A 72,089-nucleotide genomic window follows, 5' to 3' on the forward strand; every position below is an offset into this window, starting at 1 on the left:
AGATTTCCCTTGCAGTCTGGCTGGGCTCTATATGTAGAATGGAGAGAGCGAGAGTGAGAGAAGCATCTTTTCCTTTGTCTCAGGCAGCAAAATATATTGGTCTGACTCTGATAGACAACTCTACCAACTGCACAATAACCCCCCTTCCAAAGCAAATACAGGGCCAAAGTCCCCCCAAAACAGATACTCTCCTTAGTAACTCTAGGGACAATTGGAACACGTTTGATCTTGGCTGTGACTTGAGAAACTAACACCTTATTAACTATCATATCTTGATGGCTCTTAAATGGCATGCACAATTTTCACTTTGCACTGCTGGGATTTGTACAGTGCTAGAAATTCATTAAAGCTAAATGGCAGCAAGAGAGAGTGCCGTCCCAGACGGCGCCTTAAATACAGCAGGAAGGCCAGCCTTGCCAGTGGGATGTCACTGCCTTATATGATGCTACAGGAGAAGGATAGGGAAGGTTGTCTGACAATGGCTTCCTATCTTACAGAGTGTGACAAACCCACCTTAGGCCTTAGGCAGGGTAGAGACCCTGTCATCAGAGTTGTGCAGTTAATAGCAGTGGAGGCTGCTGTGTTAGGTAGAATGGGACATCTGTCTCTCCAGTTTCAATCTGCCCCCACCTATCTGCCTTCTTACTTACAACCAGTCCAATAGCAATACCTGTAGCTTCCTCTTCCTTAGTCTCAGAGTTGTCCTTGCAGAAGTCAGAAGGGAGGAGGAGGAGGATCAAACTAGAATTAGTTGTCTCGGCCTGCCATTGGCTCAGGCTCCACTTACTGTTTGGGCTCCCTGAATTCCACCCCACAAAACAATATGTGAACTGAAACATAGCCACCTTTCAGTAGCAGAAGAGTACTACCTCCTTCTCAGAAGCTTAAGCCCTGCCCTCTTATACGCCCTTTCCCTGATAGTTACCCATACTCACTTCATTTATTGGGAGCACACACAGCAAGATCTTCAAAGAGGGAGCTAAGGTTTTAGTTAGATACATATCGGAGAAGACAAGCTTTCAGACAGATTAACATGGGTAACATGGGTAACAGACTAGGGTAAGCATGAAGGCTTCATAGGAGTTGCTTTCGAAAGGTTGCTTATCATATAAAAGGGGGTTGTAATCTAGGTACAACAACAGCGTGTGTGTTATACAGGTGTGCACATTATTTTATTGTGATTTGTATCCTGCCTTTCTGGAAAATTAAGCCTCCTGAGAAATACAGTATTATGAAAATAACTGAAACCTAAGTCATTAGGATTCTTCGTACAAGGTAGCAGGTAGTGGATGACCTTGGTCCACATAGTTAGGGGCTTCAAAACCTCATCCTATTGATCCATGATGGTCTAATGTCACCATAGAGGGGCCCATGACCCCATAAGGTCAATCAGGTACTCTGTTTTGACTGATGCCCAGTTTCCCCCTTCCCTGGTTGGCTGGGGGGGTTCAAAACCACATCTTATTGGTCCATGAGGGCTTGCTGTCATCATACAGGGCCCCATAAAGCAAAATACCCTGCTTGGCAGTTCAAAACATTGCCCTATATGTCCACATGGCTAGGGGTTTCAAAACTTCATCCTATTGATCCACAATGGTCTACTTGTCAGTGTAGAAGAGTCCCGTGCCTCTTATCCTTTTTTTGACTCATGCCCAGATTCTCCTTTTCCAGATTGGTTGGTTGATGAATTTTCATGAGAATTTTTTTTAAAAAAAATGCAAACTGATGTGGAAATATGGAGAACTGAACTTAAGACTGCAAAAATGAGAAACTGAGAGGAACTGAGATTGACAGATATGCTCACCCCAAAGGGCACTGCTGGGTTTTATATTGTCTCCCAGGCATTTTAACAAGTACATGAGCCTGCAGGAGCAAGTCACCCAGAGGGGTTTCTTGACCCTCTCCAAGCTCATGTGCACCAAATGAATTTTAAATCAATCAACCCATGACAAAAGATGCCTCCACAACGTGTGACAGCAATAGATCCCTCTCCCCCAATCATAGCCATTCCTGTTCATAAGCCATTCCTATTTGTGTGATAACTTGGTACATTCTGGTTATCTATAAAGCAAGATTTAGAAATCGCATTTCTCTCCCTGCTCCAATCCTCTTGACTATTCTGCCATGTATCCCACATTGCTTCTCGGTTCTCCTCCAATGTGGCAGGAGTCAAAGCCTGCTTGCTGCAACACACAGGCCTTCTACTCCCAGCAGCCCAGCCGGTGAAGAGGTCAGGCATGAGAACCCAAAACAATAAGCAAAGGAATTGTGAGTCTCAGAGGTATTTGGTTGACTTAGTGTGACGAGCTGCAAATCCCAGGGAAAGGCCCAGGCAGAGAGCTATGATTGCATATAATCTGATTTACAGCCCCAATGGTTCACATGAAAGGGGGGGGGGGAGCGAGGGAGAGAAGTGTGATTTTGCTTTGGGGGAAAGCCAGTGGGAGATTTATGCCGAATCTTCAGGTCTTCAGCTCAACCTTTTGTGATGAAGAGCTGTAAGAGAGCAGGGAACCACTGACAAACAGCTACAACAGGCACACAGATAATAATAATGTTTAATGTTGCTTAATTTGATTAAATATCAATATTTCATTTAATCAGATTTTAAAAGAAGGAACTATTTTCTGTCAATGGCACCCTGTAGCTTCGTACTCATTGGCCAGAGCACTGGTTGGTGGGAGCAAGTTTACATCTCAGTGAATAATTGGCTGAAATACGCTCTTTATTACATATCCAGAAGTAGAAAAGAAAAGAAGAGGCTAAGGACTTAAGATTCTAGCTATCAAAATTCTACTCAAAGCAGACCCATAGAAGTAAATGGACATAAGTTAGACATGCTTATTAAGTTCAGTGGGTTCATACAACCCTTAATTATTATAATGAAAATTCAGGGATAGGACCTAAAATATCCCCAAGGATATTCATGAGATATCACAATGAATTCAGGTGACAAGCCTCTTTGAAGGACCACTCCCATGTGCCTGCAAAGAGGCTCGCTCAATAATTAAGAGGGGATTTGCAATGAAACCCCTGCTAAAATAGTCCCCCCTCTTCATTTTACAAGGGTTTCAATGCAAATTCCTTCATGATCCTAGACCAATCAATGTATGCTGCTGGGTGCTGTGAGCACACATTACTCCAGAAGAGGAACAAGTGGGAACTTACTTTAAGCTCCCAATTGTTCCTTTGAAACCATATTGGTGCCTGCCCCACACCTGATGTTCCAGAGGATATCAGGCGTAGGGAGGATGGGCATGATTTTCCAGGAATGTCCTGCTGGGCCAAACTGAGACCCCTGGTGGACCAAAGTTGGCCCACAACTTGCCTTAGACTGATTCCACCCGTCCATGATGTCCAGGGGATCGTGGACATGAAGAAGTCTAAGTGCAGTTGAGACTTGCTTGAGCAACAAGATTGTCATGAGCTATGGTTGTTATTGTCAAATACAGTGGTACCCCGCAAGACGAATGCCTCGCAAGACGGAAAACCCGCAAGACGAAAGGGTTTTCTGTTTTGGAGGCGCTTCGCAAGACGAATTTCCCTATGGGCTTGCATCGCAAGACGAAAGCCCATAGGGAAATGCTGGCGGTCGGGAGCAAAGACTTTCGCCCACAGCCGGCCTTCAGAAGAGGACCTCTTCTGAAGGACGGCGGGGGGCAAAAGTCTTTGCTCCCCCCCCCGCCTGCCTCCCCCCGCCTGCCCCGGGTGATCTTAAAATGCTGGCGGGCGGGAGCGAAGCGTTCGCTGCCGACCCCCAGCATTTTAAAATCTCCAAGGGACAGCAGAGAAGTCTCTGTCCCGGGGAGATTTTAAAATGCTGGGGGTCGGGAGCGAAGCGCTGCCGACCCACAGCATTTTAAAACGCTGTTCCGAAGCGGGGGGCGGGAACAGCTGCCCCAGCCGCCCCGCTTCGGAACGATGTTCCGAAGGGGGGAGGTGGGGCGGGAACAGCTGCCCCAGCCGCCCCACTTCGGAACGATGTTCCGAAGGGGGGAGGTGGGGCGGGAACAGCTGCCCCAGCCGCCCCACTTCGGAACGATGTTCCGAAGGGGGGAGGTGGGGCGGGAACAGCTGCCCCATCCGCCCCACTTCGGAACGATGTTCCGAAGGGGGGAGGTGGGGCGGGAACAGCTGCCCCAGCCGCCCCACTTCGGAACGATGTTCCGAAGGGGGGAGGTGGGGCGGGAACAGCTGCCCCATCCGCCCCACTTCGGAACGATGTTCCGAAGGGGGGAGGTGGGGCGGGAACAGCTGCCCCATCCGCCCCACTTCGGAACGATGTTCCGAAGTGGGGAGGTGGGGCGGGAACAGCTGCCCCATCCGCCCCACTTCGGAACGATGTTCCGAAGGGGGGAGGGGGGCGGGGACACCTGCCCCATCCGCCCCACTTCGGAACGATGTTCCGAAGTGGGGAGGTGGGGCGGGAACAGCTGCCCCATCCGCCCCACTTCGGAACGATGTTCCGAAGGGGGGAGGGGGGCGGGGACACCTGCCCCAGCTGCCCCACTTCGGAACGATGTTCCGAAGGGGGGAGGTGGGGCGGGAACAGCTGCCCCATCCGCCCCACTTCGGAACGATGTTCCGAAGGGGGGAGGTGGGGCGGGAACAGCTGCCCCAGCCGTCCCACTTCGGAACGATGTTCCGAAGGGGGGAGGGGGGGCGGGAACAGCTGCCCCATCCGCCCCACTTCGGAACGATGTTCCGAAGGGGGGAGGTGGGGCGGGAACAGCTGCCCCAGCCGCCCCACTTCGGAACGATGTTCCGAAGGGGGGAGGTGGGGCGGGAACAGCTGCCCCAGCCGCCCCACTTCAGAACGATGTTCCGAAGGGGGGAGGTGGGGCGGGAACAGCTGCCCCATCCGCCCCACTTCGGAACGATGTTCCGAAGGGGGGAGGTGGGGCGGGAACAGCTGCCCCATCCGCCCCACTTCGGAACGATGTTCCGAAGGGGGGAGGTGGGGCGGGAACAGCTGCCCCAGCCGCCCCACTTCGGAACGATGTTCCGAAGGGGGGTGGTGGGGCGGGAACAGCTGCCGCCGCCGCCCCACTTCGGAAAGCTGTTCCGAAGTGGGGCGGGGGGGCGGGGACACCTGCCGCCGCCGCCCCACTTCGGAACAGCTTTCCGAAGTGGGGCGGGGGGGGCGGGGACACCTGCCGCCGCCGCCCCACTTCGGAACAGCTTTCCGAAGTGGGGCGGGGGGGGCGGGGACACCTGTCCCATCCGCCCCACTTCGGAAAGCTGTTCCGAAGTGGGGCGGGGGGGCGGGGACACCTGCCGCCGCCGCCCCACTTCGGAACAGCTTTCCGAAGTGGGGCGGGGGGGCGGGGACACCTGCCGCCGCCGCCCCACTTCGGAACAGCTTTCCGAAGTGGGGCGGGGGGGGGGCGGGGACACCTGCCGCCGCCGCCCCACTTCGGAACAGCTTTCCGAAGTGGGGCGGGGGGGGCGGGGACCCCTGTCCCATCCGCCCCACTTCGGAAAGCTGTTCCGAAGTGGGGCGGGGGGCGGGAACACCTCCTGAAGGCGGGCAGGGGGCGAAAGTCTTTGTCCCCCCTGCCTGCCTTCCCAGGGGCTTTTAAATCGCCCCGACAGCGGAGAAGTCCTCCGCTGTCCGGGGCGATTTAAAATGCCGCCCGCCAGCATTTTAAGATAGCCCCGCACAGCGGAGAAGTCCTCCGCTGTCCCAGGGTTTTTTAAAATGCTGGGGGTGGGAAGAAAAGCCCTTGTCCCCCCCCCCAGCCTTCAGAAGAGGTCCGGGGACAGACTGTCCCCGGACCTGGCCTGAAGGTGGTTTCCCTAGGAACGCATTAATTGATTTCCAATGCATTCCTATGGGAAACCGTGCATCGCAAGACGAAAAACCCGCAAGACGAAGAGAATTGCGGAACGAATTAATTTCGTCTTGCGAGGCACCACTGTATATTTTGGCAAAACGGTTTAACAAAACCAGATCTGCACTCCACATATTCTTCATTCTGTTCTCTTTCATGCAATATTACTGGAATAAAGAAGTTCAGTGCTGCCCCCTTATTGCCTGATACTCACATCAAACCAGTAGTAACAAAAGGGAAGGAAAGAAAAAGAGGGAGGGAGGCAGGAAGGGAGGGAGGGGATAGTATTTTTATTGGACCAATGTCAGTGTTCATATTAGAGAAATATTTGTGAAAAGGAACATGGATTCAGCAATAAGTTCTCCTTTTGGTCATCAATACATCCTATCAAATATGACAATATCTGTCCATGGAAACAATAATGAGGATAGAAATTGCAGTGGACCTATCAGGAATGCATTCCAGAGACCAACAAAATACTATTAAGTATGGAACGCTTCACGAATTTGCGTGTCATCCTTGCGCAGGGGCCATGCTAATCCATTGCTGTATATTGTTTTAAATGTTTGTTTTGCTACTGGGATTGTAGTTCCATTTGTGTTTCTCAAGCTGGTCTGTGACCGTAATAAATTTCATGTACTATTAAGTATGAAACTCAGCAACTCTCAGAAAAGCACACTTTCATGGGAGCCAATGACTGCATTTGGATGTCATGTTAACCCATGGTTTATCATGACAGGAACAAGCCAGCTCCTGACTGGGCTTACATAGTTGCCCCCAGCCCTCCAATCCTTCACTTCTGTTTTTGATTAAACAGCTTGTTGTGTTATCTGAATATGACAAACTGTTAAATCTTAACCATCTTCAGCATGATTAACCATGGAACTATGTTTTATGAAGCTGGCTTGTTTCAAAAAGCTGTGATTCAGCATTTAGAGTTCAGAATACATTGTGGTTAATCAAAACAAGGACAAAATCTTCAGATCTCCTGCTCACAGCCATGCCAGAGGAGTTTATCATGACTGTAGCTCGCAAAGGCAGCCAGAGTTTATTATGCATCCTACAGTGCAACTGTGACAAAAATGCACAGAAACATCTGGAGCCTTCACCAAAAGTGAGCAGTTTTTCAAGAAATGACAGTGTAGATGGAACCAGAGAGAATTCTAACAGGAAGATGGATTTTCCATGCAAATAGCCTACTTGGAACCTGAGAAATGTATTTGCAAGTGGAATTTCTTCTTTGCATGCCAAAGTACCGTTAAAGTCACAAAGACCTTTGAGGTTCCACCCAGACTCCAAATTCTTTACTGCTTTTAATCAGGAGAGGCAAAGTGGGGCATAACCCTGCCAAGATTCTGAATTTCCCCAAATTTCCAAAGCCATATTCCCGCCTTACTCCTGTCCCTCACAATTATATCAATACATTTCCAATCACTAGGAGGCTTCTGTCCACCTTCTCTGCCTAGCCAGTCATAAAAACCACTGGCAGTAAATTCCCACTCCTGTTTCCAAGGGGAAGAAAAAAACAAACAAAGCAACTATCTCATATACGAAGGGCTACCGAGGGTGGATGGGAAGATTCTTCTCCTTTTCTCCCACTGTGTTCTCTCTCACTGTGTTCACGCTTCACCGTGAACATAAGCTGGGAGAGAAGCAGCCAGGGAGAGCAGAATTCTGTTGGCCCATCACAGGTCACCATAGGGCTGTTTGCTCTTAGCATTTTCACACATCATTTGCACAACAGCTTGCGTGTATTCATGTGTCAGGGGGACAGCCCACCCATGTGGCAAGATGAGCCCCCCCCTGAGTGTTGGAAGCTCACAGGTGGTACCCACACAGGCCTTCCACCTGTCCTGCTGCCTCCAGAGAAGTGGAGCTGGCAGCAGCACTGGTTTCTGGCAAGATCTCATAAGATCTCACCAAAAGCTGGTGCCACTGGTATTTCACAGGTCCCACCCACAATGCAGATAAGGAGGGGGCGGGACAGGGCAGTGCCAGTGCAGCATGTTCCACTTTTGCCTCAAGTGGCAAAATGGGACACATCACCTCAGTGTGTGTGGAGGCTTTTGCTTGTGTTTTCTATCCGGGAGAAGACCTGTGTCCCCCTGTGGGAGCGTTAGGTTCTTCCCTTACCTTTTAAAAATCCTTTTTTAAAAAAACCAACACATTTATTTTGTGAGAAACTGTCAGGGAACTGGAGATAGAGAGGGAGGAGGGAAGGAGAAGTTACCGGGAGATAGCCCCTGTAATTAGCAGCCTCTCGTCTTCAGAGGAAGGAGAAGACGAGGGGGGGGTCAGAGGGGAGTGAATCTGAGAGGGAGGAAGTACTTCCGAGGGCAAGGACCTCTCGTCACAGAGGCAGGAGGGGGGTCAGGCTTCGGAAGTGGCTATGCTGGCCCCGAAAGTGGAAGGAATCTAGTCGGGACAACTCCCCACCATGATCGGATCGTTATTTTTGGACTGTTTGTAAATACTGCCAAGAAGCAATAAATAGCTGTAAATATGGCTGGTTTTCCGGACTTTTATCTCCACTGAGCGCTCACAACTCACAGCAGCTGATAGTGCTGACAGAAACCAAGGTGTCAACTCCACAGTCATCCCCACCAAGCTTACTCAGCCAAGGTCAGGAGGAAAAAATCCCTTCTTGGTCCTTGAAGGCCTTTGTTTTGTTTTAAAAAGTGGGGGCCCCTCACGCAGCAAAGGTTGCAATCTTGATCTCAATGGAACTTACTTCCAGGTAGCTATGTATAGAATGGCATTGTACAGTGGTACCTCAGGTTAAGTACTTAATTCGTTCCGGAGGTCCGTTCTTAACCTGAAATTGTTCTTAACCTGGAGCACCACTTTAGCTAATGGGGCCTCCTGCTGCCACTGCGCCGCCAGAGCACGATTTCTGTTCTCATCCTGAAGCAAAGTTCTTAACCTGAAGCACTATTTCTGGGTTAGCGGAGTCTGTAATCTGAAGAATATGTAACCTGAAGCATATGTAACCCAAGGTACCACTGTAAAGGAGATCATTAAAAAAAATAAAAAATCCCACATGTTTTAACCCAATTTGCTAAATGCTTTCTGGCCAAATCAGTATTTTCTTTCTTTCTTTCTTTCTTTCTTTCTTTCTTTCTTTCTTTCTTTCTGAATTCCACTTTCTTTGATTTTTATATAACTGGAATACTCAAATGCTGTGTTGTTTTTAATTTTATTTTCCAGAAAACCCCCGCTTTTTAGTTGTTGTTTATCTGATAACTGCAATTATGTCCTTTTGCAGAAAAACAACCTGGAACCATGCTGGGGGACAGGGCAGTGTGAGCATGGGGCTTGACTGCTACCTACACTTTTGTTTAAAGCCACCAAATTATTTGCTTCATTTTAACTACAGAGCCCTTAGAGTTGTTAGATTAAAAGCTGAATAAAACGGTGTTATATCCAACTCAAAGTCTGTTTTTCATTTTTCAGATGGCAACAACAATAACAACTGAACAGATTTTTTTTACAACTTTAAAACAACAAAAAGTGTCCTGGCAAATGTACAGACAACTCAAAGTCTGCTGAATGCCAAATAACCTTTTCTCTTTTTCCTGGAAGTCCTAACCTACTGGGGGCTGGCAGATATAATGGCGAGCCTGGTAAACTGGAGCTACAAAATGCCATGAAATAGTGGTTCCACACAGAGTGGTTGCATCTCTCTGTCCCTCTGTCACCACACAAACCTTTGTTAGTGATCAGAACAACAGTAGGAGTTCTCAAGTGCAACTAGCTACAATTTCCTTCTCAGCATACTGCTGCTTTTTGCAGAACTATGGCCAGTAGTGTTTGCTTCAGCCTTGTTCTCTGTATATAAAATATGTAGACTCTGTAGCAGGTTTTGCTTGCAAAGTGGTGTAAGACTGAAGACTTGAGGCTAGAACTGCATGTTTGGCAGAATCACGGGTCTTTGACATACAGCGGCAAAAGTTTTGAAAGGAGGGAGTGATTTTCAAAGGGAAACCAGTGAGAAGAGAGGTGGTGCTAAGGTTTCCTCAAATGCTTTCACTCTAACTGGGGTTCCAGAAATGGGACTGCAGGTGTGACAGAAGGGGGCCCTTCTGAACCAACGTAAGAAACTTTTAAGTGCTAAGCATTTGTACAACTGTACTGTTTAAGTTTAAGAAATTAAAAGACGCCTACTTCTTGGGAGAAAAGCGATGGCAAACCTAGACAGCATCTTAAAAAGCAGAGCCATCAGCTTGCCAGCAAAGGTCCATATAGTTAAAGCTATGGTTTTCCCAGTAGTGATGTATGGAAGTGATAGCTGGACCATAAAGAAGGCTGATCGCTGAAGAATTGATGCTTTTGAATTCTGGTGCTGGAGGAGACTTGAGAGCCCCATGGACTGCAAGACCATCAAACATATCCATTCTGAAGGAAATCAGCCCTGAGTGTTGACTGGAAGGACAGATTCTGAAGCTGAGGCGCCAATACTTTGGCCACCTCATGAGAAGAGAAGACTCCTTGGAAAAGACCCTGTTGTTGGGAAAGATTGAGGGCACAAGGAGAAGGGGGCGACAGAGGATGAGATGGTTGGACAGTGTTCTCGAAGTCACGAACATGAGTTTGACCAAACTGTGGGAGGCAGTGGAAGACAGGAGTGCCTGGCGTGCTCTGGTCCATGGGGTCACGAAGAGTCGGACACGACTAAATGACTAAACAACAACAACTGTTTAAGTGCCCACTATTTATTTGCAAGCGAAGAGGATGGGAACCTCACATGAAGTCATCTCCTAGTTTTCACTCAAGTGACTCTGCCCAGGCACCCTACTAGGTATAGGTGCTATCAGCCTCAACAGCTTTTAATACTGATGTTCCAATGTACCCCCAAACACACAAATTACATCTAAAAACTTTTCTACTATTTGGAACTAAATTCTTCCGCAGGAGTACAAGCCACAGACACTTCAAGGTCAATCTGTCCCTCATCAGCCGCTATTTACTGACCCATAATGGGCACGTGTTCACACATCTGGCTTAGCTAATTCACACTTTTAATACCGTGAAACTAATGCCTTAATCTCATTAGCAAAGCTTGACCATTTCATTTCAGTCCTAGCACTGGCCGAGAAACTGATAAGCAAGACCTTGCTCATCTCGGATACAAAGTCTGACTTTCCAGCCCACTTGTGACTGCCCATTAATCACATTATTGTTATTGTTATTATTATTATTGTTGTTGTTGTTGTTGTTATTACTATTATTATTTTAATGCCTAATCCATAATTGCTCATTAAGTGTTTCTGAATCAGTGGTGAGCTGCCATTTGTGCTCGCAGACAAAAAAAACCACAGTAAGGAATAGTTTGCAACACCTGTACGACTGCAATGTTTATAATTCTTACTCTGTATTCTACGACTATTTAATGTTTATGCAATGCCAATGATTTAGCAGGCAAGTACACAACCTGAAGTGACCACCATCCTTTCTTTCTATAGGGAATACAGCCAAGTCACCTGATTCTCTGAGCTGCTCACACTGAGTCGTCGTCATCATCATCATCATCATCATTTATTATTTATTATTTATTATTTATACCCCACCCATCTGGCTGGGTTTCCCCAGCCATTCTGGGCAGCTTCCAACAAAATATTAAAATACAATAATTAATCAAATATTAAAAGCTTCCCTAAACAGGGCTGCCTTCAGATGTCTTCTAAAAGTCTGATAGATCAAAGAGAATTAATAGGATCACACTCTTGCATCCAGAGGTGCCAGCTTACAAGGGCAATTAGGGGGACAGGGACGACAACATCATGCGCATGACGTGACATCGTGAATGTGATGTCCCCACGTCGCACACCTGAAGCCAGACTGAAAGGGAGAGATAATGAGTAACCTTGAGGAGAGGAGAAAAATGCAAAGATGAAATGAAGCGGTGACTTTGTTGGAATTCCTGCTCTATGATTGCAGTCATGGGATTGTTGTTTTTCACATGACGGTATATGTTTTGACTCCACAGAGTGGGAAGTGACAGAGACAGAATGTTTGTGTTACTGTGTTCCGTGAAGTGGGACTCTTGTCCTTTGTTCTTTTTCTCTTTGTTGTCTGATGCTAGAGAGAGAGGGAGCCATGTTGCAGCGCTCCGTGTGTGTTTGTATGTAAATAAAGTAGATTAGCCAAAATGCTGAGTTGCTGAGGTCTGTCACGAAAAGCTGTGAAGACTCTGCAGATCCGTAAGTGTGCCGGTGTCTGTTGGCATCGGTTGCTGTGATGTTCTGGCTGAAGAAAGTGTATGAAGCTCCCGAACGATCGACCAGGGGGAAGAGAACATGCCAGTCAGGCATGTGTCTCAGCCAGGGTCCTACTCGAGTGTAGGCTGAACTCCTGACAGACTTCAGCTTCTTCGTGTGAGCACAGGACCCAGAAATAAAACTGGCCCGAGAGAGACTTTCTAACACATTGGTTCTTCTTTGTAAACAAGACCATTTAATTTGGGACTCTAAAAGCCAGGAAGAAATCTGGATACAAATCTTGCAAGCCTGTCTATGGTAGAATGGTTCAGTTGGACTATGTCATCCCACCACAAATCAGAGATGAACATGGGTGGCAAGACATGCAGGGCAATCCCTATCCACATTTACTTGCCAGTAAATCCCATTGAGTTCAATGGAGCCTATACCCATTAAGCTTACATATGACTGCAGCTTCAGTTACCGTGACACATTCAAAATCCTGTGTCTGAAAATGCTTAATTAATCATGCCAAACTGAGCAAACATGCAGCAAGTCCTACAAGGCAGCATTCACCACCTTCATTCTTGCCAACCACTCTGGAATCTTGTATGTCACAACTCCTAATAGATGTGCATCACATTTTTTTTAAAGGTGATTTATTACCTGAAGCAGCCGGCAGGGTTAAGACAAAATAAATTGCACCCTTCATAGCCGTTTGAGCCACCAACCACTTGAACAAGATTCCACTGGGAACGTATTGGATACAATATTAATAGCATCTTTCACTGCCCTGCAATTACTGCCTGATTGAACAGAAGAGTGTCCTTAGGAAGCATTGGACCCCTACTGTTCATTAAGACAGGCTTAAAAGAGGATGATAAATGTTGGTGCTTTTCTTGGTGTATACATTTTTCCTGAGACTCTCCTACTGAAAGGGCTTTACATAGATCAGAGGTGGCCAACCATTGCCCCATGGCTAATTCAGGGTCCAGGAAGCAATTTTATCCAGCCCCCTGCAGCTCAGCCAATTATAAATCATGGCGCCGTAAAACATTTTGTGCCAAAGGAAGAGAAACAACGACTTCACATTCAGAGCTTTCGATTCAGTTTTATACAATGGTGCGGATTAATGATTTGTGGGAGGCAGAGGAAGACAGGAGTGACTGGCGTGCTCTGGTCCATGGGGTCACGAAGAGTCAGACACGATTAAACAACTAAACAACAACAACAATGATTTGAAGACTAGAGCCAAAATGAGGTACCAAAATGAGCCAAAATGAGGACTAGAGCCAAAATGAGGTCTGTTTCAAATATTTCTCTAAGTTTGCCAATGATACTTGTGATGAATTGTCAAAAATTTGTAAAATAAGAAACCCACAAAACACACACACGAGAGGATGGATACCTGCAGAAAGAGAATGCTTGTTTACACTTTCAAATTGAAATTTCCCCAGCTCTAGTCCTGATCTCCCTGGGTGTGAGCTCATATGGGAATATATAATGTGTGTACTGGCAGACAGAGTCATTGGTACAGAGGTAAGAAGGCATCATTTTCCATTAATTGTGTGCAATACTGCTTCCATTCTGCTGCAATTTGCCTTCAGCCCCAAACTCTGCCACTCACCTTGCTGTCCACCGTAATGAAATCATGACAGTAGTGGGAGGAATTTAATGTACCACTATGGCAATCATTCCATTAGTGTGAGCTTTTCAGTTTGCCGGATGGAACAACAACCCTTCCTTGTTCTGTTCTGGGGGTTCCTGGACCCTCCCTGAGCCAATTTCAGTGGGCACAGGAGATGCACGCAAGGAGATGGTAGGGGAAGCCCCATTGTGCTAGCATACAACCTTATCTGGACTAATGCTAGTGGGAGTAGATGAATCTGGCCCTACATTAATTAATTGTGTAAATTAACTAAGCAAATTAACCAAGTTCAAGTGCCAGTATGCATACCACCCTGTTCATTTCAATGCAAAGGAAATGCAATGCAAATGGTGGGTGAAAATTCTAATCAATTACATATTGTTATTATTATTTGCAAACTGAATACAAATCATATTCCCTGGACTGATTTCCATTCTGGAAATGGGATGAATAAGCAAACATTGGTGATTCCCACTCCTGTGTCTCCAAAATTCTTGGGCCACATTCACACCATACATTTAAAGCTCCATGGTTCTACTTCCCTCAAAGAATTCTGGGAGCTGAAGTTGGTTAAAGGTGACAAGAGTTTCTAGGAGACCCTAATTCCACAGACTTACAATTCCCTGAGTTCCCTTTGATTGCCTGCTAAACCACTCTGGGAATTGTGACTCTGGGAGGTGAACAGGTGTCTCAGCACCCTTAACAAACTACAGCTCCGAACGATGACTACTTAAAGTCGCACCATATTTCTGGTATGAACGCGACTCTAGTCACCAGCAATTTCTTTGCTTGCAGAGCTAGTTTGCATACCTACTAGTGACCATCACACACACACTTCAGAAGCTTGTATAAGCAGTGGTGGGCTTGCAGCTTCAATGTGCTCACGCTGGGCCACCATTTATGTGGGCTGGGGGCTGCCTACTTGGCTGCCAACATTTCTGCCCTCACAGCAACGCTTTCCCAAGGCATTGTTTAGATTTTATGAAGAACAGCAGCATGAAGGTGCTGCAAAACACAGCCTCACACAGATATTCAAGTTCACACTCTCAGCACCTCTATGCTTGTCCAGACATCTAGCCGCAGCTCCACAAGCTCTTGAGAGGCTTCCCTGAAGGACTGCTGGGAAGTATGGAGCTGTTGCCACTGGCTGGAAAAATATCTTCCTGTATGTGTGTGTTGTGCTGCTGTGTTAGGCCTTGTCTATTCTTTATCCTCACAGGAGCAGGTGAAAAGGATTCTCCTCTGGTGAGAGAAAATAAAACGGTTCAAAAAGCCAGCCCTCTTCTGCTTTCTTTACTTTTCCAAAGGAGGCTTCTTAGAAGCACGGGTGTCTGTCATGTCGGCCGAGAGAGAAAAAGCAAAAGAACAAAGTGGTGATTATTTCTTTTGAGTGCTTTTGAAGATTTCTCGGCTACCAACACACAGGCTTCCTTTTGTGCGTGTGCGTGTGTGAGCACACCCACACACCCACACCTGCTTATTTATCCTGAGTTTGTTTTACAGAAACGAACTATCATTAACAGGCCCTTTCTTAATTTCCCTCCTTCATTTTTGACACACGTTTAAGGCTCTCAGATCTGGCTCCATCTCCCTTTCAATGCAGCCAATTATTAAAACCCATATTCTGCATCACGGAGGTTCATGTGCTGGAATAAGTTATTTGGGTTGAAGGAATTGATCGCATCCAGGGGGCGAGACTCCTGCATTTCTCTCTCCTCATTCTTTACTGTTCCATATTTGACAGTGGGTAATGATTCATAATAAGCAAAGCACTAATGAGCCTGACAGAAGCAGATTAATTTGATAATGTTATCTGCTTGCGTTATGATAAGTGTTGATATACGAAATGCAATGGCTATGGGGAGCATCAGATGCTGCTGCCTCACCCTGAATCAAGGTCCGTTTGGTCCATCTCATCTGGTTTTGCCCAGGCTGACACCTAACCCTGCTACAATTTGTGTTCCTTTATTTATTCCTTCGGTTTTTACTAGAGATAGAGATTCTTGAGGAATGCATTCCTTGCAAATTGTGATATTAATGAACTTAATCTGTTCACCTTGCCAACAAAGGTCCGTATAGTAAAAGCTATGGTTTTTCCAGTAGTGATGTATGGAAGTGAGAGCTGGACCATAAAGAAGGCTGATCACCGAAGAATTGATGCTTTTGGATTATGGTGCTGGAGGAGACTCTTGAGAGTCCCATGGGCTGCAAGAAGATCAAACCTCTCCATTCTGAATAAAATCAGCCCTGAGTGCTCACTGGAAGGACAGATCATGAAGCTGAGGCTACAATACTTTGGCCACCTCATGAGAAGAGAAGATTCCCTGGAAAAGACCCTGATGTTGGGAAAGATGGAGGGCACAAGGAGAAGGGAATGACAGAGGATGAGATGGTTGGACAGTGTCTTCGAAGCTACCAGCATGAGTTTGACCAAACTGCGGGAGGCAGTGGAAGACAGGAGCACCTGGCGTGCTCTGGTCCATGGGGTCACGAAGAGTCGGACACGACTAAATGACTAAACAACAACAACAACACCTAGACTAGTGCATAGATCAGAATGTGTGTGTGTGTGTGTGTGTGTGTGTGTGTTTCATGCATCCATAGTAGTGACCAGAGGAGGAATGACCACTGGGAGGAGCTCAGAGAGAAGATACGCCATGGTGCATCTGCAGCAGCACAACCTTCATCTGCTCCAGCTGCAACAAAACATGTCTCTCCTGCTTTGGCCTCTACAGCCACAAGCAGACGCTGTAGCCTTCCAACAGGTGCAGTCCTTCACTGTCTCCTAAGACAGATGGGTGCAACATCCATAGCTATAACTATAGCTACCTGTGACTAACAAAACAGAGTTTTCATTTATGTGGCAAAACATTTCCGCTTCCACTTCCATCAGCTGCTCTGATAAAAATGAAATAATGAGCATTCACACTTTATAACGTGGGTGCCCTTTGCGGGATCATGTGCAGTCCTGCAGTTCCCAGGGAACTTACTAATAGAAAGGGGGCTGGCTTGCCTCTCAGTGTTATTATTTGGAGGTTCACGCCCAGCCTCAGTAACAGAAGTCCTATCTTCCTTAGAATGTCCTGACCTTTAAGTAGGAAGGACAGGTACTTGCTTACTCTGTTCCATCTCTTTCATCACCTGCGAGATAAATTTCAGGGTTTTCCTGAAATTGGGCAGGCTTATATATCTCCTATGTGGAAAGTAAAATGAAGTTATATACAGTGGTACCTCTGGTTACGAACTTAATTTGTTCCGGAGGTCCGTTCTTAAGCTGAAACTGTTCTTATCCTGAGGCGCGCTTTCGCTAATGGGGCCTCTGGTGCATGATTTCCATTTGCATCCTGGGGCAAAGTTCGCAACTTCTGGGTTAGTGGAGCTCATAACCTGAAGTGTTCATAACCAGAGGTACCACTGTAGCTAGACTTTCTGTTCTAGTCAATGGGAACAAAACTGAGCTTCAGATTTTACTAATCAGATTTGGGCTCAGATAATGAATCAAATTGGAATGACACAGGGTGGACTTGAAACAGATGGGGCCACTTCCAAATTCTGTAGGTACAAGTAAAATGTTATGGTTGTTGCACAGCCTGCTAAACAGGAAGAAAAAGTTAACCTGCAAACAAGAAAACATTAAACAAAGGGAGGGTAGGGAGGGTGAATCTCCAGAGCCGACTGCCTGGCTATCGTCGACTCCTCCCCCTATTTATAAATGGGGCTGGCCCCACCTCCCAGCAAGAACCTTGATTTACTGAACAGATGAGCTGGAGGATGTTAGTGTGAGGCCAAATAGATATTATGCTTTGAGTGAAGCATTGGACATCAATAAACCAATAGATTTGTTTCAGTTACCAATTTGAGCCCGATGCCTTTTATCACTGCCCATGCTTTACTCCAGGTCTCACAGAGTTGCTAATGTGCAAATGTGAAACATGATTAAATCACCAAATTAGAAAGCTCTATGTTTTTAATTCCTGGTCTGCTTTGATACTCTTTTCGTATAAGAACACTAATTCATGTTTGATTTTCATACAGAGCCAACAGCTGACAGAGCCTATTTTGACAGAGATGAATAATTAGAATATCCTGTAACAAGAGTGATTAGAGGAATAAATGGACAAGAAAGGGCTAATAGTTTACGATTATTTCCCGAGATCATTATTTTTTCCCCTTGAAGTGTAGCCGAAACATTGTCCTATCTACACACAGTTATAATTGAACCCTGGAAATCACAGGAACCTAAATTGGTAGGCTTTTACAAGTCTCCTAAGAACAAAAAATTCAGAAGATGGTTTAATTTCTCATATATATGCAGTTCGGAAAAGTGAAATGACACAAGTGCAGAATGCCCTTCTGAAAAATAGACTTGTGCAGAATTGGAGTGTCCTCCATCAGCTTGAATGCAACCCATGAGCCATTTATGGTCACCCATCAGGGACCCCACAAATCACAAATCTTTTTTGTATTGTGCACCAGAGCTGCAGCAATAGCCACCTGGCAGCAGTGTGGCTTACCAGGAAGGTTAAGGTTGAGGTGGCAGCAAGGTCAGGATTCTGTGGATGCATCTCTCTACATCAGAGAAGTAGAACCAATCTACCAAGGAGCAAGAGGATCACACCTTTAATGTACTGTATAGTTGACAGCTTAATACATACCTATTTGCCCAGCCTGAGACTTGAAGCAAACGGTTTCGACTGAAACCAATGAAAATTATTTCCAAGATTGTGCTTAGAATAAGGATGGAGTGTTCCATGAGTACTTAATGATGTATTGTCCTCCCTACAGAAATTGTAAACCAAATGATAGTGACCTCCCAGTGCTGACAAAACAAACAAAAATATGAAGTGCTCCGTGCTTTTGTATTGGCACTAGCTTAAATCCTAGCCGCAGGTATAGATCACTATTCATTTCCTTGAACGGTTAACTATCTTCCTTAATTATATGAATCAGGCTTGTTCATATAAACTTGGCCTGGTGACAAATTTGGTGTGATGGCGGAGTGTGGCAAACGTTCTTGGATTACAGCTCCCATCAGCCTCAGCCAGCCTGGTCAGTGGTCAGGGATGATGGGAGTTGTAGTCCGGCTACACCTGGAAGGCCAAAGATTCTTCCTCCCTGCCTTAGAGGAGGATGGAAGATAGCATGAACAGTCTCTCCACAACTGGAGAGCAACAAGCACAACTCAAGCATGATTGCATGGAGTACCAAACCAGCTCTATAATCTGTTTGGTGATGGAAAGAGTCATCCACACTGCCCTGGCACCCCCTGAAGACCAACAGGAGGTCCTGTTGGTGTTGCTGCCTGTGGCTGCTGTCCAGGTGGCCTGGACCCATGGCAGGGCTTTTTTGGTGGTGGTTCCCCATTTGTGGAATGCCTTACCTAGTTGGGTGCATCCCTCATTATTGGCTTTCAGGAGAAATATGAAAACATTCCTTCTCATCCAAGCATTTAATGAATGCTATTGACTATGGCCACTTTGAAATTAGCAACAGTGAGGGTATGTGACTGTGTTTTTTGATAATAAATTTTAATCCAATAATAGCCTCATTATAACAATGCCAAATTACAATACAATTAATAATGCCAATAGTTGAAATGCCAGATTGTCTGTGTTTTACTGCTGTTTGTTGATCAAAATGTTTTGAAATGGTTTTTTGTATTTATTTGATTTTATATTGTATGGTTTAAACTTTTTGAGTCTTATATATGTTTTATATCAGGATTACCAATGTTTTATGGGTGGTTTTCTTTCTCTTTTATGATTTTATTGTCTTAAAGGCTGAATGAATGAACTTTTTGATGTTTGTTGCACTGGGCTCCTTTGGGAGGGATAGACAATTAATTAATTAATAGAAATGTGTTGGGCCAGATGTGTTTCAATGGGCTCTGTTTCTTAGAAGAGCAGTTTTTTTGTGCTGTTTTGACTGTGGTATTATATTACCCTTCATTTTGAAGGCTCCAGGTCTGCAATGAAAATCAGGCATAAGGGAGTCCAAGAAAGCTTGTTGGTTGCATTTTGTTTACAGGAACACCCTCCCAGTGATTAATGCCTGCACCCTGCGAAAGTAGAGTTTTAAATCTGCCCTTGAAAACTTGGATCACGCAGCACTGCCGTGCATTTCCTAAAGAGCTTAAGAGTTATGTGTTCTGCCAATGTTACTAAATCAATGTCTCCTTTGCTGTCAAAATCAGTTTGCATTTGCTCAATCAAGAGGTGCAGATCTCCAATATTAGGGCAGCACCTGGTGTAGAGGTATGGAGTCAAAATTGAATTGCTGTATAATGGTTGGAAATGGGCAGGCCACGGGAAGCAAGTTAATCCCAAATTCCATCTAAAGGAGATGATCTGTTTTATCTGCCTTGTGCTCAACATGGTTTAGACTTTGTCTTCTATTGTGAGAAAAATCCCAAAGAGATACATAGTGAAAAGCATGCTTATACCGTCAGGTCCTTATGCAACCCTAGACTTCTGGGGGACAGTTTATACTACAGGTCAGAGGTACCAGCTTCTCCAGAGGATGGGGGGGCACACAATGTTGCATGATGTTGTGGTGTCACGTGTGCGATGTCCTGACGTCAACATGGCATTGCAAGGAGCCAGGGGGCAGAGATTCGCATTGCCAGCACTGAGATTCACATTGTAACATATCCCTGTATTATATTATCGATATGGCTTTTTTTTCCGCTGGAACTCACCGGAACTCAGTTTCAGCACCTCTCAGGTACCCTTATAAGAGAACAAGGGAGGCGTTCATGGTGAGTTTCTAGAAAAATAGTACTGATTATCAATGGCAACAAGTTCAAAGGGGTTCCTGGATCTTCAAACTGTGTGGAACATGGGATATGTAGGAACACTAGCCCAAGAATGTTTTTTTTGGATTTACAGTGCTACCTCTGGTTACGAACTTAATTCATTCCGGAGGTCCGTTCTTAACCTGAAACCATTCTTAACCTGAGGTACCACTTTAGCTAATGGGGCCTCCCACTGCCGCCTTGCCGCCAGCACACCATTTCTGTTCTCATCCTGAGGTAAAGTTCTTAACCCAAGGTACTACTTCCAGGTTAGCGGAGTCTGTAACCCAAAGTGTTTGTAACCCAAGGTGTTTGTAACCCGAGGTACCACTGTATATATTTATTTTCTCCATGTTTATCTATCGTATGCTCATGACAACACATGTGAGTCTTTCCCCTCACAACAGTTCTGTGAGGTGCATTAGGCTGAGGCATGGTGATTGACCCCAGATCATTTGAACCTTGATTTCCCCTAGTCCTTGTCTAGCATTATTAAGCACTACAGATCTACACATCAGGAAGCTGTTGTATACACGCATGCCTTGAATAGCTTTCCATCTCTGCAGAGGAGTGTCAGTTCTCATGGGCAGCATTTGCCTCTGAAAGTGCACTTGATCTAATATATAAATTCATGAATGTGAGCTTTAAGTACTTTTGAACAGAATCTCCTGCTGTATTATATGCACTGATTTCGCTAGTTTGCACAAAATATTAGGTAGCATTGAAGTCACTGGACAAATGGAGCATATAAAAGAAATCTATTACTACCTCTTTACCCATCATTAGAATAAATCAATCTTTGTAAACAACTTCCATAAACTGGTTATGTGCTTTAAAAAGGCAAATCAGTGCGAGATGGAAAGAGACCGTCTCATTGAGCATTGCTGATTTTGCAAGAGCAGTAAATGCAAATCTGAGTTAAAGCCAAAAGTCTTTTGAATTTGTTTCTGCCATCATTTGTTAGTAAACACACTTTTAAACAATGAAGGCTTCTGATTCCTTTTCATGAACTTCAACACTGAGGCCCGCTGTGAATTTTCTGGAATTGATTTCGATATGAGTTATGATCAGACAGGGAAATACTTCTGTTGCATTACTGGAAGAAACCAAGTGAGAGGTTTGTATGATTAAAAACCACATCATACAGCCAGCCTCCAATGTATTATACCTGTATTTATAAGACTTATTTACCCATAAATCTTCTGCATTTTTTAGTTGCCTCCTACAGACAGTAAAAGCTCCTGGGTTTAAGTCGCAGTAACTGCTTAATTTATCTCATTTCAACCTCCGCGATGAAAAATTGTCAAGGTGCACGGTGGTCTCCCACAAACATTTGTTTTCTTCAGCTATTTGGTTATGTTCAAATTCCATGAATTGGAGAACATAGCATGTTGGTTTGGTTGAACTCATTTAAAGGTGAGAATCTAAAAGGCAGAACTGTGTAACAGTTCAGTACTGAGGCTTAGTAAGTAGCTCATGGTGTGCAAAATTGGCAGCAAAATTTCCACTCAACTTAATAAAGTCCTATGGGCTTCTTGTTAAACCACTGTGCTGCGAAGGAGGGCAGTTTGTAGAGAGCTAGATAATGAGGGTGTTGGATCCAGCCCACCCACACAACAGCCATTACAAGCAGCTAGCAATACTACCGTAGAACTTTGGTGTTTGGTGGTGTTTGAAACTGATCAGTGTACAATTGTCTCTGTGATGTTGCTCAATTTGACAGTGTTGTGCCCAGCACTGCTGCTTGCAACAGACTCCTGCTAGCAGAGTGGAACTCTCTCTTCAAGTCATCTCCCTTGAGCCCCACCTCCACCCCTACATACCCTGAAAATAGACCTATGAAGGTTTTCCTCCACATACCAAGCTAAAACAGAGCAGGAAAGCAGCCTGCATTCTTAGAAAGAAGGAAAGAAAGTGGAGAATAAGAAACTTGGGCTCTGGCATGGCTGTGTGCAGATTCCTGATCCACCCAATGGCCCCTAAATAAAGACATTTGCCCTGTGCTGCCCATCCTTGACACTGTTGGAAACACGCCCTGGGAAGGCTGCAAACTTCCCAAGTCTTCAGAGTGTCTCTCCGGTGGTCCTCTCTGGCTGTAAACCTTCAGTCCAGAGAGTCCGGTAACAGGCGACCCTTCTCTCCTGAAAAGAGCACACCAGTCTTCTGGTATATCATAGCAGAAGAAAGACTCAGTCGTAGTTCTAAAACTACTTTATTTACAGTCTTATATACAGAGACTCCATCAGTACGTCTGTGCTCTCTGAACACCAGTACAGAACCTGAGGCACACACACGGAAGTGAAACTAACTTCCAATAGTACTCAGTAGGAAGAAATAATACAGACTTCCTTTCTCATGCTCTCTCAGACACTCACATGATGTATACAATCATAGTACCACTCGCTGGAGCAGCTCGGATAGATAAAAATCCCAACAGACACAGGTTACCTGAGTAAAAAATAAGCAAACTTAAGAGTAATTTCATTACGGTTTTGGGAAGTGATCAGAACTGCTCACGAAATTGAGTCATGCTTGTTGGTGATTCATGTTTAGGGGGCCCACATTGAGACATGAACAATTGTTCAAATGGGGGGAGGGAATGTGTCTGCTTGTTTGCCTTGGTGACCTGCCAAATATGTTCCTTCCGCACAGATTGGCTCAGTAACTTCCTCAGATAGCCAAATTTTATTAGCTCTGTGGCATTGTGGTGCCATGATGTGATCCCTAACCGAGTGGGATCATATCATGGAGGAAAAGGAAGAAGGAGGGAGATCTTTCAAGTTAAAGAACTGTGCTCTGACATCAGCGGATTAAAGTAACAGTACAAATAGGAATGGGGGGCAATGTGTAGAAAAGTGGAAGGTAGGTATTCTTCAGAGACCCTTTTGCCCACACCTCAAATAATGTTGAATGGTTTTTGCCCTGAGAATGTTTGTGGGTGACAATTAAATGCAAGACAAACATCCACAGACCTGAAATGGCTTAAGCATTCAGCATAAGTCTAGAGAAATCAGTTGGACTATGAGTGGCATACTGCTTTTTAATTCATAATTTTGGTATATACATTAACAAGCTATTTTCAAATAGCACATTGAAGCATGCTCAAGAAATGTGTGATCAAACTGTTGCCAAATGAGACCTGATTAAAAAGCATTTGTTCCTTCCAGATGGAAAGGGGAGCGTTTAATGTGGTAAGAATTAAATTTTGTTTGCAAACAATTTATGCTGCAAATTCACACATAAACTGAGCAAATTATTAAATTGTATATATATTAAAAACATTCACCCAAACAAATCAAGGAAGAATTTATCTCCCCCCTCCCCTTAATCTTCTATAGAACAAACTGATTACTTTTATACCACAATGGGAGATTTGGGTTGGTGTTATGGCTCTAGCCTTGAGCTCTGAGTCAGAGGAGACATCCAAGTTTCAGGCTGCGGTAACATCAGCTGGGAAATGGGACCAGGCTCCTGAAGCTGATGGCTCATAGTCAACAGAACCAGAAGTTGGTGATCTGGAGCTTGCACAGCCTGAGCTGGGACCCTTCACAAATGCAATCCCCTAAGCCTGATCTGCTGGAGGACTTAAGTGAATCACATGCTACCATACCTACAAAACTGTGCAGGGAGCATACCAGGTGGTAGATCACAAGCAAAGAAATGCTCATCTTCAGACCAGGCAGGTCTTAAGCGGTGGAGCTTGAGAAGGCCTCAGGTCAGTTCTGGATTTGTTTGCAGTGGGTAGCTCACTTGGAGCTATCCATGGTGCTGCAATCATTAGTCTGCCTCACAGGTACAGTGGTGCCTCGCAAGACGAAAAGAATCCGTTCTGTGATTCTCTTCGTCTAGCGGTTTTTTCGTCTTGCGAAGCAAGCCCATTGACGGATTAGCGGATTAGCGCTATTAGCGCTTTTAGCGGCTTTTAACGGCTTATCTGCTGATCGGATCAGCTGATAAGCGGCTTAGCGGCTTAGAAAAAGGGGGTGGGAGGGAAAAAAACCAGCAGGAACTCACAAGACATTGTCGTATTGCGAAGCAAGCCAATAGGAAATTCGTTTTGCGAAGCACCTCCAAAACGGAAAACTCTTTTGTTAGCGAGTTTTCCATCTTGTGAGGCATTCGTCTTGCGGGGCACCGCTGTACCTGATATGGATGGGACTGTTGATAAAAAGGAGTCACGAGTTTAAATTCACTTGAGCTCAGGAACAAATTGCAGTATCCAACCACTGTAGTGGTTGTAATTGACCCATGATATGGTAACATTTGGTTGCAATTGTCAAAAGAGAGAGAAACCGAGAATTTCTAATGAAATTTAGAGCCTCCTTTGAGAGGCAGAACAGGATATAAACATAATAATAAATAAATGTAACATACTGTGGTGGTGGTATGTGCAGGTGAGGGTTCTTCTCTGGGCTGCCCTGCCTCACATACTGCTTTCTTTATCTCTTCTTGCTTCACCAGAGTACACCTTCCTCATGAAGGCAGCTGGTGAAATGAGAAGGGAGCTGGCTTTCTTGGGAAGAGCTGAGGCAGACAGAGATCAGTGGCAATGGGCCTGTGAGGTGGGTAGCAGAAGCAGGATGGTGGTAGCAGCAACAGCAGCAGCAGCAGTGGGGAGCTGACAGGTGAAAGTGACGGCAGAGGCATTAATCAAAATGGGAGCTGTGAGCAGCAGATATGGCGGGCCATTGCTGACTTAAGTTGGGAACTGTTCTGAAAATCAAGCTCCGAGTTAAATGTCAGGTGCAAACGAGTGGGGAGGCCCAAACAAAGTTCCAAATATGAACACATAGTTGGCTCAGAGCTTCAAAGCATACTGGGTGTAAATGATCTCTGGCTGAGTTTGCCAAGGTCTTGGGAAATGGGGGTATTGATTGGCAGATGGACTAAAAAATGGGGGTCATCAGAAGAGGCTTATTATAAATCTGTATGATAAGGTGAGGCAACGGTGAGAACACAATTAAAGCCTGTTGGATCAGGCCAATGATCCTTGTAGCCTAGCACCCTCACAGGGAATACCCAAGATGCCCATGAGAAGCCCGCAAGTAGGAGTATTCTTCCCTCTAGTGGCTTCCAGCAACTGGTATTCAGAAACATTGCCACCTCTGACCATGGAATAGAGCAACTGATAGATTTATCCATATCTAGTAGCCATGGACAGACTTACCCTCCATGAATTTCCCCAATCCTCTTTTAATGTATGATATTTTAGTATTGGTTTTTTTGTTTCTATGGAAGCCGCCCAGAGTGGCTGAGGAATCCCAGCCAGATGGGCGGGGTACAAATAATAAATCATTATTATTATTATTATTATTATTATTATTATTATTATTATTATTATTATTAAAGCCATCCAAGTTTGTGGCCATTACTGCCTTGAGTAGGAGCATCTAGCATCGTGTGGGAAGAGTCAAGGATGAAAACTGAGTTGTATCCAACATTAAGTCATTGAGAGAAAACCCACTGAAATGAATGGATATAAGTTAGTGATGCTTCACAGCAAGTGACTCATTAATCATAATAATAACACCATCCATTATTTTCAATGGGTATACTCTGAGCAGGACTAATGTAGGCCTCTCACTTTTCATTCTGGACTCTTCCCCCAATAGAACAGCGGTAAAAGTATCTAATTTCACTTGAGGGCTTTGCACGCTTGCAGAGATAAATGCATACTCCACCGCCTATAGCCTTGCCTATGCTTATTCTGTAAGTGCAGAACATTTCATTTTTAATGAGAAGAGAAAAATGATAGTAGGGCAATATCATTAAGATTATTAGAATTGCAGTAGCAATAAGCACAAATTGCATTGATTTCAGTATAATGAAATCACAAAAGCCTGTGCTAAGAGTGTGACTCAAATTCACAATGCATAGCCAGTGAGTCATTCAGCACTATGGGCAAAAGAGGGTTGGGGGGAGAAGAGAGAAGAAAATCTCAATCTGTATCCTTTACCTGCAAAGGTGCCACAGGTGGGCCAGCAGTGGACGTTTCTGACACCCTTGGATGGAAGCAGGAAATAGTCTCTAGATCAGGAGTTCCCAAATGGTGGTCTATGAACCCCTAGTGGTTGATAAGCTTTACTCAGGTGGTCCACAGTACATCAGTGGATTTGTGGATAAAGACATGAGAAAGCACATCTACCATATTAAGTATTTGTATTCATTTTTAAATGTCATTTAATTGCTTCGTTTGAATCTGAATACAATAATATAAAAGGCAGAAGAGAAGCAACAAAAAATACAATTAAAAATCTCACAGCATCTAGCGCAGTGCATTACAATTGCTGCAACAGGCAGAAATAATAATAATTACGTAGTTGGCCAGGTGATACTTCCATGTTTTCCCAGCAGGGCTATGAATCCAGTGGATGCCTGTGTGCTCTAGGAGTGATTGCTTGAGCTTTACTGGATGTGTGAGCAGGACTGACATGTAAATTATAGTGAAAGGTCATGCCATCTGAGTTGGGGCTTGGCGAAGTATATAAATTAAATAAATAAATAAATAGCGACCTGTATTGAACAGGGCTGTGCACAGACCCCCTGATCTTCCCTGTGGCCCCATTCTATGGCCTCTGGATCAGGGGCAAATGGGTTTTAAGAGATTTTTTTAAAAAAAACAAACAAACAAACACACGTTTTAGCATAAAGTTACAAAAGAATTTAAAACTGCTGCCAGGAGGGGTGCACCAGCACCACACAGATCTGGATCCTGTAATGGCAGGATCCAATCCTGTGCAGCGTTACTTCAAGGGGTGGGAAGAAGGAGACGCCTGGTGGGAAAAGTACCCCACTTTCTCCCGTGAAGACGCAACAGAGGGGGACTTAGGGGAGTGCGACCGCTTCGCCTGCAGTGGGTGCCAAGCTGAGAGGGGGCTGTGGGGGGTATTGCAACAATGACTTAGAATGGAAAGTGAGAGATAGGGGGCCCTGAACTTTTGGTTACACAGGGCACTGCTGAAATTTGAAAGCCTAAAGCCACTGGATGTAGGTCTCTCCTTTTTGTGGTTTCTGCTTCTTCTCACTCACACCTGCTTCTCTGTCGGGCTTGAAGTAACTCCACCTGACAGCCATGGATACCTCTGGTCCACTCAACCCAACCTGTAGTGATCCGGAGCTGTTTGAATCTGTTTGATTTGAATGAAAATGGTTTATCGCTGGTGTCTTACTCCCACCAAACTAGCAAAAATGTACAGGACAAGTAGCAAAATCTGTTGGAAATGTAAAGAAAAGGATGGTGATTTTTACCACATGTGGTGGTTTTGGGAATTGGTCTATAATGAATTTTAAAAGATGTTTAAATATACTTTCCCCCAAAAAGCCTGAAGAACTATTGCTAGGTTTGATAGGAGAGGATATTAAGAAGATGGACCAAAGACTATATTTGTATGCTACGAAAGCAGCTAGAGTTCTGATAGCCCCAAAGTGGAAAACACAGGAGATACCGACTGCAAAGGAGTAGCAGACAAAGTTGGTCGAGTACGCAGAACTAGCAAAACTGACACATAGAATTCGCAGTCAGGAGGAGGCAAAGTACCAAAAGGAATGGAGTAAATTTATGGTTTATATAAGTGAGAACTGTAGAAATTTGAAGACGTTAGCAGGACTGAAATAAATCTTATGTCATGGTTTAGTCTTTTACTAATGAAACTGTGAATTAAAGATTGGAATAAGAAAACCTGCGGAAGGGAAGGAGGGAAGTCAATGGCTCTATGGAGCATAAAGTAGGATATATGTAAAAAGACTTGATGTTTTTGTTTATTGGTGTGGAGGTATTTAAAATGAAAACTTAATAAAAAGCATTATATATATATAAAAAGAATCTCTTTGATTTGAGCAAGGTTCTGGTCCCTCAAATTGGTCCAATTCAACCCTAGTATTTAACCAATATCAACCAAATCCTGTTATTCAGGTTTGCACATGGAAGAAGCTGGTTCTTGCTACTGTGCGTCTCTCATGAATGTAAGATCTTTTTGCCCGATCAATACATTCTGATGCTTCCTATGATGACAAATTCTGTTTGCCTGGGGAGCAGATGCTAGTGTTTACCTAGACGCAATTTACAATGATGAGCTGTGATGATGACTGAGCTAGCCTTTTTCTGCCAGAGCAACATGGTGTACAAAAGAAGACTGCAAATCATTCCCAATGAAAGTGCTTAAGTCTAGACAAGGCCTGCACAAACTGTGACCCGCCACTCTGAACAGAACCCAACAGCCATGCAGCCTATCATGACTTGAGTAACCTCAGGCTTTTGTAGGTGACCTGGAGCACCAAACACAGGGTGGTTGACGGTCACCCAGCTGCCCACAATACATAGTTGATAAGCTGCATTTAGCTTACGCTGCATTCATACCACACATTTAAAATATGATCGTACCACTCTGAACAGTCACAGCTTCCCCCAAAGAATTTTGGGAGCCGAAGTTTGTTAAGGGAGCTGAGAGTTGTTAGGAGACCCTATGTTGTTGCAGTTCCTGTGTGTGCTTCAAGTGTCCCTCTTTTGCAGGAATTACAAAAGCCGCCCCAGTTTCTGATTTGATCCCAGAATGTCCCTGCTGGGAGGAGAGTGAACTGCCGCTTGACCTGAGTGGTGGCAGTGGAAGCAGTGGTGGCTGCGAGGGAACATCCTGTTGGCCTCTCTGTTGCCTTTCCATGGCCTCTCTATGGCTGCTGCTGCCAGCCTCCTCCCTTGGGCAGCTCGCAGTGGCTACTGGAGGGTGGGTGAGGAAGAGGAGGAGAGACCAGTCTCACATAACACGCTGGCTCTGAGGAGCAGGCAGAGGGCGGGGCCACCCAGGGTGGGAAGAAAAGGGGAGTGGAACAGAGTGCAATAAGTCTTTATTTATTTATTTTTTTAAAAATGCTTTGGGTGTCTGTGTCTAATCTTGCCCCTTTCTAAAATTTATTTATTGGTGCGTGTCAGTGGCGTAGCGTGGGGGTTGCAGAGGGGGGCGGCCGCACCGGGCGCAACATCTGGGGGGGGCGCTCGCACTCACAGCTCTCTGCCCCTACCTGGCTCACTCACTCTCTCTCACTGCAATGCTGGCTGTGCGAATCCGATCCGAGCCGCTGGGGCGCCGCCCACTGTGGAGGGGGTGGGTGCCCGGCGTGCGGTGCGGAGAGAGAGCGAGGGACTATCTGGGGGAGGGACAGTGCAGCAGCCGCCCAGTGCAGCGCTGAGCGCGGGAGAGAACCACACCAGCCCAGCCCAGGCAGCAGCAAGAAGAAGCTGGCAGCGGCGGCAGGTTAGGGGTTAGGGGGCGCAAATTACTTGCCTTGCCCCGGGTGCTGACAACCCACGCTACGCCACTGGTGCGTGTTTTTCTTTTTCTAAATCTACCAAAGAATAAAATAACATTGGGGTTTTCTCGAGATGGTGGAGGGTATGTGTGCTGTGTCCCATTTGCGTAGTGGTGGAGGAAATGCACTGTGGGGCAGCGGGGGAGTAAAAAATGAGGAGGGTTGAATAGGGTCATTTGGGGGAGGAGTGAGAAATGTCCCTATTATTATTTGTGGATTGTTGGAGGGTATGTTACCAGCATGGTCTATTTTTTTTGTTGTTCTTTTCAGTGTGAAGTATACTGTGATTACTGCATTCAAGTATACACACAGGTGTGCCAATTGTACACATTCCATGGAAATCTGTCCATAGAATTGCAAAGACTTGTTTGATTGTTGCTCCATCAAGGCCCATCTTGTACGATCAAGCTGCATATCACAGACCTCTCCCTAGCAGTTTGGCAGGCCTCCTTTCAGCATTGCAAACATTGCTGGCTGCACTTAGGCCTATGAGGAGCATTTTCAAGAAATCTCACCAGGGATAGTTCACCCTCCCCGCCAACAGTGTTGTTTTTTCCTTCTGTATTATCAACAAACAGATCCTCTTGTATTAACATTTCCCATTTTCCTTGGTGTTTAGATCTGCCTAATATTTATACATTGTTGTCGTCTCTCCTTTAGTAATTTCAGAGCCAAGCTGTGAATATTTAACACTTTTTAATCGCTCCTCATGCATCAGTCATACCAGGCGCCTAATTGGTTATGCAGTGGGCCTCAGATCTTGCTCCAGTTTGTGACTGCACTTCAGATAATGTGAGGACCAGAACTGAGCCCAACATGCATGGATCTTAGCTAGAGTTAATTTACATAAGCTCTGATCACTACACGACATTGCTGGATGCGAGCAACACTCTTACTCTGGCGATATAGATGTGATTGTATAAAGAACTGTACAAAGTGGGATTATACCAGCCAAACTTTGCTGATTCAGATTGCTTGTTTATTTAAATCAGAGCTGAGCTGAAAGTACCCACAATTACTTTTAGGACATTTCTAATGGTGTTGTACAACTTCAGTTTTTAGTTTCTTTTTCTTTTTCTGTTGTTGTTTAGTCATTTAGTTGTGTCCAACTCTTCGTGACCCCATGGACCAGAGCACGCCAGGCACTCCTGTCTTCCACTGCCTCCTGCAGTTTGGTCAAACTCATGCTGGTAGCTTCGAGAACACTGTCCAACCCTCTCATCCTCTGTTGTCCCCTTCTCCTTGTGCCCTCAATCTTTCCCAACATCAGGGTCTTTTCCAGGGAGTCTTCTCTTCTCATGAGGTGACCAAAGTATTGGAGCCTCAGCTTCAGGATCTGTCCTTCCAGTGAGCACTCAGAGCTGATTTCCTTAAGAATGGATCGGTTTGATTTTCTTGCAGTCCATGGGACTCAAGAGTCTCCTCCAGCACCATAATTCAAAAGCATCAATTCTTCTTTTTCTAGCAATCCTGCAAAAATTAATCTTTCCCTCACCATCAGTTACCCTTGCTTGCCATCAGTGATGTCATCAGATAACCAAAGCTGGTTGATTACACCATGTTGTCAAATGATTCCACAAAGTGTGTCATCCCTGGTTGGGTGGAATCAAACGTGATTAATTGAGGGCAGAGAGAGGAAGAAGCAGCACAGTTGTGTGTGTCTAACAGACTCAAAAGGTGAATATCTGTGAGGAAGATCACTAGCCCATTGTGCACCCAGAAGAATTTATTTACTAGTAGCCTTCTCCTGTGTGCTCAGAGCACAAGAGAGGGATTGTAGGCTTCCTAAAACCAGTCTTTGCCAAATAAGTGCCTTCCAAATATTATGGAATACAACTCCCATCATCTAGGGCTGTTGGAATTGTAATCTAGCAATATCTGGAGGTTATCAGAATAGTGAAAGCTACCTAACGCATTTGTTTTGCAGGGGAACGCTGAATTCTATCGCACTTTGCTTGGATCCAATGTAGTGTGTTCCATCAGTGCAAAGATTTTTGCTTGCACAATGAAATTTCCCTCCTGTCCTACTTCTAAATTTGTTCTGGGGTTTTCCTCAACCCTCTGGAGTAGATTTTGGGTGTGGGGCATGGGGAGAAGAAAGGGATTGGGAAATTCCATTGTGCAAGCAAAAATCTTTGCACTGATGGGACACGCTAGTTGGATACCACCCCTTGTTTCCACTGAAAAATTGAAAATGGGGTGTATTTATCAGAACTCCAATATCTCATGGAAGAGAATTTTGGCAGTGGTACAAGGCTGCTTAGACATATGAATGCATGCAGAGTCATAGTTCTGAAGCTATATTCAGTGGCGTAGTGTGGGGGGTGCCAGGGGTGCCGGCCGCACCGGGCGCAACATTTGGGGGGGCGCGTTTGGCCGGCCCTCCTCGAGGAAGCAGGAACCCCACTGTCCTCGGACCTCCTCCAAAGCCTGGTGGTGGGGCGGAGAGACCTTCTCCCCGCGCCAGCCTTCGGAAGGATGCGCCGAAGCCTGGCGGTGGGGCGGAGAGACCTTCTCCCCGCACCAGCCTTCGGAAGGCTGCTCCGAAGCCTGGTGGTGGGGCGGAGAGACCTTCTCCCCGCGCCAGCCTTCGGATGGCTGTCCTGAAGACTTGTGGTGGGAGCAGTGGCGTAGCGTGGGGGGTGCAGGGGGGCCTGCTGCACCTGGCGCAACATCTGGGGGCGTGCGGAAGAGACTCGAGTGCTAAAATCCACGGGTTAGGGGGCGCAAATTACTTGCCTTGCCCCGGGTGCTGAGAACCCACGCTACGCCACTGGCTATATTATAGAGTTTTCCATACATTTTGGGATTGCTGGATTAGGGAACAATGCTACGGCAAGTTCTGACAGGATGAGTAGCTTAGGATGCCTTGGATCTCTGGCTCAGCTGGCATTAAGTCCCAACTGAAGATACATATTTTGTTCATCCTGGTTGAGCCAGGGTTCAGCTGCCTGAGCCAAGGCTGGTATAAGTCCCTCCAAAAAAGGGTGTCCTGGGGAGGCATGGCAGAACCAGAAAAGGGTGGGACTTAGGCTAGATCCTAAGCCTTTTGTTCTCAGTCATGTGACCTGGCAACCCAGTGTAGAACACTATTTTAATGGCTTCTTTCCACTCTGCTAGGCTTAGGCAGAGCAGCAGCAGCCCTGCTGTAGAATGGGTATTGCATCTGGTATAATTTTTTGCTACATGAACTTACCCTGGCTTGCTTTACACCAGCTTCTTGTGCATAAAATTGCTCCTTAAGATATTATCCTCCCCAAAGGCTTGTACACACATGACATCACTGATCCATCTGCAAAAAGCTTTTTCCTCGTTATTGTCCAGATTGGGGTGACTTTGTTCTTCTTGTGCAGCCCTTTGTCAATGTAGCATGGGAAGCTGTCTAAAACCAGGTGCCTGGTTTAATTTAGTGATGTTTATTTTAAAAAAATAAAATGCAAAAGTTTTGCAGCCTACCCTTTCAAAACAGAGCCCTCTCAAGATAGCTTCCATAAAAAGGGCAAAATGTATTATAATAAAAGTTAAAATGGCAGATAAAACATTGCAAAAGCCAGCCCCATGCTCGTATTAATTTAAAACACTATCGAGAGCAATTTAAAACCCAGAGTTTAAAACCAGCAGCAATATAAAACATTAAAAAGTTCAGCATCTTAATTAAAAGCAGATCAGAATGAATGGGATTTTAAGGCCCCATTTCAAAGCCAGCGGGGAAGGGACCAAAAGTACATTATTTTGGTGTGCATCTCTGAAAATTGGGGAATAGTGGCCCTTAAGACGCTGTTGGACTTCAGCTCCCATTATTCCTGACAATGGGGCTTATGGGAGTTGTAGGGTCTACCATCGCAGGTCTCTGTGCACAATAGGGTAGGGTGCTGTTGGATAGTGGAGCAGCCTTCTTTGGAAGGTGGCGGACTCTCCTTCAATGAAGGTTTATAAACACAGGTTGGATTGCCATCAGTCCATGGCTCTTTGGCTGTGATTCCTGTATTGCAGGTGGTTGGAACTTTTTGGTCTTCCATCCAGTTCTACAACTCTAAGAGTCTATGAAATAATAATAAAAATACACCTGGGGGAATGGGCAATGATTAACAGTAGTGGAAGTGCAAATAGCAATATCCATTGTGTACTTGCACCACAGCCTGGAGAACTGAAGCCAAGGACATCGTTTTCACAAGAGCAGTAGACATGCATTTAACAAGTCATGGACCAAAATGAACCAAGTTTACACAAAGACAGAAAACAACAACTGTGAACCCCTTGTGTATATGCCAGTTCCACCATGCTTGTAATATTTATGTTTTATTTCTGAGACAATTCAGTATCAGAGGAGGTCTACATAAATATTTTTAACCCCTTGTAGCTGGAAAAATTGCAAGTTGAGAATGATATCAGTGTTCTTATGTATCACAGAGCCAAATTAAACAGTAGGGTTTCCTGCCTATACAATCCTTCCGCTGATAAAACAGGCCATACAAATTATTTAGAAAACTCCCCAGGTAACAAGAAACAGATAACTGAGCAAAAATCATTTCAGATGTGATTGTTCCAATGAGTAGACATTTGTTTACAAATGCAAAACAAATAATTTTGGAAAGGCAGTAATGCGATCAATAAAAAGAACTCTTAAAGCACAATAGCAATTATTACCCAGAAACCACATTATGCTTCCCAGTATTTTTTTTTACACAGAATGACAATGGTATAATATGTGCATATCCCCTGAGTTTTATTATTATGATTTTATGTAGCCCCTTTCTCTTAAACATTGCATTCTTAATGTGCTGATATGGCGCAACTGGAAAAGAATATCTTACACAGTTCTTTAAAGTGAAGTAAGTACATATAAGAGCCATGTGGTACATTTCTTGCAAAATGCATATAGCCTGTCCTTTGTTTCAATTCTTTTAGAAATGCACACTCTCTTTTGCCTCCATCCTTGTCATTGCAGATGAGTGTTTTCTGCTTGATCTCCTTCAAAACTGCTCAGCGGTACTTGTGTGACTTCTAATTCCACTGGGAAGAGTAAACCAAATGCCACATGAGCCATGAGCCATATGTCAAAATGTCGTTGTGCTCTGTTCCAAGGGAATCCCATAATTGTATGGGTGCCACACATGATTGTATTTGTTCAGGTAGTCATAAAATTTGGATGGGGGAAGAAAGCTTATCTCTTGACTGTAAAGCGCATAAAATGAGACAGCCTTCAAAAGTGCAACGTTGATCTGGGCATATAAATTCACTATCGGCTTTTTAACAGCCATGGAAATAATCAAAGTGCCTCTTTGAAATCCTTCCCTTGGTAATGCAATTCCTAATTTAGATGGGTCAGTCTTGCATCACTGGAATGTCACAGTCATGGATACCAAGGCAGAGCAGTGACAGTGGGTTAAAATGGTAGATCAGGAATGGCGATGGAGAACTGGGTCAGTCTGTTGAAATAGGGCTGCTCTCCTCTTGGACTCGCCTTGGTCCTGATTTCAGTGCTGTTTGTTCTAAAAGAGCTCACTGTTTGAGCTTTCCTTGTTTTCTTCAAGAGATTCTTCAACTATTTTTGTAGACATACTATCCACTTACCTGTTGTCAGGAATGAGCCAGCTCCAAGCAAATGTTTGCAGCCAACTGCAGAAAGCAGCCAGGAACAGGGAGGCTTTAATGCTAGTCAGGCAGGGAAGAGCCGGCAGCTGCAGAATTCAGCTCTTCTTGATTTTGCCGGGCATGCTGATAAGGCTGTAGCTGAGAGCAGGCTCGAATAAAGTCAGAGCTCTCTGGATGCTCAGATAGGCGCGAATAGACACACAGAGAGTCTTCTCAGAAAAGGAAGAGGAGGAAGATGATCCAATAAGTCCCCGGAGCCGGTGAATGGGAGGGCTGCTAGACAGGAAGCCAAACAAGGTGTGAAAGAAAGTTTAATATATTCTGTAGATACAGGAAGCAGTCTTCAGAAGGGTCATCTCGAATGATAATGCCAGTGGCTGCGATAGAGCTCTCCGGAATTATCAGGTTGTTTGCAATAAATCCTCATTTTTAATTAGCTACGCTTACTGTGTTATCAAGCTGGGAACCTGGGCTCCTGACACCTGTATATCCGTGTTGATTTTGGCAAGGGATCCCATGGAGACCTGTCCTTCAAGTTATCAAGCAAGGTTTTCCTTTTCCTGGACAGCCCTTCAAATTCTCATAGAATCATAGAGTTGGAATGGGTCCTGAGGATCTTCTCATCCAACCCCTCGCAATGCAGGAATATGCGGCTTTCCCATATGGGGATCAAACCTGCAACCTTGGCGAGACTCTGCCTTCTCAGATAGGTGCACACAATGGCCAGAGTCATGTAAGGAATTCTTAACTGGAAGCACAGAGAACAAAATCACAAATGAGTCAGCCATGCTCATTGGATTGCAGATGAAAACCAGTGTTCAGCAACTGGCACTCCATGAGTGAAAACTGGCTACTCATTAAGCTGCAGCTAATCCCTCGCCTTCCATCCATATCTCTATTTCCTTCTCATCCATTCCTTCTGAGGTTTCTGGGCTGTTCAGAAGCAATGGTTTTTGTATGCGTGTGTGCGTGCCTGCCTGCCTGCCTGCTAGCAACCATTCTGTGTACAATTTCCAGTGTTTCCTGTAATTGCTGAATTGATATGGGAACTTCATTGCCAGAATATAAACCTAATCAGGAAACTTCAGCCATTTTCCTGTAATGCTGATTTATGTAGCCATCTGGTTGGGGGAAAGCTTTACTCTCTTCAGCTTACCATAAACAGTAAAACAAACAAAGAAACAACCTCCCCCTCCCCACAACAACAGCAAATAAAAACAAACATTTAAAAACCTGGCTTATCCAGAAATGTTACACCAGACATATCTATAGAAGCAGGAATTAGGGAAATGGCTTGAATTTGCGAAATACAAATTAACCAGCTCGCCTGAAGTGAAGTTCATTCATTTCCGCAAATATTAGTAATCCATTAGCAAAAGATGTCTATCTAGCACACGCAAGGTGACATTTTCTTTGTTGTCAAGTTGAAGCCATCAAATATCAAGCCCAGATCCACAGATTGAACCATTAGGAGTTGTGGCTGTCTCCAGGGCCAGCCCTACCATTATGGAGAGTGAGCGAGGCAGTCACTTCAGGCTGTGCATGCTAGGGAATGGGCAGCATCAGTGAGATGTCGGGAAAACATGCATCTCTGCTGTGTGTTGGGCACAGCAATGCTTCTACACATCAGCGTAGAAGTATGAAGAATATCAGGATGGGGAAGATGTCGTCTTGGCCTCTTAGCCCTACCCTGGAGGTTTCTGATTCTGTGGGGAGGGAGGGAACCATTTGGTATCCACGTGTCATTTCACTTATACCTGAAGGAGCGTCACCACCCCCATCATTCTGCCCGGACACTGAGGTCCAGTGCCAAGGCCCTTCTGGCGATTCCCTCGCTGTGAGAACCCAAGCAGAGGGCCTTCTCGATAGTGGCGCCCGCCCTGTGGAACGCCATCCCATCAGATGTCAAAGAGAAAAACTACCAGACTTTTAGAAGACATCTGAAGGAAGCCCTGTTTAGGGAAGCTTTTAATGTTTGATGCTTTATCCTGTTTTTAATATTCTGTTAGTAGCTGCCCAGAGTGGCTGGGAAGGCCCAGCCAGATGGGCGGGGTATAAATTTATTATTATTATTATTATTATTATTATTATTATTATTATTATTATTAAACAGGCTTTGGATCCATGCCTGCCCACAAACTGACCAATGACGGGCAGGCCTGGAAAGCAGGCACCTCCCTCTGGAAGGGCTCTCTATTTATTCTGCCTTTGATTCTTTTGCATGACCTTGCTGTGAACAAGGGGCCATATTCGGGGCCGGGCAGGAATTTCCCCACTAGGCAAATTGACTCACGCCTCATGGTTTCACCTACCTCATAGCAATTGTCACAACTTTGGCAGTTTAGGCATTGGGCAAGCCTTAGTCTTGGCTGGAGGGGAGGAACAGGCATCCCGTTAAAGGGATCTGGGAGGAGTTGCTTCTGTCCAAATGCCCAGGCAGGGTCTAGCATTCCTGAAGATGGTATCCCACAGGGGGCACTCCTATTTGATTAAAGCCATAGGACCCCTCACTGATGGGTTGACCCAGGGTTTGCTTCTGGCAGGTAGGCCGGAAGTCAATGGCGGTACCCAATGCCTATACCTCTAATGTCTGTAACCAATAAAGTTGTGGCCTTGTTTGATCCCAATACATTGTGTTATATCTGGTTATTAGTCTGTGGATGGGGTCAGCAGATGCTGTGGGGCCTTTGCAAACAAGTGGTGGACACTGAAAAGTTAAACCCTCCCAACTGCTGAATTGCTTGCAAATCTGCTTGCTGAGGGAACTTCCAGTTCTGCTCTCTTACAGCTCAGCAAACAGGGTCACATAACACCTGCTTAGGTTATATGACAATTGAGGTATTCACGTGTCATTTCTCTTAGCAAGCAAGTGCTTATAACTTATATCCAATGTCTCTCTGACTGGGTCAAAATTCAAGATTATGCTTTTGTTGTTTGTCACTAGATGGGAGTATGTTGACCAAAATGCATTTCCTTCTTAATGTGTTTTAGGCTGCAATCCTATACATACACTAAGCTGGGAGCGTAAACTCACTTCTGCATAGGATTTCACTGTTAAAAATGTGGTGTAGTGGTTAGAGTGTTAGGCTGGGGTTTAAATCCCCACTCCACTGTGGAGCTCATGGGTATCTTTGGGCCAGACACAGTCTCTTAGGCTAAACTACCTCACATGGTTGCTGTGAGGATGGAACTGGGAAGGGAAGGGAAGGGAAGGGAAGGGAAGGGGAGAGAGAGAGAGAACCCTATGTCTACCACCTTGAGCTCCTACGAGGAAAGGTGTGTCACAAATAGAACAATAAATAAACAAATAAATAGATAAAATCTCTGCTCAGTGCTGATGGCATGGAACCTCCTTATTACAGCTCTATTACGGATGCAAGTAATTTCTAGCATCATAAACCTACCGAAGAGTTGGTTCTGCAGTTGATAAGGGAAGTCTGCCAGAAGAAACAGTGATATCTGCTGTAACAATAATGGCTTTTACAATATCCGAAAGATTCCATTATAGTGTAGAGTAAATGGCAAAAGACTGTGAATCCAGGGACACTTGGGTACTGTGCACCAGAATAGCACACTTTTGAAACAAGTCCAGAGGGGCTATTTTTGGTTTCAGCGATGGGGGAGCAACCATTATGCTGCAGAGCAAATACATAAGAGGCTCTCGATACAGAGCTATTAAAGGGGGGGGAGCAGTAAACAAAGGAATGTAAAACAAGTAGTCCAATGACAACTGGAGAGAACCACACTGGGTAGTTCTGGAGTGTACAATCCTCCAATCTCACTCTCTGGTTTGGTGCGCCCTCCGTATTTTTAGACCACAACTCCCATCCTTCCTGACCATTGGCCATGCTGGCTGAGGATGATGGGAGTCCAACAATGTCTAGGGGGCTGCTGCTTCCCCATCACTGTTCTGGATGAGTGGAACACCAAGATGGTGCGGATCATGTTACATTCAGTATTGGCTGAAGATCTGTGGAGAGGAGCAGGTTAGCTAGCGTCTGTTCGTACCCATTGACACCAGTCATCCCTTTGCCTGCATTCAGTCAATGCTGAACATAATGTCAAGACAACATCCTCCCTAGGGACTAGGAAGGAAACGGATGCCTTTTGTAGGGCAAATGGACAGATTTGCCAATAACACCTACTATATACACCACCTGCGAATTATTCCATTAAACCAAAGTCTAATATAACAGCACGGTCTAGAATTATCAGAATAGAAATGGATCTCTGTTACTGCTTTCACATCAGTCGGCTTTCTTTAAATTCATACAGCTTTGCAAATTGGAACTGTAACGATGGGAGTTGAAGTGCTCATCTGAAAATTGCAATGCACCCACATAGTCTGGATCAAAATGGCATAGGGCTGTGCAAGTGTCGAACTCTGCTTGCTGTGCCTTTTAACACATGCTCTGCCTGTATTTCAAGTGGCTTAACTACTTGATAAGTGTGGCTAAAGTACCTGTGGCTTGAAGACAATTACTACGTAAAGTGTATTACTAAAAAATAAGGAACTGATTTTGATTAAATGAAAATCATTATCTGTCGCACAAACAAATAGCTGGAGAATAAGCCATATTGATTTTCTCCTTATTGGACAGATGGCAGGATAGCTATATCGCTTAGTGCATTTAATAACTCTGAGCTAGTTCTCATGGAAGCCCATGAATGAAGCTCCATGCGGCAAGAGGCCTCTAGGTCACTGTGGCCACTAGCCCTTCCAGTGACTGTTACAGGCATCAGTGGGGAGCCCACTCTCAGGACTGTGTCACTGCCCCCCACTGCTTAGTCAGTTGTTAGGAATGCATGATCTGTCCATTTTCATTTCTCTTAAGTCCAGTTCACGGCATTTCTCCATTTCTGTCTCTGTGTTGTTGCTTTTTTTAAAAAAGTTGGATGAACCTTTGTATGCATTTTTTTGCATGAATTTCTCCTAATATACACATTTTTATGCTATTTTGCCTAATGCAATGCACTTTTGAATATTATTTACATGATTATGCACGTTTGTGTGTGTATATTTTTCTTTGATATATGCATTTTGGGGTTGGAGAACTGCATTTCAAAGTTCAGAGATCTGTGAATTTTGAAGGATGGCTACGTTTCATTTTGGGTATTGGTCCAGGAAGTGCAAACTAGGAGCTTCCCTTTGATGCCATTCATTCGCTGCCACCTCCCTTCAGCACTTCTTGGTTTCTTCTATAAACCCTAATAAAAAAATTTTTTAAGCCAGAAAAAAGCACTTCCTGGTTTCTTCTTGGACTTGAAGCAGTTGAGAGAAGAATAACTCTGAGTAGGCTAGCTAAGATGTAAAAGACTGAATCAGATAAGTGCTGGAGATGCAATGAGGTTGAGGGAACGTTCTTTCATATGTGGTGAACTTGTAAAAGGGTAAAAGAGTACCCACCTTGGAAGAATGGCAGATGAAGGTGATGGACTATATGGAACTGGCAGAAATGACTGGCAGAATCCGAGACCAGGGAGAAGAGTTGGTGGAGGAAGATTGGAAAAAGTTTAAAGATTATTTACTGTAAAATTAATGAATGTTAGAATGATGTTGGATAGAAACTAAGTGGTCTTTAGCTGTAATGTTATAAGAGAATAAAAGAATATGAGAAAATGGTTATTAATAGGTAAAAATTTAATGTTATAATATTTTAAAATTGAAGATCAAGATGAATGAAGAGGGGAGGGATTTGCTGAATTAACAATTTGAACTGGAATACAGAAAAGGGAGGCGTGAGGAGGTCCGGGAAATAAGCAAATGAAAAATATGTGACGGAAAGACTGAATTGTTTTTAACTATTTTTACTTTGTATTTTTCTTTTTTCTTTTTCTTTTGTAATTTTTTGAAAATCTCAATAAATATCTTATAAAAAATAAAAGAGTACAGTGGTACTTCAGGTTACATATGCTTCAGGTTACATACGCTTCAGGTTACAGACTCCGCTAACCCAGAAATAGTACCTCAGGTTAAGAACTTTGCTTCAGGATGAGAACAGAAATCGTGCTCCCACTGTGCAGCAGCAGCAGGAGGCCCCATTAGCTAACGTGGTGCTTCAGGTTAAGAACAGTTTCAGTTTAAGAACGGACCTCCGGAATGAATTAAGTACTTAACCCGAGGTATCACTGTATTGGGAAATAATCCATAATGAATTGAAAAAAATGTTTGAAAAAACCAGAGTCTTTCTGTTGGGGATAATTCAGACTGAAATTCCCAGGTGTCAACAAAGGTTATTTATGTATGCTACTACTGCAGCCCATGTTTTGTTAGCCCCCAAATGGAAAATGAATGCGGTCCCAAGGTGGCAGAATATGTCCAGCTTGCAGACTTAACATATAGAATAAGAGACCAAGAAGAAGGTATGTTTAAAGGAGATTGGAAAACATTTGTTGAATATATGGGGAAAACTGTGTACACTTGAAAACGTTGGCAGCATTAAGATAAATTCAAGAGTGTAAATAAGTTTTGATGGATGTAATAATGGAATATTGAAAAGTTTCATTTTCATAAAATGCAAATTTTTCAGAGATGGAAACTTTTGAGGAGTTGGAGATGGCGTTTATAAGTGTTCCACATTTCACAAGCATACAGTAAGCTAAGTTCTCTAGGACCTATTTTCGATTCCAGAAGAATGATCTTCACTCATTAGGTTACCCCTCCCCCGCCACAGAATCTCAAAATTGGGTGTTTAAAGCATAGAAAACTCCAGATATAATTGCAAATAGTCCAATAATATCTCAGGCTACAAAGGATCAAACCAGTGACCTATTTCCAAAGGCAGTTTCAGAAACGCATCAACCCTCCCTGGAAACCTAATTTCTTAATTACACAGAACGATAAATCTCTTTTTCAGTGCCTTCAAAATTATACCCCCTGGGCCCAGTCCTTCACACTTCCAGAGCACCGTTGTAACTTTAAATACATGCAAAGTATTGTCAGGCTGAATGGAGGCCCTAGCAAGGGTATAGTTAACTTTGTGGCTTGGGGTAAAGTTTCAGAAATTGCCTACACAACTTAGCAGATGGGCAGTGTAATGTGCCGTGTGCTTCACTGAAGCAAGTCAGGACAGTGTGAGCAAAAGGCTTTGGGGATCAGGTTTGCAACTTTGATTCTGAGACAGCTTTGAGAGCAAAGAACCTCATCAGTTTATTAGTCGATTTTAAGTTACAGGGAACCAGGCAGAGGGCCTTCTCGGTAGTGGCGCCTTCCCTGTGGAACACCCTCCCACCAGATGTCAAAGAGAACAACAACTACCAGGCTTTTAGAAGACATCTGAAGGCAGCCCTGTTTCGGGAAGCTTTTAATGTATTATAGTATTTTAATATTCTTTTGGAAGCCGCCCAGAGTGGCTGGGGAAGCCCAGCCAGATGGGCGGGGTATAAATAATAAATTATTATTATTATTATTATTATTATTATTATTATTATTATTATTAACTTTCTATACTGCCCTTCATCCGAGGACCACATGGTGGTTTATAACATAAAAAACAAAAATACATACCATAGTGACAAATGGAAACAATACCCACCCACCCAAGTTTAAAAGGGCATAGGTTAGCCAATGGCCTAGGATGAGACAAATGATTTTGCCTGGTGTCTAAAATATGTAACGAAGGAGCCAGGCAAGCCTCCTTGTTTGAGCTGAATGTTTTTATGAAAAGTGACACCTATTAAGTTTGCCACTGCGAAACCATTTTTATGAAAAAAGAGGGAAACGCTAATCCAACCCACCTACCCAGAGCTAGACTTAATGCTCAAGTTTGTTTGTTGAGATAGCCCACAAGCCAGCCTGAGGGAGCTTCATGTCTGGGGTCTGAAAAGCTGAAAGGGATTGCTGATAAGCTGAGTGGCATAACCCTAACTTCTTTAAGTCATGCCAGCAAATCATAGAATTGTAGAGCTGGTGTTTGGCGAGTAGATGGCCCTGTTAAATTGGCCCAGTAAATTAATCCTGTTAAAGCCAAATCCTGTTGAGCCAAAAAGGTTTCTCAGATGTAGAATACCCATTTGAAGGTGACTTGGAAACTACAGCTAATCCTGAATGTGGCAACTAGACTGGTGACTGGGAGTGGCAGCCAGGACCGTATAACACCAGTCTTAAAGGATATTCACTGGCTCCTAGAATGTTTCCGAGCACAATTCAAAGTGTTGGTAAAGGTAAAGGGACCTCTGACCATTAGGTCCAGTCGTGGCCGACTCTGGGGTTGCAGCGCTCATCTTGCTTTATTGGCCGAGGGAGCTGGCGTACAGCTTCCAGGTCTTGTGGCCAGCATGACTAAGCTGCTTCTGGCGAACCAGAGCAGTGCACGGAAACGACGTTTACCTTCCCACCGGAGAGGTACCTATTTATCTACTTGCACTTTGACGTGCTTTCGAACTGCTAGGTTGGCAGGAGCAGGGACTGAGCAACGGGAGCTCACCCCGTTGCGGGGATTCGAACCACCTACCTTCTGATTGGCAAGTCCTAGACTCTGTGGTTTAACCCACAGCGCCACCTGCGTTGTGTTGGTGCTGACCTTTAAAGCCCTAACAGCCTCGGCCCAGTATACCTGAAGGAGCGTCTCCACCCCCATCATTCAGCCCAGACACTGAGGTCCAGCTCTGAGGGTCTTCTGCTGGTTCCCTCACTGTGAGAAGTGAAATTACAGGGAACCAGGCAGAGGGCTTTCTTGGTAGTGGTGCCCGCCCCGTAGAACGCCCTCCTTTCAGATGTCAAGGAAATAAACAACTACACAACTTTCTGAAGACATCTGAAGGCAGCCCTGTATTAGGAAGTTTTAAATGTTAGATGTTTTATTGCATTTTTGTATCTGTTGGAAGCCACCCAGAGTGGCTGGGGAAACCTTGCCAGATGGGTGGGGGTATAATCAATCAATCAATATACAGTGCTGGGATTCCAGAGTGTACCTCTTGATGTAGCATGGGGTGGTGTGGGAAGATATTTTTGAGTGCCTCTCATTTTAAAAATTCTCTGGCTGCATGCAGAGGTTAGCCAAACCTTTCTCCTGGCATATTCCCTTGAGGGCTATTCAGAAGTATGAAAATGCCACCTGCAGTCTGTAGTAACATAGTTCAAAAATGAGACCTTATCGCTGTGTCTTTTCTTTACAGGCTACTGGAGCGCAGATAAACTCCCCCCCCCCCCACTCCCTAATGACTTTGAGGTTTTCCTCACGTCTTAGAGACAGACATATCTCTTGACAGAACATCAGGAGAGATGAGGATCAGTATCTGCTATCATTAGCTTGATGGCTAAGAGAATATTATTTTGTGGATATGTGATAGGCGTATTTTTGCATGCAAACCTAAGGTCTATCTCGTCACCGTATTTGTACTGAGCAAGGATTACAACTCAGTTTGTCATACTTCCCCTCAGGCTTGGTAGTCAATTTGTATTTCTCAAACTTAAATCATTTCCCCTATCCAACCCCCACCCCAGTGATATTTAAATAGGGCTTATTTTGCTGCTGCTAAATTTGTTGAGTGTGCCTGGGTGTGGAGAATCTTGCCCCAGGAACATCAACTCCATAACTCCAGGCCTGCTGCTTCAATCCTATTTTTGCAGAGTTCTTAGGAGGGGGAGCATCTTAAACCTCACATTTCATTGAAAACATGCTTTATGCAGTTTATTATGTACTATCTTCATCAGCTCAGAGTAGATAGAAGCATGTATAAAAGAGAGAAAAGGGATAAATCTTAGGCGACGTTCAGATAGCACTTTGTTCCATTTTCCTGATGTTTCCTTACCTGATAATTTACACATTTTATGTGATATTTTGCAAGACATAAAAACCATTTCTGGAAAGCTAGCAGAATATGGGGGGGGGGGTTAGTGCTTGTTTCCATGCTAATTGCTTCCAGAAATAAAGAAAAATCTATTTGCAACCCTGTTAACTTGGAAAACCCTGGGAGTTTGGGGCTCGTGGGAATTGCTTCTCCTTAGGGATGTGTTTGGATTCCATTTTACTTTTAAGCAGAATGGACCGATACACAGAATGCTGCAGAAATGGTATGGACATGTGAATCCTTTCATCTCTGATTCTCCCAAGTACTGCAACCAGTACTGCAGTAAGGAACATTAGAAAACAAGACAGGAACACTAGCATCCCAGGCATGAAAACTATCACAATATTTCCCACATCTGAGTGCACACCCTTAATTATTGCAGCCATCTCTCACCTAACCATGATGGGACTGGGGGAAATCCATTGCTCATTGTACAGTGCTACAGAACAGGCTGCCGTTGCTTGCACTTCTTCAACCCACAAATAATCCAAGAGGGCTGTGATTGATTTAAGGCACTGTGATGAATGAGTCTGAGAATTCTCAGATTAGCAGACACGGTGGCAGGCACAGTGCTCCAGTTAGAAGAAGTCTGTCCAGATTGCCGAGAAAAATAGGCAGAACATTTTGTATGTGGCGAGCAACAAAGTGCTCAGAATTACTTCTGTGACTTAAGTTGCGCCTGCACCCAATTCACTCACGGTGGTGGTGAGGTGGTAAATTTTTGAAGCACAAGAGCTCATAAGGGCAGCCTCCAAGGACAGCCCAGAAAGACAGGCAGATAGATTGATAGAATATACAGCACCCCAAGATTTGAACACATAATAATAATAATAATAATAATAATAATAATAATAATAATATGTTATTTATACCCCACCTATCTGGCTGAGTTTCCCCAGCCACTCTGGGCGGCTCCCAATCAAGTGTTAAAAACAATACAGCATTAAATATTAAAAACTTCCCTAAACAGGGTTGCCTTCAGATGTCTTGGGTCAGCTGGAAGTCATAGAAAATGTGAGCAGGAAAAGGGTGGTCTATTGGTTCGAATGTTAGAATTTGGCTTGCGGCATGTGGCATCACTGCAATCCTGTACATAGCTACATGAGAATAAGCTCCCCTGAACTCAGGGTTGCTTATTTCTGACTGTATAGGTTCAACTTGCAAAATACGTTGAGCTTCACACACACAAAAAAATCTTCAGCCAGCTGAAGTGCAACCTTTGGCTTTTACTTAAAAATGCAAACAAATGTGCAAAGAAGTTTTATGATTTAGACTGCTAGCATGAAGTAGGAAGCCCCTTAAAGAAAAGGAAAGGGGTACCCATTCTCTGCTTCAGAGGTTTTCAACTTTTTGGGGTCCACAGCTCCCTTGACCAACTACGTTCTTTCTGCGGCACCCCTGTGGGGCTCAGGAGCCCAGTGATGTCACTCCTTGCCTACAGAGCTGGCAGCCTCTCACCCTTTTTTGAACACCCTCTCTTGTGGAGTGTTCCCTCAGCCTCCTCTCCTTAGGAGTCCTCTGAGCAGCTGCAGCTGCCGCCCTGGTCTCTGAGCTGCCCCCTGCTACCCCAAAGAGAGGTGCCTCCTCACACTGCCCCACAGGGGCCAGGGACTTGTCTGTCCAGTCTCAACAGCAAGAGTTGCTGGACTGGCTGGCTGGGGTCAGTTTAAAAGTTCACAGCATATACAACAGTAGCAAGAAGAGGACGGAAATCAAATGTATGGTAATACTGTTATAGATGCAGAAATAAAAGAGCTTGTCAAAGACATTTCATTCTAAAAGTAATACTGAAAAATGCAAGATATTAGCTGTTTCCCCAGTACAGTTTTACCAGCCTTATTCTAAACATATTGGCATGGTTATATCTCCTGCTGAGCTCAGTGGGACTCACCTCCTTGCATTAGGCTTGCAGCCTTCCTTAATTACATTTCCTACCAATAGGTGGCACTAATAATTTCTGCATTAACTGCACAGCATTGCAGTTCCCAGTGGGATCGTTCTCCTTTTCTGTCTGGTTCATGCTTCAGTTTGATACCGTTTTCACTCAAATGGATTCCTGTATAAAAGGGCCCCGCATGAAGATGAAATATATCACATATAGATTTCCTCCAGAGAGATACATCAGTGAATAAGTAATTTCCAGGCTCTGCACTGATAAAGTCTAACAAAATAATAGCTTTTAAATGAATGGATGCCTGCTGAATACAAAAGCCAAGCTATGGTTTGTTTGAAAAGCTGGAAAGGGAGGATAAAGGGAAAACATGAAATGGAAAACACGGCACAAAGTTAATGAGATCCTTGTAATTTGACAGGGGGATAAAAGACCTTAAGACCTTCAGGTACCCTCCAGGTGTATTGGACCACAGCTCCCATCATCCCTTTCTAGCATGGCCAATGGTCAAGAATGATGAGAGTTGTAGTCTAACAAAGAGATGGAGGGTGCATTATCTACCATACCCAAAGCATCAGGGTGACGAAGGTTGTTCACTCTAGATCAGGGTTTCCCAAACTTAGGTCTCCAGCTGTTTTTGGACTACTGTTCCCATCATCCCCGATCACTGGTCTGCTAGGTAGGGATGATGGGGGTTGTAGTCCCAAAACAGCTGGAGACCCAAGTTTGAGAAACCCTGATCTAGATCATCCACACAAGACCTCTTCTAAGTAGGTTCAGTACTCGAGTGGTAATTATTGCTTCTTCTATATGCAAATCCTAAACTCTAGGGATAGAACAAAGCAAGCCTACCTTGCGGTGAGACAAAAGGGGAGTGAACTGGCAGAGGAACCACAAAATGGTGTGGTGCCATTTTGCTGCAGGCAGGAAGGTAGCCACAGGCAGTGAGGCAGCACAGCTGAGACACTATAGTCATAGTCAAATTGTGGAATTTGCTCCCATGTGATGGCCACCAACTTGGACGGCTTTATGAAAGAGGATTAGGAACATCCATGGATGATGAGCCTTTCAGTGGCTACCAACCTTGATGACTACCTTCACTGTCTGATGTAGGATGCTTCTGAATGTCAGTTGCTGGAAACCACAGGTCCTCCTTACGGATTTCCAACAGGCATCTGGTTGGCCAATGTGAGAATAGGTTGCTTGACTAGATGTTCCATTTAACAGGAACATTCAAAGCAGCCAAGGTCAAAATATATAGAGAACAGTTTCCACATTAATTAAAAATATCAAAACCCAATGCAGTAGAAACACTTACATAAACAAACCTGGATCATTATCTCTGCATCTGATGTATATATATTCTCAAAGGACTACTCGCGCCACCAATATATCTGAACGTTGTTCTGAAGTCACCATATATTTTATAATCCCTGCATAAAATTTGTTTTATGAGGAAATGTTCCATCCTTTTAAAACTGGTTGTCTTTGATCTTAACTTAGCACAAGATTAATTGAACAAATCTCTCTCTGCAGTGGAAATTATTTTCCCAACTCGATGCCCAGTCTTGCTTTATGAGAACTATTACTTGGGCTACTCAGAGACAATCTTTTTATCAGCCAGGGCTTTCTGAGACGGGGGATGTGGACCCCTATCTTATGCCTCATTGTTTTCAATGGGGCCAACTAGCTAGCCAACTAGCTAAGCTTATCTAAATAATGTAGGAAGTGATCTTCCTGCTTCCAAAACAGCGGACAGCTCACATAGAATGTAACAAAACATTATATAATTTATCATAAAAGGGAAGCAAAATGCTGGGGTTAGTAGCTGCCCAGAGTGGCTGATGAGGCCCAGCCAGATGGTGAGTTATAAGTAATAATTTAATTTTTATTTTTCCATAGGCATCTGGTTGGTCACCGTGAGAGCAGGATGCTGGACTTGGTGGGCCATTGATCTGATCCTGCACACTCATCTTATGTTCTCCCTGCCCCAACCTCCAACTGTATATCTGGACTTGATGGAAGAGGAGCCCATTGCTGGGCTGGGTATGAAGGAACTAGATTTGTATGATGTGCTGTCGTTTGATGTGGATGTATCTTTGAATCAGTCCTCCATCTGTATTTAACTTAGCTTGGTACTTGTTTTCAAACCGAGATGCAGGGGACTTGCGTAGAAATCCTCCCACCCTCCTGCCACTGGCCTGAAGACTGAGAAACAGGGAAGAATAAGTATTAGAGAAAACAATTTCCCCTAGAAGTCCAAATCCATTCTCCCTACCTAGGCTCATGCTCTAGCAGAATGAAGACGTATCTGAAAGGTTTAGAGTGTAGGATGTTCCATTGTGGCATGCCAGATACAGCTGCAGAAATATAACTGAAGGCACAGAGGAGGAAGGGAAAAGATGCCTTTTTTTCATGGCGTGCTAACTCTTATTGACAACTTTATATAACAAGTTGACAGTCTGCTTATATACAGTATCCCACCTCTTCAGTCCTTCTCCTCCTAACACCTTTTAAGTTTAAAAAACAGGACTTGAAAAGCATATAAAATGTGACAGAGAAGGACTCCTATTCTCCTTTTTGATTTTAGAAAGGAACAGGATTATAGCACTAACCCAGAGTTAGTCAGCGTCAAGCATGGCCCATCCATTAGGCTAGGTGAAGACAAATTTGCTTCACGTGGTGGATACACCCCCTGTTGACATTTCTATTCCACCTTAAGGAGCAGACGTGTGGAACTTTTCCGTGTCACATGTCTGTTTACATTCCAGCACAGCTTGCTGGGAACTTCCATTGTGTATAACTTTTGCTTTTGCCGTTCTCTCTGAGAAGACAAGAGAGAGAGCTGACATGTTTCTTTGTCCTGATTTATGATTAATAAATCTGTAGTTATAGTATGCTTCCACAAGTCTCACGCCTATTCTGTGTGTTCAGTTCACTCTGCTGATAGTGTGCCCTGGCTTGGAAGCCAGGGTCGCTGATTTACGTCAGGCAGAGGTGATGGTCTACGCAGCAGGATGGCTGGAAGGAGACAGCCCAGCCGGGGCTAGCCAGTTGGCCTCCCAGCCCTCTGCATGCTGACCCTCCCCCACTGTAGCACTGCCAGCCCTGCCAGGGTTTTGCCCGTGCCACCAACAAAGTCCCATTGTCCTCGCCACTGCTCCTGCATCATGGTGGCAGTGTGGGAACAGCTGCACATTAGCAAAGCGTATCTCTGCCAACACTTGTTGACATGGTGCCCTTCAGATGTTCTGAACTACAACTTCCATCATCACCATTGGCCCCCCTGTAAAAATGCGCACAGGTTTACAGCACAATCCTACACATCGGAAGTAATTCCCGTTGGGTCTGAGTTGCATGGAGAGATATATAGGTAAGCTTTATTTCCCCCACTTCTCTGTGTGCTTGATAAAGCTAGAAGATAGATTTGTTGAAGGCTTTGACCTCTCGTGATGCATGAGTCAGCCCTCTCTGAGCAAAGGCCAAGGCTGGGAGACATTTAACCCTTTTCTGGACTGCAGAAATGTTAGGTACGCACTGAGTGATAGAAAGGAAGCTTCCCACAGATATAGGTATGTTTGCTCATTCACCCATCTTTTCTTGCTTCTGCTGGACATAGAGGCAGAGGAACTATGTGGGGATCTTGAAGTCCCTTCCCTTAAACACTGGAAACTCTCCTGAGCATCCTCTCTGGCTTTGGACCTCCCCACATCCCCTTGCTATTACTGTCAGCAGCTCAGCCTACACTCGAGTAGGACCCTGGCTGAGACACATGCCTGGCTGGCATGTTCCCTCCCTCCTGGTCGATCGTTCGGGAGATTCATAAGCTTTCTTCAGCCCGAACATCACAGCGACTGATGCCAACAGACAACAGCACACTTAGGGATCCACAGAGTCTTTGCAGCTTTGCGTAACAGACCTCAGCAACTCAGCATTTTGTCTAATCGACTTTATTTACATATAAATACACACGAAGCACTGCAACATGGCTCCCTCTCTCTCTAGCATCAGACAGTAAAGAGAAAAAGAACAAAGGACAAGAGTCCCACTTCATGGAACACAGTAACACAAACATCCTGTCTCTGTCACTTCCCACTCTTTGGTGTCAAAACATATACTGTCATGTGATAGACAAAAATCCCATGACTGCAATCATGGAGCAGGAATTCTAACAATTACAGCAGCCTTGTTATCCTCCTTTGCATCTGGTCACCCTAATTTCATCCCTCCAATTCCTAGGCATGAGTTATATTTTTAGCCTCTGGAATCAGACACCTGTGGCCACGAGAAAAGACGTTGCAAGTCACTAGAGGTGAGGGAGAGCAGAAGCAGGGGCGGGGGGAGAGGAAATCAATGAATGCTGCTCTGAAGCAGACGGTGCAATGTCAGTGAATGCAGAGGAGTTATCCAAGGACAGATGTGTCATGCCTCCACTCGTTTATATCAGCAGAGAGTGCTTAGCACCCACAGCCCATTTTCTGGGTCCTTGAGGAAAACAGCAGCTAGAAAATGGATCACATCTGATGCAGGAATGAGCAACCTTTTCCAGCTAAGGGCCACACTCCCTTCTTTGCAATGTTGTAGGGGCCATCTGCCATGGTGGGAAGAGCCATAGTATAACAAGCTAATTTCTACACACACACACACAAGAGGGAGGGAGGGAGACCCCCCTATCCTCCATCAGGTAAGCAAGAGTCATTATCAGAGTTCAAGGATATATTCCAGTCAGGCAAAAAATTCTCAAGGAGGAATAAAGCCCAACACAAGAGACCCAGCTTCTGGGGAAGCTTATGCACACAGGAACATAATATATAGATGCCAGGGTTGGGGAAAACCATGTGCCTTCAAGGTCAGGGTCATTGCCCCACATCTCCTGGATCCTGTAGAGCACTCTTCCTTGATATCAAATGTCAAGAGGCCTTTTGCTCCCTTCTATATTGGGGCTGCCTTGTGAGGCACACAAATCTCATTTGTTTCCTATTTATCCAAATGGGATAATCTCATTCCCTGGAGGCTAAATTAGTGCTGCATTGTGGTATATATATATATATATATATTTAAACCACCACTTCTGCTTGTTCCTCAGAGTGATTGTAACTAATTAAAGACACTTTGACCAGATTAATAAATAACTAAAGAAAGAGATGTGATAGTTCTGCTTACATTACCAATCATTTCAAGCAAGGACAAATCCTCTTCTCTCTTTGCCAGGGTTAGCTCAGCAAAGAATGGAGTGTGTTTTATAATTCATGAATTGTAAGAAGGCATCACTGAGTTTCTTTCCATATATCGCTTGACTCTGGAATATTGCAACAGAACAGCATTTCTATGCCCCAAACACAGGCAGCTGCAGCCTTAGCCAATCTGAGTTCCCCTCGTTGTGCTATCTTGCTGCAGAAGCTCAAGACTATGGGTGGCACAGGTGCAAAAGCAGTGTGAATTTGCAGCATGCCAGGATAGGGATAGGTGGTCCCCTACTAAGAGGCAGAGAGGCAGCTTTTTTCTAGCAGCTGATTTTGCGTGGCATGAGAAGGCAGTAAGTGGACAGTAATTTATGATTATGGTATTTTTTTCCCCATCAGGGAGATGTGTTTGTGGGATTTTCTGCCTCAAGGCACCAAAATAACATGACTAGGCTCAGGGACTAGTTGACATGTAATGCAAGGTGAGGGTGGCGTGGGGACACATTAGCTGCTCTGCCTCTGGCAGTCAAAAATCTTGAGCTGGCTTTGAGGGAGGCTTAGGATAGTGACATACAATCAGGCCTAAATTTAGTCCAGAATGGCATTGATATGTACTTGAGGCTTGACTTGCAGTTAAGGTTTGTGCAAATTTGTGAACTTCAGTATTTCTCAGTTTCTTCCCCCTTCCTATGTTCAGGTCTCCGCATTTCCACATCACTTGTCATTTTTAAAAAAGATATCATGAAAATTCATCAACGTTCCGGTGTGAATTTCTCGCAGCGTACACATTTTTTGCAAACCGATTTACTTGAATATAATGCATTCCTGTACATTCCTATCACTGATAATATGCCCTTTAATGCACACTTTACATTAATGTATATGAATTTTGTACACCTTAGAAAAGTTTCAAAGTTCAGAGGAGTGCAAAATTCAAAGGATGGCTGTGTTATGGTTTTCGTATGGTTTCAGAAAGGGAAAATTAAGTAGTTTTACCTTTCAGTGCATTGGGGAATCAAATTTGTTCCGCATCCCTACTTGTAGCACACATGAAAAAAAAAGATTTGCCCAATTTCTTTCTAGATGTGATAAGCTAGAGGAAGGTTGTCTCCTCTTTGGGCTGAAGAAGGCCTGTAAGGTTGCTTTGTGCTTTGCGGGGAGCTCCTTGGTAGAAAAACGTAGGTGTCTTTTTTACACAACCCACAACCAATTCATAATAAAAGGAGCTTCACCATAGACATCCGTCGGGCATGAATTACACCTTTAGTCCCTTGGTCCTCTGTACCAGCTCCATAAAAACCGTCGGCATGATTCACTGCTGAATACCTCCTCTAACAGTCAATGAAGGCCTTTGGGAGGAGAAAGCAAACAGGCCTAAAATATTGTAGGTGTTTCTCTCTCTTTCCCTTAGTCAGTTGCTTCTCCTCCTTCAGCTTACTTGTTTTTATCTGTTTGAGGGAAAGGCATCTTCGCCACCCAAGGACCCCCAAACCCTGGCATTATTTTTTCATGAGGTCCACAGCTCCACCTTTGGATAATAAAAATGTAGCACTTTCTGAAGAAATGTGGTTTTCATTACAGGCTCTGATGAGACTTGAGTAAATAAAAAGGAAGCCAAAGTTCTACAGTGAAGTAAGGTGGTGGTGTTTTGTTTGCTGGGCACGTATAAGAAATATAACTGTGGAAACAGCACAATGGGAAGAAAGGCATCAAATGAAGATGACAGAGGTGACCCCAGCTACTGCCTTCTCAGAAGACATCTCATCCTCCAGGAGGTAGTGATGGCCATCAACTTGGATGGCATTAAGAGAGGATTAGACAAATTCATGGAGGGTAAGACCATCAGTGGTTACCAGGGTATGTTCTCCCTCTACTGCTGAAAGCGGTATGCTTCTGAGAAATCATCATCATCATCCTCCATCTGATTGGTTTGCCACAACGACGAGCAAAACACCTAACATTAAAAACTTCCTGATACAGGGTTGCCTACAGATGTCTTTGGAAAGTCGTATAATTGTTTATCTCTTTGACATCTGACAGGAGGGCATTTCACAGGGTGGGCCAAGAAGGCCCTCTGCCTGGTTCCCTGTAATTTTTGCTTCTCACAGTGAGGGTGTGCTAGGCCTGGGTCCAGGACCGGTCCAGAATCCGGAGGAGTCAGTCTGACAGGGCCAAGGCAGGATATGATACAGGAAACACGGCAAGGACGGGTACAGGATCTCAGGCAGGATCTGGCATACAGCAATGTTGCTCCCACAACCTGGGGCGGGTTCGGTCAGCCTTTTATCTTTGTTGGGGTAACGGCCAGACCTGATCCCCCGGTGACTCACCTCCCTGTCTTGCCCAAAGGTGAGCACTCCTCCTGCGAGTACTCAGGTCTCTCCTTCTCTCAGACCTTAGTCTCTGCAGCTCGGGAGACATTGGTGGGTTACTAGACCCAGGGGCCGCCTCAGCCTTCCCTGAGCGGTAGTGGAGCAGCTGTAAGTGATGGCCCAGCTGAAGGCAACGAGGTAATCCCCGCATCTGAAGCCAGGGCAGGCTCAGGCCCCTTACTTGGTTTCATTGCAGGGGAACCTGTGCAGACTGGGACTCTTCAGGATCAAGCCCCAGACTTGGTTCAGATGATGCCTGAGGAAAAGGATCCAGTGCAGACTGAGACTCCTCTGGTTCCGAGTCTGAGCCCGAGCCCCAGGACATCACAGAGGGAACTGCCAGAAGGGTGGAATATTTTAGCCCCCTCAAGGGTGGTGATGAGGCCCTCTACTGATAACATTGTCACCAGCTAGCTTTCATGGCTTCCAAGTACGTACACTCAGATGCTGGGCTGCCTCTAACAACTTGGCCATCATGCCTAGTAGCCATGATAACTTTATCCTTAAAAAAACAAAGAACAAACAACCCCAGGTTGGTGGCCATCGCTACCTCTTCTGAGAGTGACTTCCATATTTTCAACTAGGAGCTTTGTGAAGATGAACTTTGTTGCCTCTCCTGAATTTTCCAATGTTCGGCTTCATTGAATGCCCCCTGGTTCTAGGATTGGGAAAATACCTTCCCCAAATTTTAACTACAGTACATCCCTGACAGTTAAGGAGCAGGAGAGCACAGAGCAGGGCATGAACGGGATCGTAATTTCTTGTGAGGAAAATAGGATACAAGAAGCAAAAAATAGAAGAAATAATCTGTTAGGGACTGGATGGCACGATGACGGCCTTTCACAGTGTTTATTTGTGCACACAGGTAATTTAAAAATGGGAGAGAGGAAGAGGCATGTGTCGCAATGAAAGCTGAGGGGCAAGAACAAATGGAGTTTTCCCAGGATAACTTAATTATTGTCCTCAGTGGAGAATGCAACTTTACCCTCCGAAAGCTGCAGGCGGTTTGTCGTATAACAACATTAGTAGCATGAATTTCAAATCAACCACGAGGAGTCAAAGGCTTTGGGCTGGCTCGGGTACATACTTATATCCAGTGACAGAATCACTTCAGAACCTGAGGCTAGAATAAACCTGGAGATAATACAGTGTTTCCTAATGAGAATGCGGGGAATCATATTTAAAATGTGTCATTCAAGAGGATGTGCTGCGTGGCGCCTTTTATGCTCCTGCCAGTCTGGCTATGCCTGCACTCGCTCTTCAATAACAGCTCAGAAATGGGTTTGGGGGGTGATTTCACTGGAGGTTTTATTTCCAAAAATGAACTTACAGATGCATTGTGTACTCTTTCATAAGAGGTGGGTGAAATGGGAAGACAGGCAGACAGCGTTGTATGAAAGGGAAAGACAATAGCTTTCTCAGCTGGATGAATAGCCAGGGTATTTCTTAGAAAAAAAGAATTCATATTCCCTCCCCTTTGCACTTATTATTATTATTATTATTATTATTATTATTATTTTCATCTGATGATCTCAGGACACTTTACAGTATAAAAAACAAAAAACTATAACATAATAACAAACAAAAGGTAAAGGTAAAGGACCCCTGGGCGGTTAAGTCCAGTCAAGGGAGACTCTGGGGTTGTGGGGCTCATTTCGCTTTCAGGCCGAGGGAGCCAGAGTTTGTCCACAGACAGCTTTCTGGGTCATGTGGCCATCATGACTAAACCACTTCTAGTGCACAGAGGACTATGACAAGTACCAGAGCACCCAGAAATGCCGTTTACCTTCCTGCTGCAGTGGTACCTATTTATCTACTTGCACTTTTTGGCGTGCTTTCAAAGTGCTAGGTTAGCAGGAGCTGGGACAGAGCAATGAGAGCTCACCCCGTCGCGGGGATTCAAACCGCCAACCTTCTGATCGGCAGCCCAAGAGGCTCAGTGGTTTACACCACAGCGCCACCCGTATCCTCTCCCTAATAACAAACAAAACAACATCCACTCCAAGTTTAAAAGGCCATAGATTGTTTACATATCCTCCAACATTTCTTGGATGAAAATAGGGACATCCCATTCCATAATAATCTTTTTACTATTTATATTCCAAACATCTTACTGGGTTGCCACAGCCACTCTGGGCAGCTTCCAACACATATAAAAACATAAGAAAACAAGCATTAAAAAGCTTCCTTATATAGGGCTGCCTTTAGACTGCTCAGGGGTCTGCTCAGGGCTCCCTGGCCAATAAAGCTCAGGGCTCCCTCGGCCAATAAAGCGAGATGAGCGCCACAACCCCAGAGTCGGTCACGACTAGACCTAATGGTCAGGGGTCCCTTTACCTTTTTTATCCTTCAAGTTACCACAAGGGTCTATCAATTGGGAGGGGAAGCTACTTACCTGGGGAGGGGGCACTTGTTTCCCCCTCCCACTCTTTGGCAAGTGCTACATCTGTGCAAGCTCTGTCTTGGCAGAATGACATCTCAGTGGTGGTAGAACATCTGCTTTGCATGCAGAAGGTCCTGGGTTCAGTCCCCAGCATCTCCAGTAGGGATGGGAGTGTCTCTTGCAGGAAAGCTGCTGCCAGCTAGATGGACCAATGGTCTGACTCAGTACAGGACAGCTTCCAATATTCCTTGTTCTCTTTCTCTCTTTCTCTGGTGTCTCAGCACACTACCACTGTTCTGCTCTTTCTGCTATTTCCCCCCCACCTTTCTGCCTCTTGGAGGGGCTTCCTTGCTGCCCCCAGCCACACTCATTTCCACCATAGGGATGAAGTGGGAGGGATTATCAGGAAGGAAGCCTCAAGTGGGTCGATGACTGAAGGGGGCTATCAGTGGACAGAGACCTAGATGCAAAATGTTGGTGGGAAAGGGTCCTATAGACAAGGTGGCCATGATTTTCAGAACATGGTCATGTTGTGTGGATGCCTGATGATCGTCTTCCAAAGCAACTACTCTATTCCGAACTTAAAAATGGAAAGCACAATGCTGGTGGTCAACAAAAGAGGTTTAAAGACTGTCTCAAGTCAAATCTTAAAAAATGTAGTATAAACACTGACAATTAGGAAACACTAGTCTGCGAGCGCTCCTGTTGGAGAACAGCCTTTACCAAAGGTGTCACGGGCTTTGAAGACACTCAAACTCAGGACGCAAGGGAGAAATGTGCTAAGAGGAAGGCACACTTGGCAAATCCACACCGTGATCAACTCCCACCCGGAAACCAATGTCCCCACCGTGGAAGGACATGTGGATCCAGAATTGGCCTCCACAGTCACTTAAGGACTCGCTGTTAAGACCGTGTTCATGGAAGACAATCTTACCCGACAACGAGTGATCGCCAAAGATTTTCAAAATGGTTATGAGAAGGGCTGCCACGATTGCAGAAAAGATTGCTGGCTAGGCTTACTCTCTGCTGTATCTGTGCCTAGCTCAGTTCACAGGGGGCTTTCTCTGCAGTCGGTGATGTGACTTGATCAGAAAGTTATGGGGAAATGCCTTTTACGCTCTGCACAAAGTGCAACTCCTTGCCGAGGTATGCTCAAGTTTCAAAAGTATTTGTAACATTAAAAGTCTTACTTGATCTGGCCCATCTGGTCCACCATCTTGTTCTCACAGTGGCCAAACAGATTCTAAGCCCACAAGCAGGACCTGAACACAAGAGTACTCTACTCTTCTGATGTGGAGGTGCAGAATAGTCAACATGGTTAATAGCCATTGATAAGACTCCTCCTTCCTGAATGTATCTAATCCTCTTTTAATTGTGGTTCGAGGACCCGACCCCCGCAGTGTGAAATGAATACACAAGGACACGTGATATAAGGTTAATGGGCAAAGAAAGGCCACAACTTCATAGATTACAGCAGTGAAAAGTTATTGGCTTAGGCATTGGATCTCTAAAACAAGTGGGTTTATTCACCAGTAGGTGGAGCCTGTTGATGCTAATCCAACTATAGGCTCACCCCTGATGTCACCGAGGGTCGTGCCATGGCCTCCCGCCAAGCAGGCATCGGACAGAATACACGACCGCCAGATTCCTTTAACGGAATACCCAAAAATTGAAGGCATAGGCGATGGCCACACCTAGCCCTTCGACACACCACAGTACATTATTCCAATGCCTAACCTACCCACCAATACCACAAAAGTTGTGACGATTGCTACGAGGTAGGCAAAAAAACCAAAAAGCCTAATGCCAAATGGAAAAACTCCTACCAGGCCCCCTGGACAACCAGGGCGACCAACCTAAGGTCCATAGCAAGGCCAATGACCTAAGCCCTAACTCAAAGGGAGTGGAGGGTGGGTGACTCGCGACGAGACGGCGAAGAATGAGGCCGGGGCAAGGCTGGCGCCACAGCAAAAGGCTGCTGAACACGCCCCCTCTGAGGCACCTGGTTGGATGCCTGCCGAGGGGCGTGGGCGCCAGCCAGGTGAGGTGGAAGCAGGGAGCAAACACCACCTGCTAGGGGCGGTGCTCAGGCTCCCGGCCACAACCATTCCTCTCTCTTCCTGGGAGGAGAGTCTTTGCCAAATCAGTGGCCTTTGCTGCCTCCTGTGGCAAAGAGTTCTATAGGTTAAGTATGCACTCTCCTACCAGAGACTGGGTTCGATATAAAATATATATAGCGTGAAGTACTTTTTAAAATCTGTCCTAAATCTTTAGCCCAATGCAGCCTATCTAACACATCAGGCAAACACTATCTCTCGAACGTTATTACTCAGTACCAGAATATAGAAAACCCTTTCTGGCTTCTGCCCAGTATACGTTTGAACTACAGGGTAGTCTCAGAGTGCGATGTATGAAGTCTATTTTCTCCTTCCTACAATCTCAGTTGACATTGTTATTGCTGATCCCATTTTTATATATCGAGCGAGGTAGGCAACTAGTAAATCTTGAAAATCACTTGTTACCAAAACAAATGAAGATCCCCAGGTAGGGATGCCTGATCCTTTGATGCATTCTCCATCAGCTGCTGTTATGAGCAGGTTGACATATATCTTTAGCAGCATCCCCCCACTTCATCTCACGTTTTCAACACGTGCTAGATTTTTATTTCTGACAAACATTTGCAAGCTTGATACGTAGCCAAAGGTTTGACTGCTGTTTTCTTTTCTTTCTTTTTTAAAGACCATTTTCCCCAGGGCTCTCTTCACACTGGCTTGGGTATTTTCTGATTCCTGAGTCCCTCTAGATTGGGAAAAATCAGAAAAGTTCCTCTCATGGCACTCTCCGGATATCCACTGCCCGCCTTCCCCCAAGTCATCTCCATCAACACCCAATTGCTCCAAACACACTTCTCTTTTCCTTCCCCATTTAAGTGCATGCTGGATTTCCCCAGGGCTCTCCATTTTTTATTATTGGACTCGACGCTAGGTGCCTTCGGATGTCAGTGTGCCAAAACCTGTCACCCAGTTTCAACAACAACATGCCCAAGAAAAAGGACATCTTATTCACAGGGCACTCTATATCTACATCATCTACATCATCTACATCATCTACATCATCTACATCATCTACATCATCTATACAGTGGTACCTCGGGTTAAGTACTTAATTCGTTCCGGAGGTCTGTTCCTAACCTGAAACTGTTCTTAACCTGAAGTACCACTTTAAGCTAATGGGGCCTCCTGCTGCCACTGCGTTGCCGGAGCACGATTTCTGTTCTCATCCTGAAGCAAAGTTCTTAACCCGAGGTACTATTTCTGGGTTAGTGGAGTCTGTAACCTGAAGCATATGTAACCTGAGGCATATGTAACCCGAGGTACCACTGTATCTATATCTATCTTAGAATTTCAGTGAGTGCAGTGGCTGAGCTTGGACCATGTGGTTTTTCATTCCATCAAATGTTGTTCCAGCAGCTGCCCCGGTTTCCTGATAATGCAAGAATCACAGCTAATTGAGCCACAGGAAGCTGGGGTTAACTGCTGATTGCCTGAGATTAGTGGAGTTTCTGATGTTTGCTTTAAGGGAAATCCTTGCTTTTATCTTTTTCTTTTAAATTCACACCTGCTTTCTTTAAATGTAAAAAGACTTTTTTTTCGCAACAGCACAGTTGTCAAGAGCATGGTGTACAGCCTCCTCGGTTTCCTGTGATTACAGGGAAACCTGAACTTTGTACATAAGGGAATGGAGGTCCTCAGTCTGCAGAATAAATGAAAGGATGTTTGCCCAAACCCCTCGGCTATCTGAAAAATAAGATGAGTGCAACAAAAACCCGGCACCACAGGCATGAGGATTCCACTAACATTTTCTTTCCCCTTTGATAATTTTTGAATTAATTGATGGTGAAGGACCGTGGGGATGGAGAAAGAAAATCCCAGCATTGCACAAATAGAAGGCGGTGTGAGAAAAGGGCCTGGGTTTTCTAAATTCTGCAAATATCAGTCCCCGTCTCACAAAGTTAAGCCTTCATTAAGGAATGGTAGCACAGAGAACGATGGCGAAATGTTGCAGGAGGAGGAGGAGTTTACATCAAAAGTCATTGATAACTGATGTGGAATTTGGGGCAGGGGGTACAGCTTCCCTGCATCCCTGATGCTGCTGGGATATAACCGTCCAACTTCATGTCGGTGACGTAATTGCTTCTCCCGCCCTCAGTTGGCAGAAGGTAGGAGAAGATTGAAGTTCCATCTGTTTCCATGCATCAGCTGTTTGCTGCTCCAGGCAAGGGGCAGGCTGTTGCTAATTTTAGTTCACTTCTTTTCTCTCTCTCTCTTTTTTGCTCAGCTCCATTTGCCTGTGTGATTCACCTAGTTCTTGTCATTAGTAAATTCAATTATTTCAGCTTTGCTGAGCTGTATGCATGACATTCCCCTGCACACAAGGGACCAGCTAGGAACCACAGTTGCTTATTACAATGTCATGTTAACGGAGAAGCGTGTTGGTGTCTGTGGGTTATTTCTATTGCATCACGGACATACATGGCATTATATGACGAAAGGAACCGTGCCAAGCAAATAAATCACTGCTTTGCATTGCACAGGTGGATATAATATGACAAAAAATGGTCAAGCAGCTGTGCCTTTTACTTCCAAAGGCTGCCACCTGGAAGAAGGAACAAGCTTGTTTTCTCCTGATCTGAAGGGTAGGACTTGGACCAATGGCTTCAAGTTACAAGAAAGGAGATTCTGATCAAACATCAGGAAGAACTTTCTGACAGTAAGAGCTGTTTGACAGTGGAACAATTGGGAAGGTAGTAGACTCTCCTTCCTTGGAGTTTTTAAGCAGAGGTTGGATGGCCATCTAAATGGTCTTGGCCCAGTATACCTGAAGGAGCATCTCCACCCCATTGTTCTGCCCAGACACTGAGGTTCAGCTCTGAGGGCCTTCTAGTGGTTCCCTCACTGCGAGAAGTGAAGTTACAGGGAACCAGGCAGAGGGCCTTCTTGGTAGTGGCACCTGCCCTGTGGAACGCCCTCCCATCAGATGTCAAAGGAATAAACAACTATCTGACGTTTAGAAGACATCTGAAGGCAACCCTGTTTAAGGAAGTTTTTTTTAATGACATGTTTTAATGTATTTTTAATCTCCTGTTGGAAGCTACCAAGAGTGGCTGGGAAAACCCAGCCAGATGGGTAGGGTATAAGTAGTAGTAGAAGAAGAGTTTGGATTTGATATCCCGCCTTTCACTCCCATTCAGGAGTCTCAAAGTGGCTAACATTCTCCTTTCCCTTCCTCCCTCACAACAAACACTCTGTGAGGTGAGTGGGGCTGAGAGACTTCAGAGAAGTGTGACTGGCCCAAGGTCACCCAGCAGCTGCATGTGGAGGAGCGGAGATGCGAACCTGGTTCCCCAGATTAGGAGACTACCGCTCTTAACCACTACACCACACTGGTGTAGATGATGATGATGATGATGATGATGATGATGATGATGATGATGATTCTACATGGATGCTTTAGCTAAGATTCCTGCATTGCAGGGGTTGGACTAGATGACCCTTGGTGTCCCTTCCAACTCTACAATTTGACCCATGAGACTCCCCAGGCCACACCTCCTTTCCCTAGGCCACACCCCTCACCACCCCTACTTTGCAGCCTCCTTGAGTGTTTTAGCCTAGGTGGAAGGCATCTTTGACCTCTGATAATGTCTCTTGGTTGGCTGGATGGAGGATAGTGTGTGAGTATGTGAAAAAATTGCCTACTGTACCAAAGTAAATTTTACATTTCTTTTCCTGCCTGCTTTTGTCTCTCGCCCAACCCATCGCTGGCATGTGGCCCCCAGAAGTTTGTACATAAAGAAATGAGGTCCTTAGCCTGGAAAGCGTTCCCTTCCCCTTTTATAGATCTATAACTGCAGTAAGTTCTTGGCAGATCAGAGCTTTGAACCGGGGACTCTCTGTTGGCTTTTTGCAGTATGGTAACGCTGCAGAGAGCTTGCTGGGGAGATCATGCATTAAAAAGAAAGGACTCAAAAATAACTTAAAGGAGGTTTTAATAAGAAAAACAAAAACTCCATTTACACTAAATACATCAACAAACCAGACCCAACCACCAACCCATCCCCCAGGGTAATGGGAGAGCTAGATGCTGCTCCTTATATACTCTACCCAAATGCTGACACACCTTAATCAAATACAACTCAGCAGCACCTGCTACGTTACACAGCTGTAAAGCTGGGTCTCGTTATCTTGCTCTGGCCCTTGCTCTGGCCCCTTAAAGACATACACATGGAGTGGAACAATGATGAACCTTTACATTTAAAGAAACCATTCAACATTTCCCCTGCGGTTCATCATTGTGGAACAAAAACATAAAGCATACTTTGTACATGTTTTTCATGTGTAACCTTTGGAAGTGCTTTAGTAAAAATGTCCGCAATTTGATTGTCACCTGGAACATATTTAAATACAACCATTTCATCAGCAATTAGTTTCTTTACAAACTGTAAACGTAACCTTAAGACTCTAGTGCGCTGCGTATTGGTCTCTGAACACAGGATAGCAAGTCCACTCTGGGAATCAAGGTAAACTCTTACTGGTAGTGTTACTTGCATCTGTAGGTCTGCAAATACTTGCAGATACCATTCTACATCACGAGTGGCCTGAACGCATGCACATAATTCACTCTCTGTTGTGGAGAGACAAATAATGGTTTGTGTCTGGGACTTCCATTCAAATGGACAACCGTTATAACAAAACACCATACCAGACACACCCCTGCAATTATTTTGTTCTACTGCATGAGATGCATCACAGAAAATTTCAAAACCTTTGTCAATACTTGTTGTAAACTGCAACCTATAATGTTTGGTATGTTTAAGGTACATTACCACTCTCTTAAGAGCAGAGAAACATTGTGTAGTGGGCTTTTCCACAAATTTTGCTAGAAAGTGAAAAGCATATGTTATATCTGGTCTTGAGATTCTTTGAATGAAATTTAGCTTGCCTATAGCAGAACGATACAAAGTTTTGTTAGGAAATGGCTTATCTTCACCTGTAAAGGTGAAACCACACACCATAGGTGTTTCCTTCCCATTTGCATTTTCTAAACGTAGCATTTCAACTAGATCATCAATTTTTGCAGTTTGATGAACCAGAAAAGATCCATTTTTGCCTTTCTCAATTTGCATGGATAAGTAGTTTTTAGCTATGCCTAATTCCACCACATCAAATTTCTTCTGTAATTGTGAAACTACCTGTTCATATTCCTGTTTAGTTTTTGTAGAAATTAATACGTCATCTACATACACACATATTTTTGTTACAGAGTTTGCCCTTTCCTTTATAAACACACAATTGTCTGCCTTTCCTTGTGAAAAACCAATATCTAGCAATTCTTTTGCTAAAGTTTGGTGCCAATTCCTTCCACTTTGGTGCAGACCATAAAGGGATTTATTTAATTTGCATACCAAACCTTCAGCAGCGTCTATGCCTTCAGGCACACGCATAAAAATTTGTTCTTTTAAATCTGCAAACAAATATGCAGTTTTTATATCTAGGTGATAAACAGAATGTCCACGTTGTGATGCATCTTTTAACAAAAGCTTAACTGTTTCATATTTTACACTTGGTGAATAGCACAAATCATAATCTTCGCCTGGAATTTGTTGAAAACCTCTAGCAACTAGTCTTGCCTTGTACCTTACAACTTCATTTTTGTCATTCATTTTAACTCTATAAACCCATTTTGAATCAATAAGTCTCATATCTGGGGTTTGTGGTACAAGAGACCAAGTGTTATGTTCTTTTAAAGAAGCTATCTCAGAGTTCATAGCTTTATACCAATTTACAGCTTGGTGCTTAGGTAAATTCTGAACATCATTGTAGCTTTTTGGCTCAAAAACCGCCTTATTGGCATACACAGTATTAAAATGTTCATCTGCAAAACGTTGTGGCTTCTGCCTCTTTCTATCTGAACGTCTCAGTCCGGAAGGAGAGTCAGACTCCTCAGACTTAATGGGACTCAGTGAACTACTAGTTTCAGGTTGTAAATTATCATTGTCAGATTGAAGAGGTGCCTGTAGGCTAAGCTCACGGTCAGAAAACTCAAGAGAATCTAACCTCCCCTCAGGTGCCTGTGACTTTAAATCAAACAAATTATCAGATTCAACAGGCTTTTTGTCTTTTTCTATTAATTCAGAATCACCATTTCCTCCTCCTGCTGCTGCTGCTTCCTCTTCTTCCTCAGTATCATTTATACCATCAGTATCTTGGAAAACAGCAACTCCATTCCAATTTACAGTTTGTATCATGCTTCTGGTAATATGAAATTTGCCAGTTGCTGGTATATAAATTCTGTACGCCCCCTGCTGGTAGCCCATTAATTTTCCCTGAACACTACGTTCACCCAATTTCTGCTTAGCGGGATAATGCATAATTACATCTGAACCCCAAATGCGTAGGTATTTCAGATTAGGGCATTTTTTAAACAGCTTCTCATAGGGGGTGACATCTAAACCAGAATGATAACTGCGATTTCTAACATAACAAAAGGCATGGAGCGCTTCAGCCCAAAAGTCTTTGGGCAGATTAGCATCGTGCAGATAAGTTTTAACCCCTGCCTGCAGGTCACGCTGCACAACTTCAACAAGCCCATTTTGCCAGGGACTTCGGGGGCAAGATAACTCATGAGTAGTCCCCTGCGCTTCCAGGAATTTCTCAAAATCCTCAGAAACAAATTCCCCGCCCCGGTCAGAAAACAGGTTCTTAATAGGTTTGTTAAAGTGCGTTTTTACCCAGTTGCAAAAAACCTTGTACTTCTCAAATGCTTGGGACTTCTCAGCTATTGCATAAGTCCAACAATATCTACTATACTGGTCTATCAGGGTAAGCCAGTACTTTGAACCTCCTAATGAGGGTGGGAGTGGCCCAACTAAATCACAATGTACACGCTCAAATGGCTCAGTTACTTTCCTATCTGAGCACCTACCCTTGCGTGCAACCTTAATCTTATTCTTGCAACAAGATAGACACTGCATAAAGAATTTACATGGTTTTAAGTTGAGGCCATTGACAATATTCTGTGTCTTAATTACATCAGCAAAATTCAGGTGTCCCAGAATTCTGTGCGCCATGTGGACACACCCAGAATGTGGTCTTACATTCCTCAACCCCTGGCTTGACTGTGCTGCTCTGCAATTTATAGGCAATTGGGAGTAGGTTCGAAAATACAGTCTATATAAACCATCAGATTCCCGGGCATACAATAGACGTTTGTCCCCATCGAAAAACTCACACATTGACTTTAAGAAACGCACAGTTATGCCTTGACGGGCAAAGCACCTTACTGACAATAAATTGTCCACTGACGGGCAGTAAATGCAGTTCTCTATTGTAATGTTTAAAGAGTCAAGTTTAACAGTACCCCTGCCAAGCGACTGCAGGACTTGTGAATTGGCTAAATGTACATTACCAATTTCCTCTTCGAAAGAAATAAACAAGCTTCTATCATTGCAGACGTGCTGAGATGCTCCTGAGTCGATAACAAAAGACTTCCACTTGGCATCTTTAATTCTTTTACGATCTGTTGTCCGAGCATGAAAAGCTCGCGGCTCGTTTCTGTCTTTACGGTACGATGTCGGCTGCTGGGCTGACGACCGTGATTGATGAACAGAAACAGACTTGGGAGTATTTTGCTTTCTTTTGGCTCTGCAGTCCCTTGCAAAATGTCCTTGTTATTGCAGAACCAACAACGCTTTGCAGCTTTAAATGCAGTTGTATCACCACAGGTTTGCATATGGCGTTCCTCATTCTTTCTGGAAACAGGAGTGCTTATGGCACAAGCCTCCCTTCTATCCAACTCGCCCATTAATCTTGCCGTTACCCCTTCCAAAGTTAATTGTGCTGGTGGAACGGCAGATATCTGGCTAGCTATACCATCAAAGTCCTCATTAAGGGAACAAAGGATGATAAAAACATACTGAATATCAGGTACCTCCATGTCCCTTCGAATTAATTCACCGCGTATTGCCTCCAAACGTCTCAAGTGTGCTGCCAAATCACCACCAGGCTGCAACTTCGTCTGGTACAACTGCTTGAAAAACGTCAATGCAGACGCTGACTCTTTTCTAACATGCACTGCTGCAAGACTGTCCCACATTTCTTTGGCAGTTTTCTTATTTCTTATATAGACTACTTGCTGGTCGCTGACTGCCAAATTAATTATCGCCCTGGCTTTTGCATCTCCTTTCGACCAAGCATTAGTTACAGGGTCAGGAGGGTCATCAGTTACACAGGTCCATACTTCTCTAGAGGTCAAAAGCGCCTCCACCCGAAAAGACCATAAACTATAGTTCTCATCTGTTAGCTGTGGGAAGACCAGAGCCTTCTCAGCTTCAGGAACCCGGTCAACCATTCTGGAACTCTTCCAGACCCACAAAAACTACGCTAACAGGAGATGGAGTTTTCAAACCTTTCTCAGAGTCCAAAAATATGCAGTCATCCACTCAGCAGCTGGGCCCATAACCAAAGATGTTGGCTTTTTGCAGTATGGTAACGCTGCAGAGAGCTTGCTGGGGAGATCATGCATTAAAAAGAAAGGACTCAAAAATAACTTAAAGGAGGTTTTAATAAGAAAAACAAAAACTCCATTTACACTAAATACATCAACAAACCAGACCCAACCACCAACCCATCCCCCAGGGTAATGGGAGAGCTAGATGCTGCTCCTTATATACTCTACCCAAATGCTGACACACCTTAATCAAATACAACTCAGCAGCACCTGCTACGTTACACAGCTGTAAAGCTGGGTCTCGTTATCTTGCTCTGGCCCTTGCTCTGGCCCCTTAAAGACATACACATGGAGTGGAACAATGATGAACCTTTACATTTAAAGAAACCATTCAACACTCTCTAGCCATAGGCTGTTTACATTAATTCACAGTTCCATCCCCAGTGGAAAAGATGCTCTTCCAGGGCTCTGGGGCTGTTTGCTGCCCTCTCTGTCTCTTTCACCTTCTGGAACAGCAAGAGTAAAATCTTGGCCTTTGGGATGCAATGGAGATGGGTACTTTGGATGAAAATGTTCCAGGCTTTTTCATGCATGCACACCACTGCTTGCAAAATATTTTCTAGTTTCAGCATGGACTGTTGAGTGGTGGGGTGTGTTTTTTGAGGGGGGGGGTGACCTTATTAGGCCATGAATTGCCCTGCTCTTAGACTCTGATATCTCCCCAGGTGATAAAACTCCAGCAGGGAAAATATTTTTGGAATGCAGGGAAATCTGTAACTGGAGGACAACTAGCTACGAGGCTAGCCTTTTCCAGCTGCCTTGAGACTCTGCTATTCTCTAGCATTACAGCTCAGGAAAGAAATGCTAAATATAATCTGATTCATCTTACATGCTAGGTTGTCAGATTCTGCTTGTCTTGAGGGATGTATGTTCTGGTTCATCATTTTCCCTTTCTCTCTTCAGCCCGTAGTACTCCTCAGAGGGCAGTTTTAAAAAATGAATAAATCTATATCTGTAAGGCTCTGGATGTGTTAGAAATCTGGATATGCTATAAAGCAGGTTGGCTATCCAGTGGCCTCCCCTGTATTGTTGGATGGATTCTAGCTTCCACCAGCCCCAGCCAGCATTGACAATAGTAGGGGGCAATGTGGACTGAAGCCCCACAACAACGGGAGGGCCACAGGTTCCCTACACCTGCGGTTGCCGTGTGTTGTCAGGGTTGAGCAACTCCCATGGTCAGTTGCCAGGAACATACAAGACAAGGAAAAGTTCTTACCACCTGTTCTTTTTTTTTTAATGTTTACAATTTTTATTTTTTTACCAACAACCAAACACAAACAGTGAACCCCCCCCCCCCAAGGCGGCTGATACATTGGGTATACATAATCAATAATAACATATTCAAATCAACCATATGTAGAATTTTATATACGTTAACACTGCTCCATCCACAAGGTTGATTTAACTTTTAACATTTTAATTGCCCCAAATTGTTCAAACCTACCCAAATAGTTCAATATCTTCTCAGAGCAATCCTCTTCTTTCTCACTGACCTTAAACCCTTTCATTCTGTGTATCTTCACAGTTAGATATTCTAAAATTATAATATTATTCAGTTTTTTCCTCCATTGGTTCACCCCTAACTCGTCTGCATTTTTCCAATTACTCGCTATAACCTGTCTGGTTGCTTTGTTGTTGTTGTTGTTTTGTCGTTTAGTCGTGTCTGACTCTTTGTGACCCCATGGACCAGAGCAGTTACCATCAATTTTACCCATTTACATTCCTCTTTTATTTTTAACTTGGTGCTACTCAGACTAATAAGAACTATGAATTTAGATATTCCCACCTTCCTACCCACAATTCCCAACATTTCTATACCAATCTGTTTCCAAAATTCATTAACTAACGGATAATCCCACCACATATGACTGTACGTTCCCATCACTCCACATTTCCTCCGGTAATTCTTACTTCCAGATTTTGTAATATGATATAACCTTACAGGTGTATAATACCATTTTTGTACCAACTTCAACCCCTGTTCCTGGATTATCCTAGAGGTCACAACAAAGGGTGGTTGCCGAAAGTATTTCCCATTCTTCATCTAAAATCTGTTACCACCTGCTTTTTATTCAATATTTACAAAGAGAAGCTTGGAACACAGCCTCTTGGGATAATGGCATTGTCCCTAGTGAACCTCCACCTCAACCGCCGTCTCTCCCACACTCCCTCATTCTACATGCTCATCACCTCTACAGGCCCTCTGCCTTTGAGCTCTTTGCTCTCCTACTTTCAAGGCTCGCTAGGTTCTGGGAGAGGTTGGGTCTGGAATGCTTTCTAATGACACTGTGACCGTAAGCTGTCACCCCCCTGGTTCTGCCTCTTCCTTCTCCTCCTCTCCCATTATTTCCCAACTTTCCCTTCATCTGCTTCTGAGCAGTGACCTCCCTCAAACCCCTGTTGTAATTCTGAACTGTCTTCTCCTTCTCTGGAAGTGTCAGGCTGGGGAGGTTGTCTCCACCATTCCTCCTCTGCCCAGGCCCTGACAGCCGTACAGGTTAAGGTTCAAATCTTCATAACAATACATGCCAACAGCTAGTAATTATTCCATTAAAAATAGTGACGAGTAAGCTCTTTCTGGGCCTAGCAAACCAACCTTGCTGTCCTTACTCGAAACTTGAACTGATAAAAACAAGCAGCTGGATTTTTATAGTTCTTTATAGGAGAACAGCTCGGTCACATTAGCTTCTAAAGTGTAATTGATATACGGCAAACTTCTCACTAATTAACTGTCTAAGCAAACTACTACAGAAGATTGGTGAAAGTGGAACAGGCTCCCTTGGAAGGTGGTGGACTGTCCTTCCTTGGGATTTATTTATTATTTATTTATTTATTTATACCTTGCCCATCTGGCTGGGTTTCTCCAGCCACTCTGGGCAGCTTCCATAAGAATATTAAAATGCAATAACCTATTAAACATTAAAAGCTTCCCTAAACAGGGCTCCCTTCAGATGTCTTCTAAAAGTTGTTTTTCTCTTTGACATCTGGTGGGAGGGCATTCCACAAGACGGATGCCACTACCAAGAAGGCCCTCTGCCTGGTTCCTTGTAACTTGGCTTCTCGCAGCAAGGAAACCTCCAGAAGGCCCTCAGCACTGGACCTCAGTGTCCGGGCAGAACGATGGGGGTGGAGACGCTCCTTCAGGTATACTGGACTGAGGCCGTTTTATAGCAGTGATTGTATGGTCATCTGTCATGGTTGCTTTAGTTGAAATTCCTGCATTACACTAGATGACCCTTGGGGTCCCTTCCAACTTGGGGTCCCTTCTATATGCGTATTCCCATAGTATGTGCATTTCTGTACATATTACGTGCCTAGAGAACAGCAGTGCAAAATCTAGAGAAAGTCAAATTTTGAAGGATGGCTGTTCTGGAAAGTGTGAATTAGGAAAGCTCATGTTTAAATCTGACCTGAATTGAATCCCACATCGCCGAAGAATTGATGTTTTTGAATTATGGTGCTGGAGGGGACTCTTGAGAGTCCCATGGACTGCAAGAAGATCAAACTGATCCATTCTGAAGGAAATCAGCCCTGAGTGCTCACGGGAAGGACAGATCATGAAGCTGAGGCTCCAATACCTTGGCCACCTCATGAGAAGAGAAGAATCCCTGGAAAAGACCCTGATGTTGGGAAAGATGGAGTGCACTAGAAGAAGGGAATGACAGCGGATGAGATGGTTGGACAGTGTTCTCGAAGCTACCAGCATGAGTTTGACCAAACTGCAGGAGGCAGTGGAAGACAGAAGTGCCTGGCGTGCTCTGTTCCATGGGGTCACAAAGAGTCGGACACCGACTAAACGACTAAACAACCATAACATCTCCTTCCATATGGAGGAAGATTTTTCAGTGGGACTGCTTCCTGAAGGGGTTGCATAATCCAAATCTATGTTGTTCATTGACTTTGGCTAGAATTACCCCTTGATTTCACTTAAAAGCAATTTTTTTGGGGTAAAATTGGATGTACAGGGGGTGTCAAAAGGAGTTTTGGGGGGAGTCAATACGTCCAGCAACTTCCCTCAAAGGAAAAGCCAACTATGACCTGCAAGAGTGAAAGAGTTGAGGTGCATTAAGCAAGCTGTATGTGCAGGCTCATCCTTCCCTTCCACAGCAGTGTACATTTTAATGACTGAGTCTTCCACTGCTATGTAGAGAATTGCCATTGATCTTTAGATAGGCTGTCATTCTGCAGGGTGTGCTGTTAGCATTCCTCATCATTAAATCTCCTCTCAACCATTCTGGAGAACCGCAGTGTCAAACCATCCTTGCTTGAGAATATCACTCAGGCCTAGCATACAGAAGCACTGAACATTACCTTGTCAATCAGCTGAATGGTTTTGAGTGTGCCCATTGCTCTGGTGGAGCAGTTGTTGACCTGGTCAGTGCCTTGATCAGACATCACTGAACATCCTATGTAAGTTGCTCTGGAAGGATGAGCAGAACATAAGTAATTACAGGTGCCAAAGCAGGGCAACGTGTGGTTTTTGTGTGTGTGTGTGTGTGTTTGTGTTGAAGGGTACTGTCTTTCCCACCCCC

This window comes from Podarcis liolepis, assembly GCF_965112155.1.
Source record: "Podarcis liolepis genome assembly, chromosome: 4".
Lineage (NCBI taxonomy): Eukaryota > Metazoa > Chordata > Lepidosauria > Squamata > Lacertidae > Podarcis > Podarcis liolepis.